The sequence below is a fragment of the Aricia agestis genome, chromosome Z (assembly GCF_905147365.1).
Source record: "Aricia agestis chromosome Z, ilAriAges1.1, whole genome shotgun sequence".
In the NCBI taxonomy this organism is placed as follows: domain Eukaryota; kingdom Metazoa; phylum Arthropoda; class Insecta; order Lepidoptera; family Lycaenidae; genus Aricia; species Aricia agestis.
Window position 1 is genome coordinate 21,608,294 of NC_056428.1, and position 53,593 is coordinate 21,661,886.

Below are 53,593 nucleotides of genomic sequence, written 5' to 3' on the forward strand. Positions count from 1 at the left end.
TGAAGTGTGTATAGTATGAAAAATTAAAACAGTTCTAAATTAAATTACCAATTTTACGTAATCGACACATAAAAGTTAGTTGTAAACCGCGTAACGAAAACACTGAATTAATCAAGCATTTTAATCCCTAAAAGGAAACTTTCATTTATCACTGAAAAAAAAAACCTCTTATAATTAAAAAATCTTATAAAAAATCTCTTTTTATATAAACAATAAAAGTTATTAATAACCTTCATTAAAATTATACATTCATAAAATATTTTAATGATTTTATTATTTTACAGAAGCTTAGATAATATGAATAGTTTGTACCTTAGCCAATTTTTGTGTCACATAAAAATCATATCAGGATTATAATATTATTAATAATATTAACTGTATCTAATGTAACACATTATGACGCTATATATAGATAACCGCTGATATCGTTTTTTAAATTTAAAAAAAAAACATTATTTTGTAACTGTACCCTATGGTATATTTTTTTAATAAAAAAGAACTCACCCCTGTATTTTTGATATGCATCGCAGTGTCAGCAATCAGGACCCAATCGTCCCGCCACGCACCCAGACAGTAAATGCCCAGAACCGGGAACCCAATCGTTTTTTATACAGCCATTCCCGAGCATTCCGCCCACAAAATCCGGTCCCAGCGGTATAATCTTATTAGCTTATCTCCACACGGTCAAACATCAAAGTTTTATTAAAATCGTGAAACTAATAATTGATATCAGTACCCCTTTGATCCATCGAACCCCATCCCGTTATCCACTTTGGATAATTTCACACTTTTTTGTTCTCGGGGTTATTTTGAGGGCTACCCCGTGATTTGGAGTTTTTGTTTCTTCTTGTTAGTGAGATGGGTGTGGGAATATTTGAAATAGTTTACGTCCATTATGTTACCAATTACTAAATTTTTGTTAAACGTCACATACTGGATCGAAGGTCGTTGAACTGAAATGAGATTTATGGACAAACTGTATTTCCTCATTGTTTAGGGTAAAATAGCTAATATAAAAATAGCAAATTGATAACATTAATAATAATTATTATTTTTCGATATATTTTCTTTGTTAGATTAGGTTTTAGTAACATTTAAATGACACAAAATATAGTAGAGTAAAAAAGGGTTTGGTGGATAATATTTTGTAAGTATTTAAATAAACTTTGTTCAAACCGGGACAGGTGTTGTATAATAACTTTGTGCAAATCAAAGCCTCTACAAGACGTATTGCTAGCTGTATTTATGTAAGGCGCGTTTTACAACGTTACACTGCGCGATTTCGATTTCTATGTTTTATAATATGGGGAAGGACATAGGATACTTTTTATCCCAAAAAAATGTACGGTTCCTTTTCTTCTTTGTTATTGACGAAAAACCAAAAATTTAGTCATATGTCGCCATCCCCTCCCTCCGGCCCACCTCCTAGACGTCAGGACTTTTAGTATGTTTTGTCCCTAATCACCCTGAATAAGTTCCAGCAGAAATCGCTTGGGTTCCCGCTCACGCACTCTATACCCTCTTTTGAGTCATTCGTTAACCGGACTACTTACTCACTTCTAGCCAAACTGTTTTATACTTACGTCAACTTCATTTAATGATTCTTCTCTAAGTAAAGCTACATAATATTAAAATGAGATCTCAGACGTCCTAATACACTCGACGCAATTACGATACCTTTCATCCGGCTCGGAGGACCAAAACATACGAATTAAACCAACAAAAACGTAATGAAAACATAGATATTTGAAAGGATGTTATTTGACAGTCGTGTCGAATCCGAACAACTGTATTGTGAAGGACCGGGCGAGTTACCGGTGCGTGAAATCCCAAATGGGGCGACGGTCAAGTCAACAAAAAGCTCTGCTTAATTACCATTGATTGATATTATACTGCGGGTCTTCATTATACGATTTCCGCTGCTGTTACGCACTGTGTCTGTCGCGCAGACGAGCGACCGGTCGAATGCGGCATGTTGGAACGAGGCTTGTCTGGGTTTATTATCCTTAATATATTTCAAACTGAAAAAATGACCCGGTGTGATTCGTATCACTTCCCACCTAATTCGACCCTTCCCTGGAGCTCATCGAATGTTTCAAGACTAAAATTTGCCAAATCGGTTCAGCTGTCCTGTCCAAAGGACATAGGATACTTTTTATCCCGGAAAAATGTACAGTTAGATAAGATAAGATACATTTTTATTGTTCAATTTTGTTACAATTTTTATCCCGGACAATATTAGACAATGCGAGGAACGAATGCATTTATACAAAGTACACTGATATGGGAAATATTGGCAGCCGTACTAGTATGAACTGTGTCACAGCTGCCTTTGTTTACATCTCAAGGTATTTCAATTTGTAGTAACCACACATAGAGTAGTGAGTACAGTATAACCGTGCGTGATTTTCGCGCGCGATAAACGAATTTTGACGCAACGGAGTTGCGGGCGCCAACTAGTATCTTAGAATAAGTTTCTAGGATGAAACGCTAAAAAAAACTTGTAAAAAAACGTGAAAATGTTATAAAAATCGTCCGTCTGCACATCCCCTAAGTTCGAACGACTTTATACAGCTCTATGATAAGACAAAAGCGACTTTTAATTGTAGCTTTTTAACATTTTGACGGCTATCGAAATGTATAATTTCACGAAAGCTCCGAGACGTAGAGCCTTAATTAAGCAGTCCAGCTAATTATCAGGTGTGTGAGCTTATTACAGCCGACGAAAACATATTTACATTACATAAACGAGTATACATACAGTGTAATCACAATATTACATATTATGATTAGCTTTAGCTTCAGAAAATAGACCTTTGTTGTTACTTTCTTATTGCGTTTCCTCTGAAATATTTTTTTGGCTATTGCGGGCGTTGAGCGTGGCGACCGAATCAAGAAATTCCGTAACGAAAAAAACCTCCCATCCCCCACTCCAATGACCGGTCGGTGCAGCATTGCCAGATTTTGGCACGGTGTTTGTGTGTGTGCGACTAGACGTACGTATGCATATAATTGCATAAGTTGATAAAAAATGCTTTGCAATAGCTTTATCGCGGCATCTCTCGAGTGCCACACGTATTTTTATTATTATTTTCAAAAAAGAAACGAGATATAAGATGCATTTTTCTGTTACTGGGTCAACGCGAATATTGTCCATACAAAAGACTTCAACGCACGCCGCTGCATTCTCATAACAAGTTTTAAATTTTATTCATATTTTAACAGGCGGAAATCATTTATTAATTATAATAAAAATGTGATTATGAAATTTTATTTTGTCGTAAGCTAAATAATATAGGACAATATTATATATTCCCAAATAAAATACGAGAGATTAACTTACAATTTACATAACAGTCGTTTACCGTAAATTCGTAAGTAAATAAAAAAATATAGGAACTGTATGTTTTTCCGCTATTATTTCATCTATAATTATATTATAAATGCGAAAGTGTGTAGGCCTGCAGTTAGTGTCTAAACACACCATGCCGAAGTTCCGCGGCGGAAGTTCGGCATGATTACCTACGTCAGCAATGTCAAACGCATACTCTCATGTGTCATCGGTAATTTAAAATACATTGCAGGCGGAATCATGCCGAAATTCCGCCGCGGAAAGTTCCTACCTGTCCACGCCCAAAGCGCCGAGCCGCCGCCGTCGATCCGATTTTGCTGGGTATGGAGATACTTTGAGTCCTGGACAAGGGGACATAGGATAGTTTTTAATCTGGAAAATGTACGGTTCCCGGGCGACACATAAATTTTCGCGCAGCGAAGTTGCGGGCGTCATTTTGTTATATATCAAAAAAAATCCTTTAACATTTTAAATCTCTCAAAACAAAATTTTCTGCGATATGTAAAAGCTGCTAAAGACTATGACGATACGGATTTTGAGCTACACCACTTACCATCAGGTGCTTCACTCGTTTACGATTAAACTTGTAATTAATGGTGACATAGGATCCCATCTACAGTGTCATCATTAATAATGTCCTCGTCGTAGTTCACTTCAAACTTTTAGGGTTCCTTCCCAATGGAAAAAACAGTAGGGTACTAGGACCTAATTATGCCCGTCCACCTCCCTATATATCATATTATATAGGGAGGTGGACGGGCTGCAGGGTAATTTACATTTTGCAGGGCGTAACAAAACTAAGCAATAATACTTTAAGGTTCCTCATACAAAGTTCACTGTAAAATTAGCATCATATTCTTGAAATAGGTTGCTTTAAAAAAGTCTGGACAGACCAATAATTTATAACTATTTAAAAAAAACTATATAATTGCATCAATTTATACCTCTAGTGTTCCTAGTACTTCTAGAAAGTATCGTATGTGGAAAACTTGAGGCTTTCCTCAATGTATTGTATTAAAAAAAAGATTTCTTTAAAATATTCAATATTCTAAAATACATAATAAATATACAATACTCGTGTTCTAAAATAAATAACATTATATGCCATTTTATTCGAATGATTAAAAAAAACGTTTATCTTTGCAACAAAACCAAAAATGGATATTGATAGAGGTGAAATCTTTAATATTTTTTAAATTGTAGTCGCAAAAAAAAAAAAAATTTTATATGCATTCATGTGCGCTTTTCTCTTTCGTACGGAATCCTTGATACTCAAGTCCGTCTCGCACTTGGTCGGGCTCTCTCCCGGTTTATGTGTTTTCTTATCTCCTGGTAAGTAAAGGAACGGGACGTAACGGTAGTTTTGGAGGTTCAATGATTGAGGACAGCTCACACTATCTATCCCTCTAACGCAGTAATTCCTAAAGTGGTCCAAGTGGACCATCAGGGGTCCACGCGAGACTCGACGGGGGTCTATGTTGAGCTTGACGAAAAATGAGGGTTCACAAACGTAAGTGGGAGTCCATGAAAATTCATTTGGTTTGCAGTGAAGAACTAAGATATTAAAATGTTGGCTTGATCCCTCTTTAAATAAGAAAGCATAGGCAGATAAATTATATTAATTAAAATAAATAGCAAGTTTCATAGATTAGTATTTCGTATTGTACGCTGCAGGCAAGCGCGATCGGAGCCTGAAATTTTGGGGGGGACAACTAGTCACTACACTATTTTTTTTTTATCTGCGCCCTCGGACGGTTCTGGGTTGACAGCTGTCTAAGGTCAGACGCAGTGGTGGTTAGGGCAGGTTAGGGGATAGCTAGAAATTTCCTTTTATTATGTGGCAAGATTTTGAGATTTTTTAATTTGACCTTAGATTTTGGGGGGGGTCATGTCCCCCTTTCGGACCGCGCCTGGCTGCAGGGGTCCACAGGATCCTTCAAAATTTTAAAAGTGGTCTACGAATGAGTTTTTGAACCTCTGCTCTAACGGCATATTAGATGCTTTACTTTAGGGTATTTCTGTTTAAAAAAAATAATGATAACGGATGGTTTAAGGAGTGATACCACAGTGATACTTTTATATATTTTGAAAGTGCGTGATTAACGCAAGTCATTGTCCCATCGAACAGTATATTAACTGTAAAAATAGCAACAAATGTAACTTCTTCAGCGAAATTTTATATAAATCGTTCTCATACTTGGCAACAAAGAAAAGAAACATGCTAATAGTTTGATAAGGCTATATCTACTGCAGAGTGCTTAGTCAAAATCAATTCGCCAGTTTCGTAACGAAGTTAGGTGTGCTGTGCCACTTAGCGACGAATGCATTTTAACTCTCTGTACATCTCAACACCAGGCCAATAAAACAATAAATGACTTCAACGTTTATTCATCATCATCATCGAAGTTGAAACGTCGCATGCCGTCGAAGCGGAACCCGTATGCCGCGGCGTTCTTTACGTCAACCAACGCAGGGTTACGATGCTTGTAGAAGCTGCCGTGGCCGTGCGCGGGTCGCGACGACCCGTTGGGTAACCCGTGAGTCTGTGACGAATTACATTAATTAGCACCCGGGTCCAATAAGCCAATAAGTCCAATAAGCTTAAAAAAAAGCGCATTATATCGACGATATAAAGGAAACGCGTTGGCTATGCCCCTGTGACTGATTCGAAGCAGTTGTAGTAGACTTCAAAATCAAATGGAAAGTTTATTTCCCAACTGCAGTAAAATAAGTTATGTGATACAAAGCAAATTAGGGCCCTTTTCTTGTCATGCGTGTCATCGCCCGCACGCGGATTAGATTCGCGTGATACGCATGAAATTATAATAGACAAGGCCCGCATCCTATCATTTCATAGGTGTTTTCCTGTCATGCAGACATGAGGACCAGGAGCATGTGACACCCACATGAAGACCAAATCCAGGAAAAGAAAGACGGCCTTGTCCTTAATATTCAAAATTCTACACTTTAACCATCATAATAGTCTCACCTGTCTCGGGTAGAACGCCTCAAACTGTCCGCTGGGCTGCAGCACCTTCGCAAGCTCTACGTCATCTGGATCGTAAGGGCGAGCGCACACTAGCGCGACGCAGCACAGCACTAACAGACGGATCTAAAACATAACGGTACGGTCTTCAAACGGTCCTAATAATAAGCCATAATAATATTACACGCATGAGTCGGTGCGTTGTGCCGTCGCAACGAAATTAAGTACATGTATGGATAGTTACGTTACGCCGACGACGTCGACACAATACAATGTGGTCACAACGCAACGTATACTTTATTATAATTTATATGCCATGGGGTATAATTATCATAAGATATGCATTATAATATTGGCTTGTTAGGTCACGATGAGTAACCATGAATGCCGTCATGATTGTAAAGCTGCATACAGAATCGATAAACACAGATAATGGGTAGTGAATTACCAGACTACCCGTTATTAATTGCTTTTTTTCATTTGTGGTGAAAGCACAACATAAACAAAGTCCGCGTCAAACATTGCAGTGAAAACGTCGCATTTACGCACCGCCACGCAGCAGAGCAATGTGACTTACCTCTACCAGAGCCTAGCTCTACGCTCTACGTAGGGTCAATTCAGACCGCGACGTAACGCGTAGATGCATTTCAATTTTTTTAAGGATTTGACAGATTTGCAAGACGTCTCAGCTCACGAAATCTGTCAATTCAGTACTTTAGAAATGATGCATATCTACGCGTCGCGTTGCGGTCGGAATTGACCCTTAGAATACGTACTAGTAAACACACCGGACAGGTTTCAGTGTAAGCGCCGACACCGAAACGAATGTGCGAGCTACGTTCAGATAATATATTGTTTTAATTTTTAACTCTACTTAAACCATTGTACCTATCAGCGAAATAAAGCTCATAGAAACGTATAGTTGTATCAGGTACGTATTTAACTCTGTAGCCAAAAAGCTGAAATTTCGGCCAATTGTAAAATAAATACTCATTACTCAACTACATTTATCAATAAAACACACTGCGAAACAAGTTTGCTACGTCGCTTCACTTCGCCAAGTTTAAAGCATAAATGCCTAGTTTCTGAGTTAAAGTTACAAGCGCTGATTGGCCAGCATCAAAAAAACAAGCAATCTAAAACGCTATTGAATAGATAAACTCCACTCGAAAACCTCTGAAACTGGTAAAAAGTGAATAAAAACTTACCATTGCGTAGCGTAGCCGGCTTACCTTGGTGGGGTACAACACTTTCTCGCGCCGCGCGCGGACTAGCACACATGGCAATGCTTACGCAATGTCTAGGTTACGTACTAATCAATCGCTAGGTTACGCTGTTATCTCTTTCCATTTCAATTGGCAAGCGAACACGTTCTCGGAAGGATTCGTTCAATATTCAACGAGACTATTTCTAAAGTGAACTAGCTCTTTTTGCACTTCATTTACACACTTTATTTACATGTATATACACATAAACTTTATTAATTAAATAAGTGAATCAAGAATCATAGACTGCACGATCCAACAATTTGCCTCAATAAAGTAGGTGACTAGATTACAAGCTTCTTCATAAAATAAGTTAAATATGAAAAATTTTAAGGAAATGGACTGTATGACCAAAAAGTTTGAACTGAAAACATTTTAGATACACTCGAATGGAAATAAGAGCTAAATAAAAAACAAATTCGTGATAATGCGTTTAATACAATTAATAACTAATTCCATAGGTACAATTTAACATATTATACTTAATTCCAAAATAAATAGTGTCTCCTTAACGATAGCTTACGAAGAATTATTAATAAACCTTAATGATAATAATTTAATTTGAATATATTACATGTAAGTAATTACAAAAACGCAGATTTCACAAAAAATAAACATACAATAATTTATGGTAAAAAATAAGCTCCCAATTTATTCTATTTAAACCTGTGTATACACAAAAATATTAACAAGTGAAAAACTCAACTAGTTGAGGTGCACTACTAAGATTATTATTATAGCAAACAGCGAGCAACTTTACTTATAGGTTGCTATAAAAAACAAACGTAATAACTATTACAGCACTAACTTCAAACCTGGCTTATAAAAATATAACATTATAGGCCCGGGCCTTATTCTAATTGAAAAAGAATAATGTTGCTGGTCATATTTTTTTTTTGTAAAATATTTACAACTTCTAGAGGAATGTGTAATATCAATCTAAATCCAGAAAAAGTTCTTAGAATTTTTAAATCTGCAAAATTTTACAAAAATCCTAAAGAAATTTAATTCAATCTGTTTCTTTTATCTTCTAGAAAAACTGATAAGTGTTTATAATTTAGATGACAATGGCATATGATTTCACTTTGATTAGAGATAAGTGCAGGGATTATATTAAGTAATCAGGAGAAAGTAAGTGTGTACAGCGACTGATTAGTGCAAGTCGTTTAATTTCTCCTAATCACTAGTCACCTGCACTCGCACTAATCAAAGTGAATACAGGCCCTTACAGCTTTGAAAGTTCTTCTCTAATAAGTTAAAATAGCATGCCAAATAATGCACATATAGTGTTAACAAAATGCTCAAAGGTTTTTTTTCGTTATTTTTTACTTTTGGTTATAAACCAAAATATATGGAAGATAATAATATATTTTGTTCTTGATGTTTGCTTTCAGTCTTTAACAATTAGGTCGTTTTTTCGTCATTTTTCAGGTAGCACTTAAATGCAAAAGTGTGCCTGTCTATCTGTCTGTTACCTCTTCACGCCAAAACCACTGAACCGATTTTTCTGAAATGTGATATGGAGATACTTTGAGTTCCGGAAAAGGACATAGTATACTTTCATCCCGGAAAAATGTTCCCGCGCGATAAACTAATTTTGGCGCAAAGAGAGTCTACATTAGTGCAGGGCGAGATAATAATTAATAATTTTTAATGCGCTTCAAAAGAGAAACAATTTTGAATGACTATCTCGTCCCAAAAATATATTTTTCTTTAATTTTTCTTTAATTATTACTATGATTCCGGAGCAATTGCAACCCAAAAAACAAAATTAATAATTTACTTTCAGCGTCATATACGTTATTTTCGTAATTACTTTTTTTTAAATTATTCCTCGGTGCTTGCTATTTTAGGGTCCTAAAAGTTTTTTAAAAGTAGAGCAAGGTACCTGAACTTTACGGTTTGCAATTATTATACAGCATGACTGGTGAGTCATGATCAATACTTAAGGAGAGTACACGGTACTCGATTCTCATAATAATTATGTAATAAAATTAGGTACTTAAATTTTGACCAAATTTCCCTTTAAATAAATGAATCACGGACACTTAGTAAATTACTATGCGGCCGGCGCGACGGCATGCTCCCCGCGCCGCGCGCTACCCCTCCCGCGCGCGGCTTCCATGCGTTGGGTAAATAATTATTTAACTTTAAGCTACATTTACCTACTCAGTGATCAATTGATATTATTTTTTTATAAGTATTTTTTTTTCAACTAATATAATAGCCAAATATCACGTCCTCGAGTATTGAACATGTCTCACCAGTCATGCTATAGTATAATTTAATTGCAAAACTACATGTGACTGTAGGTGTTTCTTAGTTCATTAGCTTTAGCTTCATTCTCCATTCGTGTGTTTAAATACAGTCGAATTTCAACTAGATGGTTTGTATTTTATAATTACTTCTCACTACAAAACTATACATATATTTTATAAAAGCCGATTTGTTTTTTTCATTCGTTCATCGAAAAACTAGTTCCATGTAAATCATCTATAGGTACGGTCTGTATACACAATATCAATAGCGATTAAGAATTAGATATTTCTCAATAATAGATATATTTTTGGGGGCGTCCACAAATAACATGAGGTGTTTAGAGGGGGAGTTTAAAAAATTAAAAAAAAACCTCAAGTAATTTGTGGACGCTCCCTTTTATATTTGTAATACAACAGTGAAAGATTCAGTGATATTCTCCATTCAGATCAAAATCTAAATGTAAACAAAGACTTATCCGGAAATACTAGGTGCTACGAATAATAAAAACTAAGGAATCGTAACTCCCATACTATTACCGTTTTAAATTTGGTTCCTTTTGATCTGTCATGTAACGTCAGCCTAGTACCGCTCAAGGTCACCTAAATATTGCAAATGTATTGAAATGTGTGCCTAAGGTACACTTTTTTAACAAGTATTGTGGAACATGTTTTTTGACGGAGTTACTTTTCCTTAGTTTTTATTATTCGTAGACTAGGTGCTACAAGGATTTTTGGGTGTTGTCAAGATCAGGCCTAACACCGCCATCTAGTAAAGTGGCAGCTGTTGACAGATTTTTTTAAGTTAACAATGTCAGAGTAACTCGAGAAGACTTTGATCTAAACAGACCGCCCCCCCCCCCCCCCCCCATGTAGGTAACTTTAATGAATATCAACTTCAATTTAGTGTAAACATCAAAATATTGGCATTACAACTTTTTTTTAACGTGTTTGAACTTTTCAAAATTGTGACTTCAAGCAATGAAGTTCATGTTCATCAAAGTTAGTTAGGAGTTAAGTCTTAGGGGGCTGTTCTTTTACACAAACGCTTGTCCAAGACAACTTAAGAGTCATTCTGATATGTGCAAAAAATGGTATCCAATAGGACATATTACGGCAATATTTTCACGCTAGATCACAGCTAGAGAGAGCGCCAGCATGTACACTTGTACAGTAAACAAATAGTTTTGTTCGACATTGGACGACCTTTCTGTCAGTATTGTTTTTTTTTTGTCGGATTTCGGTCGGATTGTTTACTATATGTGCTAGTAGCGGCCTCTGCTCAGACTTTGCGTAATATTCCCTATTCCCAAAAGATCCTCGTGGCACTGTGACATGTAAAATCAAACAATTAAACTATTCTCTTCATTAGCGTTTCCGTATCGTATCCAATTGATGTGATACTGGACTATTTAGGAAATTAGTAGACGAAGGGTTTATTAAGTATAAGGCATATACCTCCAGATTATAAGTACAAGTATTTTATAGTATCTATATAATTTATACATTTAAAAATACGCTTTCGATTTTAGTGCGCAAAGACAATCTTAATTTCTACTTATGATATTTTTATCTTTTTATGGGGTGCGTGCATAAATTGTCTATTCAGCAGAGATGATGAACCTTTTAAGAATGGATTGTAAGTAGGTATGCGACCAAAAGTAGTCCAGAAAAAAAAACTGATCAACTTTTGATTAACTCATAACTTTCTTTTCTTTACCATCTTCAGGTTCACCATCTTTGTGTTTTATCAACACTAATATAAGTTATAGGTAACAAATATACTAATATAGCTAATTGTACTAAACCACTATTACTTCAAACAAGTAACTCTGTGCCTCTCAAAACTATTGACTATTAAAATACTTAACTAAGATGTAGACATTGTTTTTTTTTTAATAAGTAGCCTAACTAGAAAAATACTAACCACTGGTATGGGGTGCAGTTAAATCACATTCTTAACGTCTTTTGAGAATAGACTTTAACTTAGCTTTTTTAAATTAGCTATTTTCATTCAAAACCTAGAGTGACAGTTGGTATTGACTATAATTTCAAATACAAAATTCTCTTGGGTATTTTTCTGATTTATTTTAAATGTTTTTAATATATTTTCAGTAATTACATTAAAACGCTGTCCAAATATTTTATTAAATGTTACTTTTTAAAAAGTTTCAAAATTTCCACATATTTAACTAATGAGTAATGGTAATAACATTAACCTACTTCAACAAAAGGGGTATGCGCTAGTGCAATATTGCTGTACGTAACAAATCAAACCCCCTAAAACAGTCAATGTCTATTACATAATAATATATTATACTTCTTATAAATGATAATTTTTATATGTACCGATATACAATTAAATCTATTTTGTAAGGCATTTTAAGCATTGTTAAAGTTGCTCCTACTCAGAGCATAGGCAACACAAGGTGTAACATAACAATGCTGCAATGTGATAATAATTTAGAGGGTGTATGAGTCCCCTGCACGGAAATAAATCAAGATAGAAAGGCGACGCGCGTGCGTTGCTAAGGAATCGATCGTGTCAATTTTTGCTTTGCATTTTAGTTAGAACAAATAACTTATACGTGAAAAATAAATACCTCCTTTTGACCGATTCACTTTCGTCCTTCTGTTTTTACAATTAGACACTGCACAATGAGGCATTTTTGCACAACCGCTCCGGTGTAATCAAGTCGAGACGTGCGCGCTGACTAAATGAATGTTAAACAAATCTTGCTCACTTGTGCAAGATTAAAACACGCGTACTCCACCCGCTTAGCCGTTCTATCTTGATTTATTTCTGTGGTCCCCTGTGTAGAGTTCGCTGTGAAAGTAGCAGCGATGAGTCATTTTTTTAATTTTGGCAATGCAAGAATTCAAAGTCATGACCCTTGGGCGCTTGTTCATACAAATCAGAAGAAAATTGATCTTTCAGCGCTGCTACTTTCACAGTTAACTTTTTATAAGGTATACATACACACTATTAGGTGTTATCACTTAATTTTGTTACACCCTGAACTACATTGTATTCTCATGTGAGAAAATGCCCTAAATAAAAAAAAGTAACTTTTATTATTTTATTGCTCATAAAATTGGTTCAGTTAAGTATTTTACGGTTGCACAGGATAAAAGTATTTTGTATTTTAAATTTTATTCAACTGGATGTTTTAAGAGAAGAGCAACTTGGTTACATATTACATATTATATAGATTTTGTGATATTTATGCACGATGATATAACTGAAATAAAATAACTACATTGTATTCGGTCAAAATACAATCAATCATGTTGTGTTTGAAGGACGATATACGAAGAGATTACTACTCGCTCCATATTGACGGACTCTTACCGCTCCTACATAAGGCTGCGTTTCCACTGAATCGGAGCGGAGCTTAGCGGTACCCGAATTGACCAATCGTGCTATTCCAGCGTAATGACAGCGAAGATTTCGAGCATGGTGATTGGTCAATTCGGCACCGCTAAGCTCCGCTCCGCTTCAGTGCAAAGGTGGAAGCTTAAGAAGGGTTAAGACAAATATAACTAATAAGCTATATTCATAAGCTAGATTACTAATCTCTAAATGAAGCACTGTGTAATCAGCGCCCCTAGCGACTATCTGCGGAACTCTAATGTGTCAGATTTTCAATAATTCATTATTTTAATTCAATAATGAAAAAGACCAGCACGAACAAGATGCTATGCTCTGGCAGCATTTTTCTTTTCCACGTATTGCATTCAATTAGGTACATATAGAGATCAGACAATATAACATTTCTCACATATTATCTGATATAATATTATATGAGTCACCTTAATACTACATATTATTTTGAACAGTTCGCACGTCTGGGTAAAGGCACGATTAATCTACGGGGTACGTTATTATATTGTTATTTCAGCAGTCAATGACAGCTTCAAAAATGTCGGATAACCTCGTTGATTAATATATGTCAGCGTATGTAACTATAATAGGTACACTAAATTGATAATAATAAATATACTATTACTATAAAATTAAGCATACTATATTGTTGTTGTATATAAAATAAATATATCGATATATTTTGTAACAGGTTGTATGGTTGAGCGAATAGCCTCGTGAGGCACTTAATCTTGTGAGGCACTTTTACTAATGAGGCAGAAATCTGCCTCGAGGCAAATCTGGCTTGAAATTGTCAGCAAATTTTATAAATTGCTATTTTTTGGAAAGTGTAATAGGCAGTCGGCAATGTTTTTTTACGATTATTAGTAAATTTTATTTTTTACAGATAAAAAAACTTGAGAAGTGTCAAGGGACTCCCGAACGTAACGAAGTTATTTCTTATGTTCAAAAAACCTGTACCTACATACATAATATACACTCAATTTAAAAAAAAAAAAAACGCCATCTACTAACGCCCAGGAATTGTAGTAACAACGCGTCGCTGTTTATTCTCAAAAAACGTCATCTAGTTGACGCACAGGAATACTATCAACGCCCTCTGCCAAGAATATGCAGGTACTAATAAAAAAGTGTCGTTACAACTTTGTCAGTCTAGCCCTACTCCTACTAGACTATGTTCAAAAAATTTGAGAAATGTAGCAATTTCGTCACTATTTTTAACATTTACTTAAGCTGTTTCCGTGTTGATACTTTATGCAAATATTTTTTATGGCTTATGTTTGAACTGCCATTACATTATAGGTATGTATATACATTATACTATTTTGATCACAATATAAAGTGATAAGGAGACATTGATTGCAAATAACATTGAGTTATGAGTGCAGAGTTTTAGTGAAGAAAACAACTTCTCTTGTAACAAAAATTCGTTGCCTAATGGCAACTAAAAAGTTAAATGTAATCATTTAACTTTTTACGGCCAGTAGTGTCAGAAAATCTAATTTGGCTTTTTGGTTTAGATATGAGAAACGGAAGGCTATACGCTCAATCAAACAATATGCGATTATTATTCCCTATACCTTACAAAATATACACCTTGATCTATAAAGTATATATAATATTTTGGAGACAACATAATAGTCTACATAATATTCACGAATCGTATGGCAGTCCTACAAAGTTTTATGGCGTGTAGCCATGGAACATGGAAACTAATACCGCCGTCTTGTAAATTGACAGCCGTTGCAAGCTGAATAGTGACACTTACCACGAAGATTACACGGTACACCCGTGTGCCACAAGTCTGTTTGTAAAATTGATTCATAGCAGACTTTGTCTCTTTATTATTTGTCCCTTAGGTAAATATATCTACGGGTTACAAATATATCTACGCATTACAAAGTTAGACATAATAATGCCTAACTTTGTAATGCGCTTGTTATATTTTGTAAGTGAAATCTTGTAAAGATCTATATTGTGTATAATGTCATTGCACCATAAAAATGACGCAATGGAAAGGGTTTCTTTCGAAGGTAGTTACTAGTTAGATAAAGTGACATTATAAAAGAAATCTGTCAGTTTAACCCTAAAATCTGTCAATGTGCATTGCATCGCATCGCATTTCTAGTTTCTACTGTGACTATGCTTAGCCACGTTTGCCTAGATTCAACATTTTTGTCTATTTTAGATGTTGCGTGTGGGTGACATTTTATAAAATTGTAAATAAAATCGATTCAATTTCATGACAATGGAAATCTGAAACTTCGTACACTAATATTCGTTCGATCGGGATATTTAAATTCATAAGCTTGATATTTATGATTTTTTTACCCCTGTCGCCATTACTCTTTTGTCTCTCGTTTCTTTTATTTATTAAAAATAAAACTAAAAAGATAACAGACATCAATAAAACTCAAACTAGCATTAGTACAGATGAATAATAATAAATTGTAATATAGTAATAAAAAACATAGACATAAAAATAATAATATAATCAAATGTAATGATGGCAACAAATATATATTATAACGAAACTGATTAAAACTATTCGGTATATAATATTATATTACTACATAAGTATAAACAAAAAATCGATAAATTTAATTTAACCCTAGAAGCCTAATCTACGTCTGCGAGGCGTACACGAAATCGAATATCGGTTGTATTTTGTAATGATTGAAGCTAGTGCGTTGTGCTCTTACGCCAACTCAGTGGAAGCCAGGAGCTAGCATATTATGATGTCCTTATCGTGAAAATAAGTGGCGCCATTTTTTACTTATCGAAGGATTGCATGCCTGCGAGACGTATGTTTAGGCTTTGTGTAAGTTTTAACTAAGAGTTTACTTTTGCTTGTTTTTCGTACTTTTTATGGTTTTTTCACAGTCTCAAAAATAAACGAAGACAATATTTTAGCAATCCTAAACGGGGAAGATAATCCTTCTTTGGAAGACGACTTTCAAAGGGAAGAAAAAACTAGTAATGTGACTGAATATGTTTTGTCTTTACGTCAGTATTGCACCTATTATTCCTATAAAAAAAAGAAAAATATCCAATTTGGTCTGTTATAAATGTTGAAAAAAATGTGTGTAGCGAGCGCAAGGTTTGTATGTGTGTGCTCTTAAGGTTTACCTAGTCTTTTGAAATCTAATCAGTTTATATTATGTTTGCTCTATGAATAACTAATTAGAATTAAAAAAAAACGAAAATTTCTTCATTAAAATAATATGTTTCTGTTAATTTTTAAGGAAGCTGATTTTTTGTTTAAATTTTTGCATATATTTTTATTGTTGTGATAAGTAACTGTCACTATAGTAATTATTCATAAAATGTCGTTTTATTGTTAGCTTATATTCTAAATTTAAATTTTCAGTCAAAAAAAGAACAAAATAATGCTATTTTTACATAAAAATTGTGAATTATATGTGTACGCCTCTGAGACGTATATTGTGGCTTTGTGTACTCGAAATAGATTAGGCTTCTAGGGTTAAAAAAAATTATAATCAACAGAAAATAATTATGAATTTATGAAACAGAAAACATCGTATATTTCCAACTAAATTTGAATAAAAATAATTGTTTGCCCCTTATTTCCTTTTTCGTATTGACTTTTTTGTCTTAACGTAGTGCGAGGCCACATTGCTTCGTTGGGCTATAGTACAATGCGTCGTTGGAACAACGCAATGTACGCCAAATAGCTGCGTTGCGACGACGTGCGACAGTACAATAATTACAAGACGGTGACCTATATCTTCAATGATATTCTATGTTACTAACGTAACTAGATTGGAAGTTTACGGTAGCAACGCGTTGCCACTTCGAAGATGCCTGCAGGCATATCTCACATACATAATGACATAACGAATATATGACTTGACATTGTCTTTTGAACAAAAAAGTGGTTACGCATTTCTGAGAATCTTTTGTAAGACATTGCTACTCTAGTATTTTAGAAACTCTTTGTATATCTTATTCATGGTTTAAGCAAAACATCACGTCCGAGGAAGCAACGCATCAATGTGACATTATATTATATTAAAGCAAAACGTTGTTTAAAATATGTGACTATCATGTCGCATACATCTTTTAGTCAAACCACATCTGACGCAACGCATCAATGTAGTATCATATAGCAAAACGTTGTTAAAACGTTCGTTTTGTAAAAAAACACCGCATCTGAATAACGCATCAATCTGGCATATTATAATAAAGCAAAAAGTTGTTAAAACGTTCGTTTTGTAAAAACACCGCATCTGACCAACGCATCAATCTGGCATATTATTATAAAGCAAAACGTTGTTTTAACGCCGCAACGGAGCAATGCGGCTTGCTTATTCGATAATTCGTCATTCGTTATATCCTAATAAGTAGTATTTGTAAGAGTATCCTACTCCATTTCATACCAAAAAGATCTTTTTCTTCAACTTCAATACTTTGTCCATTCCTTACAACATAATTTTACTTGCCAAAGTCAACGCTAAATATATAAAATACGTATAATGTATATGTACAATCACAAACTAATATACATAATATGATTATATTATATGATTACATTATAATGACTCAATATACCGACTCCATAAAACATAATAAATAAATAACTAAAAAAAACAAAATGGTAAAAACCTGCCCATTTCTCTTGAGCATCACTATTATTACATGTTGTTTTATTCAAAATACGTATTTATTCAAAATACGTTTGAATAAATTAAAACAGAATTCTGTTATAAATTCCGCAACAGTTCAAAATTTTGTTCTATATTAGGCCACATTTTTGAAGAGAATAAACTTAAAATATGCTATTAGAGACTAATACCATATTTCAATAACGTTCCAACGAATACAATTTGAATTGCTAAATCAATGAAGCATTACTTAACAAAATAATCATCATATTATCATAGTTAATAAATTATTATTAATAATATTAATAAGAAATACATCACTATATCGACATGAAATTCTACAATAATTATTGACACGTCATATTGTGACAAGCCAGTAAATGCAAAAAATACTTACTCCCACGGAGCTAATACAGAGAGGAGGTGTGGTAATCAAATTTCCTTAAGAAACAACGCGTGACAATTTGCGGGGTGAGGGGGTGTCAAGCTCCGCCCACTTTTCCATATTTCACCTATCGTGTAAAAGCAAAACTACTAGCTTAGGTCGATGTTGATGTTACTACGTAGTTCAGCTATCTTAGACTAGATGTCAAAATTCTTAAATATTATGGAACGTACTCAGAACTTTAAAAAATTTATATTAATTATAATAAGGTCAATCATTAAAATTAGGGTTACAATTTTGACCGAATTTTTAATGTGAATTAAGGAGACAAACGAGTAAACGGGTCACCTGGTGGAAAGCAACTTTCGTAGCCCATGGACACTCGCAACATCAAAAGAGCTGCAGGTGCGTTGCCGGGCTTTTAAGAGTACTCTTTTTCAAAAATTTCATGAAAAATTTTTAATCAATTGTAGGTAATTGATTAAAAATTTTTTCATTAAATTTTTGAAAAAGAGTACTTACCTATTACCTGGTACCAACTGGCCAAATGTCAGCGCGCGTCAACATTAGCAAACAAAACTGTACTTACGATCTTAACCGATTCAATGCGGCGCGTAAGTAATATACTTAGCGAGTAATATTATAAAAAAATAGCTTATACTAGGTAATAGGTAAGTACTCTTTTTCAAAAACTTTTTGTTCTACGTGAAAATTAAGATGATTTTGTTCAGAGTAGAACCTTCTAAAGTGTAATTTGAGGGAGATACAATCGTTTTTTAAATGACACGGCTCACGTGTCTTACGCCACACGTTAAAACATGTATGACACGGCTACCGTGTCATCCGCACTGAATCGGTTAATAAAATAATAAATCTGAATACAGCCCTGGATATTTGTTACGTTTCAAATAGTTATCATAGATAACGACAGATGGCGGTTTATAAGTAGTATAATAATAAAAGCTATATAACTACTGTTTTAGCTATTAAATGTGTTTAAGACTAAGTGTATAACAGTTACCAGTATTCAAGTATGATTATTCCAATAAACTTATGCAAAATTATACGCATTTACGTTTGTATTATCTTTCAAAGGTTTGGCCATCTAGTGTCAAGTAGTATAATTAACGCTGAAATGTGAAATGTTCTAGAACTTTTATATTTCAATTACATTTAAAATTATTTACAGATGCAATGTGATGTTATTTATATTATCAGAACGTCTGTCTGAGTAACTATGACATTGTAAAACACAATACTTCATCCTTTCGTTGTTAAAAACGTAGAAAATACCAATTTATTGGGAGTCTCGTTACGTATGCACCTGACAAACGCTGAAAGTGTACTGACTGAAGCCCCGCCCACAATGATGACGTCAGGACCTAGTTGAAAATCACAGTCCACAGTTGCTTAGGCCAGCTCCTCTTCGTATGAGCTCCGTGCTTACTCCTAATCTTTTCTTATCAGTCATAAAATAAACCGTACTGCTTTAAGTAGCAAACAAGCCCAATAATAGCCCAAACAAATAGAAAAGTAGCATAAACCAGAATTAAAATGGAAAATAATGTTTAATAATTCGTATTATTGCATTAATTATTTTTAGATATTGAACACAACTATAGTATGTTCATTCGTGTGTATAGACTATAGGTATATCCAACCTTATTGATCAATATCGATTCAGCATGAAGACTGACAGACACATCCCTGCATTTATAATATCAATTGCTATTGTTAAAGTTGTGTAAACATTAGCAAACTAATTGTTTTATTACAATTAATATCAATATTCAATATTCAATCAAAGCAATTGAATATTTAATTTTAAAAGTAATTTTTATCATTCTTTATGAAAGATTTAGTAAAGTCTCACGACAACTATTCGAATAGGATCCCGATACTCAAGGATCGAATATAATTTCGATCGCAGGCCGTATCAGTTGCGCTTGAGATAAACTGAATAACTTATTTTTACAAAGCTTTTTTCGTTTCAATTTTATAATAGCTCAAGCAATAATACCGCGTTTGTGAGTCGTCACACCTATTAAGGAGATTTGAAAACTTTGGGTTGTACATAACTAATCAATATTTTTCAATAATAAAAAAACAGTACAGGTTATAAAAAATTCATCATCCAAATACATAGCAAGCTTTAAATTCCAAGTTACTAGATGTAACTTTCTTTTTAATCCTGGTTTATACTGTAGGTCGCAACGCTATCAACTCGAAAATCGTACCGTGTCGCCCCGAGCCGTTTGTAATGAAAATATCGGTTTCGTTGTAATGAAAAACTGATTCGTTTACGAGTTTGTCCCGATGTCGCTTTTTATTAAGCTTCCATTGCCTAACGAACTCGAATTAAAATCGACATTGCGTTGACCAAACGTCAAATTCTCGATTCTACTAGTTATGGATTCGGTTAGTTATAATAATATAAATTGAGCCACCACACGATCCTGAGTTAAGGATTAATCAATTAGATTTTTCGATTGTATCGGGAGTAAGGCTCAACTCACAAGCGCCGCATCATCTTTTTCGGCTACAGAATATTCAACTCTGTTGTTCTTTTATTCAATTACAAATTTCTGCTATGCTGCTGCGTCGCTTCGAGTATGCTCCAGTATGTTGACCCTGGGGCTAATGGCAATCGCGTAATCGTCTCGGAATAAGTACCGAACGGCTCGAACCGATTCCGATCCCTTTCCGAGTTGATATGAGTAACCTATAAGGTACCGATCGACGCGGCAAGCGACCGCGACCGACAAATTCAAATAAAATGCCACTTTATGAAGTAGGCTTAAGGTTTCATTTTCTACTCTGGTCTAGCCGCTTGCGACCCGCTGTATTTGTAGTGTCGGAGAGCGAAATGAAACCACTAGACCAGCTATACTCAACCTGCGGCACGCCGGGACATTACCAGTGGCCCTCGTGATGTGAAACCATTTTGAAATTCACGCCCAAACAGTTTAAGGTCGTCATGAAAGTCTTGAAATTTTTTCCACTTTTAAATCTCTAATTTTGAAGAACGTTATACTAAAACGTGTCTGTCGCCCGGATAAAAAAGGTCGAGTACCTCTGGTCTAGGTACCATAAAGTGGCATTTTATTAGATCTTTGTCGCGGCCGCTTTGGGCAAGGATCGTATATTTAGCCTTATCACCTTACAAGGAATACCGCTTAAACACTGTACAGGTAGCTCTCTAGCTTCGTCTTCGGAGAAGGCTGCGTGAAGGGAGAGAACCAGAGAATTGAGAATCTACCGAAAACCGACTGGATGCTCTTCCACCGGGATTTCCGCACCCACCTCGCTTGCTCCTTCTTGAGTTGCTCGATACCCTGAAAGTTGATGAAAATGTTGACTATAATAACCTATTAAATGATTTAAAAAATCGGCCAAGTGTGATTCGGACACGCGCACGCGCACGTACATACCACTATAGAGCAGAAATAGGCCAAAATTGAGTTCTTTGTATGGGAGCCCCGCTTAATTTTTTTTTTAATTATAATTATAAAAAGAACACTTAAAATCCTCATTTTGTGGAAATGTCAAGTGCCTGTTGCCATTATTGATTACGAACAAAAAAGGCCAAGGTTTTTACCCTTCGCGCAAGGAACCTTACAAACTCACCGTCTCGTCGTTCCATATAGCGTGCAGCTGCGTGCCCAGCATGACAGCGGTGAATATAGCGAACAGCAGCGCTTCAGCGATGAGGAAGAGCAGCAGCACGACAGTGGCGGGCGGCGAGTACGTCGTACAGTCGCGCCACTCGTGCTTGATACAGGTGATGAACTGGTACACAGATAGCGTCAGCGAGTGGATCGATATGGCCGCTATGTAGAACTGGAAAACGAGATAATATACTAAGTTAAGAAATTGGAGGCTGTAAGGCTGGATTTATAATCATACGCGCGATCGAGCGGTTCAGCCGCTGCACAGCGAGATCTCAAACAAATATATGTAACGATTTATTTAAATAGCGGCGCGACATACCGTTTCTATGTGTGTACTCGCAGTGTAGCGGCCAAATGCATATAAATCGAGATTTATGCCGAACCCAGCCGACAGATCACGTGAATACCTCCACGACTATGAACTTCTACATCGCTGGCAGACGCCGAGCTCGACCGTCGACGTTCCATCAACACTCAACTCACCGTGAACAGCACGAAGTATTTCTGATTGTTTTCTCCCACGCAGTTGTTCACCCAGGGGCAGTGATGGTCCATCTTGCGAATACATCGCTGGCAGACGGAGCAGTGATGTGCTCTTTCCGGCTTGATGCTACAGCACTTTGTGCACTTGAATATCACCTGCCCCTCGCGGAAACTCATCTGCTTTATCATCTCCTTCGTCGCGTTACCTTTTGGCACCGCTCCCTGAAAACACATGAATAAATAAATGATTACGAGTCTTTGGGGGAGGCCTTTGCTCAGCAGTGGGACAGTTTAAAACAAAACAAGGCCTTTGCATCTATTATTATGATTTATACAGTACTAGATAACGCCCGCAACTTCGTTGCGCCAAAATTCGTTTATCGCGCAGGAACCGTGCATTTTTCTGGGATAAAAAGTATTCTGTGTCCTTTCCCGGGACTCAAAATATATTCATGCCAAAGGAGTATGGGCAAATTTGTATGGAGCGGCCAAGAACAATTCTAACATATATTCATACTTAGGAGTCCTACAATTACAATGTAGAAATCGCTTCGCCAAAATATACTTTAAAAGTGGATAAAATACATTTTTATTTTTCAAGATGATATCCATAATTTAATAAGTATCTTAGCTTATGTTTAGAGCAAAAGCGGGAAGGTAAGGTGAAAGGTTTTTATAAGGAGGGCCAGTGTTTATTAGTACTTACTTGTGTTCACTTCACTTAATTCCGCTGCTGGTAACCTAACCTAACCTAAACCTCTTTTTTTTTTGATGCGCAGGGGAAACCCATCATGGGTGCCCCGGGTTGGGGATGTGCCTCAGTTAGCTGAAGCACCCCGGGGGTACCCACACCCACTAAAACCACCTGCGGTTTGCCTTCAGCCGTATACGGAGGAATGTCCTGGATCTGTATAACACAGGACTCCCTCCACGACCGGCCGGTCTACCTTAAAAGGGACCGGACTTCCACCAAAGTAAGGGAATGCTCCGGCAAACTGAAGCGTTCCCCTCGGCGCCGGGACTAGCTAAGCCGGGCAGGTTCCCATCCTTGCCCGGAGCCCCGGATTAGACGGAAGTGTGGAGGTTCGCGTAACGACGCCTCCGCACTCCCGTCCTACGCCGGCGGAGCGGAACGGAGGATGGGTCATCCTCTCTGTTCCGCTCCGCGGCCTCTTTCTGCGAAAGGACGGTTTCGCAGAAAGAGACCGCCGCCTGCCAGGCCTCATCGCTCTCGAGCATACAGCGAACCATGCTCGAGAGCGAGAGGTCCCGCCCAAGCATCGCCATGAGATCATGGCGCTGCACGGCCCAAAGATCGCACACCTCGAGGGTGTGCTGGGCCGTGTCCTCCGCAGCGCCGCACTCATGGCAGGCTGGCGTAGGCTCCCTCCTGGCGACCTTACACAAGTACGCACCGAAACATCCGTGTCCGATGAGTACCTGTGTAAGGCGGAAGGTGAGGGGCTTTCTCTTGCGACGCATCCACGCCGCAAGAACTGGACGCAGAGCCTGAGCAGTACGTTGACCGTACTGGGCCTGCGCCAGGTCCTCACCCCACCTCCTCAACAGCCACTGCTCTCCTAGCCTTCGTACCCGCCGGAGCTCCTCCCATTGTAGGCTTTCACCCCGCGACCTCCTCTCTGAAGCGAGGAGGTGCAACTCGGCGAAGACCCTTGCAACTAGCTCCCACGGCGGGTCTTCTGCCAGGGCAGTAGCTGCCGCCCAGGAGACCGTACGGTACCCCCTGATGACCCTCACCGCTATGACCCGCTGCGCACTTCGCAGCTGGGCCTTATTACGAGCGGTGAGGGATTCCGCCCAAATTGGGGCACCGTACATGGCTATACTCCGACAGACTCCGGAGTATAACCGCCTGCAGGCTTCGCTGGGCCCTCCTATATTAGGCAGGAGCCGGCCAAGCGCTGACGCCGCCCTCACGACCTTCGGTCCCAGCTGTTGGAAGTGTGGGCCGAAGGTCCACCTCCCGGCCAGGATGAGCCCAAGACATTTAAGCGTCGGACTCATCCTGACCTCCGTCTCTCCGATAAGGAGTCGAGCTCCGGGTGGGGGTCCTCTCTTCCCGGGTCCGCGGAAGAGCAGGGCTTCGGTCTTGCCTAAGCGTACCCGAAGCCCCAACCGCTCTATGCGGCTGACAACGAGGGATGCTCCCACCTCCGCCAGCCGCGCAGCCTCCTGAAAGGTTCGTCCCCGAAACAGTGCATAAGTGTCGTCGCAATAGCAGACTAGCACCATTCCGGGGAGGAGACCGCTCCGCAGGACCCAGTCGTAGCCGACGTCCCATAAATCTGGGCCCACATTTGAGCCCTGAGGGACGCCGCACTCAACGCTCTGCCTCTTTAGGGACCCCAACCTAACCTAAACCTAACCTAACCTAACCTAACCTAACCGAGATACCAGACTACAGACTACATTACGTGTGCGCACTAGCACAAACTGGTTTTATTGTTTTGATTGATTTAGAAGTTTAGAATGATGATCAGCATTTAGGTAATAAATAATTATTAAGCAATATTGTTCTGTGCGATCACATTATTTCGCATTTAATTATTTTCTAAACTAAATGGAATACAATAACACGTCCAAAGCAAATGTTGTTTCTAAATATCATTACTTTCATTTGACACTAATTTTATCAGTGGCCGCCGATAGCCCAATGTGCCCATACTCCTTTCAGCAAACTCGGTTCAGCGGTTTGAGCGTGAGGTAACATACAGACGACACACTTTCGCATATTTATAATATTAAGAGTATGGATTTTCAGAGCGAAGTAACCACTCTTCAAAATATACTGTAGAGCCTGAAACAAGATTTTAAATGTACGTATGGTTGCCCAAGCACATACGGTAGGACAGTTTAGGATTATAATAATAATAATGATTACGTTTATAATTATTAATTTTAGGACACGTTATAATATTAGTGGATGTTGCCCGGAACTTCGTTGAGCAAAAATTCGTTTATCGTGCGTGCAATTTGCCGCGATTAAAACTATTATATAAGTATGCTCTTTCTCGGCCCTTAAAGTATCTCCATAGCAAAATTTCAACTAAATAGGTTTAGTGGCGCATACATACTCGAAGAAATAACAGAGAGACAGTCACCCTTTCGCATTAATACCTATGTATCTAATATTAGAACAGATGAACGTATGGCGTTGTCTCATGTAGGTATCTCTTAGATGTATTTAAAAAGAACCATTCCAATCTAATCCTTGGTGGTACGGATAAAAGTCACGTGTAGATCGCATGCCATTCTTCGTTTAAAACTTTAAAAACTAATACATTAAATTGATGCACTATATTTTTTTAATCTGCGAACATGCTGGTAAAATATCCAAACAATTAACGATACGTCAAAGTTGTTGGACCGTTAAACAAAGTTCAAGCGTTTGGAAGTTGGCGCTTTGAATATCAAACATGAACTTTCAGGTGGCTTCATTTTACCTCTACGACCTCTATACCGACGGGATAAGGATAATTTTCGTAGAAACACCGAGGCAGCAGTTGCGAGCGCTTGTGAGTATTTATTCCACCATGTTTGATGCAGTGTAAAATTGCTCCAAGTGTGAGCATCAGCGGTAGGTCATTTATACGGCTATTTTAGGCTCTTGGGCATCGATTTTTTGTAGGAGAGAAAAACGAACATTGAGTACCATATTGCATGGAATTTTATATTAGTTACGAGCATACGTCTTACGTACGGTCATAAATAATATAAAATTCCTATCATCCCTGAATAAAGAAATAAAGTCGGTCTGGCGCACCCTTATGCAGAACGCGTTTGAACTTTGAACATAATATAATCGAATCTGTACCAAAGCTGAAATATTACAATAGAGATACTCTATACGGCAGAGGTTCCCAAAGTGTGCGCCGCGACGTGAGTCGACCCTTCATCTTTATCAAAAACAAATATAGATTAAATTTTAATATAATATATTGTGTATAGCAGATATTATGATTACGTATTTGTTAATTATCATTTACCTGTTTAATCTAATTAAAATCATTAAAGGTGTTTATTTCAATTTATGTACTTATCTTTCTCTAATAGCTAGGTAGAGTAGGGCGCCGTGACAAAATATTGCGACGCGTAACTGCGCCGCAGGCTGAAAAGGATTGGGAACCTCTGCTATACGGGCTTAAGTATTGCCAAAACACGATCCTAGTTGCTAACAATCATGCATGACGAATCACATCAAAATACGAATATTCATACCAGCATCAAAATTCTGACAACTTTACAGTTATACAACAAACTCCCTCGTGAAAAGTTTTAACAAGCTATGTAAAACTTTGTAATTTTATTCCGATTGTAGCTGGGTACAGTTTTTAACAAGTTTATGAAAAATTGTTTGATGAAAATGTATGTATAATCATTAACCATCTCATGCGAGTTTCTTAGGGCCTGTCCACATCTCCACGTCACGACGTCGCGCGTCGTCAACGTGGAACGGAAGAATTTTCATTTTCGTACTCACTAAATTATTGTTATTTTGCTTGATGTGTCACTATGTTTGCCAAAATACACTTTAATAAATTTTGTACACTGCTAAAATTATTTTAATGTACGTAAATTCAAACAATAATGTGGCAACATTATACATATACTAGCTGTCCCGGCAAACGTTGTTTTGCCATATAAATATTTTTTTGAGAATCGGTCAAGCCGTTTCGGAGGAGTACGGGAACGAACATTGTGACACGAGAATTTTATATATTTATTTATTTATTTACAGTTAATTAAAACGGGTGACCCCAATTACATTAATAAACCTAAAACTTACACATTAATAATACACATTGATAGTAATTAAAAACTAATAATAATAATAACAACTTAACTAATAGACAACGGTAGAAGCTCTTTCATATATGTATAGGATATGCCATAAAAATTAAAAATGTTATATTTACTTCAAATAGCTGTACGAAACTTTTGACTTTAGGCATTTACAAGATTTCAAATTCGCCACGAACCAATAATATTGTGTTGGCGTGGATGGTAGAGACACAATTCTTGTAGCTCGAATTTCAGATAGATCGCAAGGTTGTCCTGAGTTCTACCTGAGTTAAATTATTGCATTCGCTAGTTTCGAAACTTTCGATAGCGAAGCTTCTAATAAAAAACACGACTTCAACATTGTACGTAACTAAAATTCCCTATCTCAAAAACTACTTTTCCGATTTTGATGTTTATATATTCCCTAAGTAAAACAATACCTAGTACAAAAAATAATTACTTAATTCGGACTTTTAGTTCCGAGAGAACATAAAACATACACAGATACTTTTTAAATTTGGCACATTTGTGCAGACGCAGATAATAGACTTACTTACATAATTATTACTAGCTATTTGACCGAGCTTTGCTCGGTATTCGATTTGCCCCCGAAACCCCCTATATCAGGGGTTCCCAAACTGTGCGCCGCGGAAAGAACAAAAACTTGGGCAGTCCTGGAAATATTACACACTTGCGGCTCTATATTATAATCTCCTTTTTTAAGTCGGTTTAAAACGTACGGTATGGCATTATGTACTCGTATCCAGTGGATTACCACATAACGCTGCAACTTGACCAAGCACTTCCCTCTTGCTTCCGAGCGCGTTTATGCCGCCGACTCGAGATTCGATTTTTAAGAATTGGGCGCTAAGTTTTTGTTAATTGTGCTCAAGGTCATTCGTAGGCGAATGGGTCTAATGATGCAGAACGTTCGTCATTGCAATTCAAGTGAGAAACTAGTTGGAAAAATTTGGGATTGTGACTGTTTGGCAGAGCTATCAGCTTTAGGGTTTGTCCCCAGAATTCATTTTAAAGGGGTAAAAAATTAATGGAATTTTTAGTGGTGTTATATACATAATATTATGTTGCGCAGTGTTGCGCTATTATAGCATGAGATACGTTTTTAGAGAAAATTTTCAATCATTTTTTGGGGTTTTTTAATCATTTATTGGGGTTTTTGATTTTCATTAAGCTTAGGACAAACCTACACGACCAAAGCGACTGCGAAGCGGTAGCGTCTACCGCGCGGCGGACGCTGCCCATGTAAGCTTATGGCGCCGTGCACACCTACGCGACCGCGACGCGCAATGCTCGCGTCGGCAAAGCGAAACATGCACGTCAAGTTGTCAGACGCGTGTTTTGAAGTGTACATAGTTATGTACACTTCAAAACACGCGTCTGACAACTTGACGTGCCTCCTTATTAAAACCTTTTTTATATTATTTTGTACAACTCTTTAGTTCATGATTTTTTGATTTGTTTACGTTTTGATAGATTGTGTCATGATATTAGGCACCTATAGTGATGGGTAATTTTCCGAAAAATTTCAAAGCTCGGAAATTTTTCCATTTATTTTTCTGAAAAATTGGAAAAATAATGGAAAAATATTTTTTTATTGAAATTATTAGCTTAAATGAAATAGTAATAAGTAAAAATGAAATGGAATATCAAATATGGTTCATATTAAGTTGAAATTCAAAGGCTTGAATGACTTTAGGAGTTGTATAAAAAAACAATATCTTTTTTTAGCCATATCTCCTTTCTTTTTTATTTTTTACGAAAATGGTAAGGACCAAAGCTATCACAAATTTGATATTCTACAACTTTAGTCTTTATAATTTTCATTGTAAAATCAGTATTTACGGAAATAACTGCAGAAAACAAGTCAAAGTATAATTTCGCCTGTATCTCAATAATTACAATCTTTAGCGCAAATAATTGAAGAAACAAAGTTGTAGATATGATAGATTATTAAACCTACGATCCTTATGATTTTTTCTACGCCTATGGTAAATGTACCGGCAGTCCGGGACCTAAGCGACTGGATAAAACTGGATATTTCTGATCATGAATTAGACCCTATAATAATAATAATAATAAATTATTATTATTATTAAAAAACTGGCCAAGTGCGAGTCGGACTCACTCACGAAGGGTTCCGTACCATTATTTATTTATTTATTTTTCGTATAAAGCAAAGATAGGCAAAAACTTGTGATTTTTGTATGGGAGCTAACAAAATCACCCTAAATATTTATTTTATTTTTATTATTAAATGCAGTGAAATATTTTATGAATGTTTCAAATGTTTTAGTGCAGCTTTTTGCATATTATACTTAGAGGAAATAAGGCCAATAAAATCGTGTTTGTTAAATGGAAGCCTCATCGAATATTAAATTTATTTTTACCGAGTTCCAAAAAGGAGGAAGTTATACGTTCGGCTGTATGTATCTTTTTTTTTGTTAGGAAAAATTTGGGAAAGGGAAATGAAATACATAATATATTATAAAAATTCCAACTATCTATCACTGTTCTTGAGATACAGCCTGGAGACAGACAGACGGACAGACAGATGAACAGACAGTGAAGTCTTAATAATAGGGTGGGTCCCTTTTTAGGGTTTCATACCCAAAGGGTAAAAACGGGACCCTATTACTAAGACTTTGATGTCTGTTTGTCCGTCTGTCTGTCTCCAGGATGTATCTCAAGAATAGTGATAGCTAGAGAGTTGAAATTTTGACAGATTATGTATTTTATAAAAACAAAATAAATCAAATATAATATTTAAGAGTCCCATACAACAAACTAGATTTTTTTGGCATTTTTTGCTCTATATCAATAATGGCTACACGTAGGCACTTGAAATATTCACAAAATAAAATAAAATTAAATATCTAATCCCATATAACTGTGGCGGTACCCACAATTCGCCTAACATTCCTGCATCGCGCTATCGAAGTTTCGTAGAACAGCAAGATATATACAACGTCTGAAATAACGTCAGTGGGCTTCGGCCTGACCGAGCATGCTATCTCGCTAACAACGTTAAATTGGTGACCACCGACAAGAACACGCATCCTTCTGGACATCAATCATCATCAACACTCCCCGCCCCTCCGCACCACGTCAGCAGACATCAAGCATAACTGGGTCGCCTCGACCATAAGCCGCGTTGGAGGTCCGCGCCGGTCGAACCCGCGTCTGGCTTGAACGGGGCAGCCATAGGCTACAACGACCGGTCAACAAGCAGAGCACGGGGTCCCTCTCCTGGTCATTGCACGCGTAGCTTCGGCCCACACCTGACAACACAAGCGCATCGAAGAAAACCAGAGGTCTTCGGGGGGGAGTGATGTGGCGGTACCCACAATTCGCCTAACATTCCTGCATCGCGCTATCGAAGTTTCGTAGACCGGCAAGATATATACAACAAAAAAAATCAAATAAATCTGAAAATACGGTCAGTGGGCTTCGGCCTGACCGAGCATGCTATCTCGCTCGGTCGAAAGATCTTCCTTTTCGGCCGCCACGAACAACGTTAAATAACAATACTACGGAACCCTAAAATGATTTCTTGTAAATTATGCAAGGACAAAATTCTGTAACTGTCCCGCTCTGACAAAAAAAAATTGGTCATGTTAGGGATACCACGTAAAAGAACGGCGCCTGGAGGTGTAACCCAGCGTTAGTGCGAAAAGGGACTTAAATATTGATTACTGAAAAAAATCATAAGAATCAAAGCTGGAGGAAATTGAATGATAATGATTTTGTAATTTTTTCTTTTGGTGATAATCGAGATACAGGTCATACAGACGAAATTATATTTTTACTTTGACTTGTTTTTGGCAATTACTTCCGTAAAAATGTGTAAGAATCAAACTTGTAGAGAACTGAATTTGCAACATTCTTATCATTGTAAGAAAAAATGAAAAATAATGAAGATGTGGTCAAAAATAGGCACCTTCAAACCAATATGGCGGCACCCGTCGGATTTAGTTGAGTTTTTGAATTTGAGCTATTTATTACCTCTTCTAAACACTATCGCAAAAAAAACTTATGTACTATAATTATTAATATCAGAAAAAATCTAACGCGACTTTAGTACTCGTAATACCGGTGATGAACGCTATACTCTTAGCGGCCTAGACTAGCAATTTTATTGTGCCATATCACGTATTGCGTAATATTATTGACCGTGTAGGGTTGATATTGATGGGTTGATATCAATCTAATAATTGTCAAATAAACTGTTTAATAAAATTGAAGCGTGATATTGCACAATACAATTGATCGTCTAAGTGCCGGCTTATGCAACAAATTATAGAAGTTTCCAAGAAAAATAATAAATAAAAGCCTTAAAATGTTATCCCGCAGTTATCTTGTTTTATTTTTTAATCTTTGAAAATATTTGAAAAATTGGAAAAATATATTGGAAATTTTTCTTTTTTCTTTTCTTTTCTTTTCTTTCGGAAATTTTTCCATTACCCATCTGTAGGCACCTACCACATGTGCATGCTTGAACACAGTTTTGCTAGCGCATGCTTCTCGCATTAAAAGATGTAAGACTGACTTATCTACCACATGCATGCGCAAGCCACATTCTTGCCGAGATCGTCGGCGTATAAACAATGTTTCTCAATGAAGAACTATTTCTTCTGCTTTAATTTTTCCAGTGTTTGCTAGTGACAAAATTGATAATGCATAAATAAAATATTTTTTTTCATATGCGTATTTTTTTTTTATTCCTGTTAGAATAATCTTTCGATTTGATCTTCCACAGAGCGAGCAGAGATTTTTATAATTCAATGAATTCAGTTGCAAACTGACATTTATAATATGTACGTAAATCTGTCATTTTATAGCAGCGTGCGCGCATTTTAACACCATATTTTCACTAACAAAGAGCGGCTTGAACACTGAACTTCCAACCACACGCGCAGACAAGTCTACACGAAGGCATGCCTGAATTTCAAGCAAGTTTAAAAAACAACAAGACAAACTTTGGGGCTTGCGCGTACTACAGTTTTACCAACTACACGCACAATGTTCAGTGTTCAAGCCGGCATGCGCAAGCAAATCTGTAGTCAAGCATGCACGTGTGGTAGGCGCCTAAATTAATTCAAATTGATTACTTGACCATTGTGGACGTGTTTTATTCCTCTGCACCTTCCAAATCAAAAACAAGCTTAGCATCTCGCAACCCTCATGTCCGTCCGTCCGACGCATCGGACTCTGATATTAAGTATGAGGATGTCATTACCACAACAGTTAGCATACACCAGATAAAGTCGCGCGTCTTCAGTGACTGTTCATTAACAAATGAAGTTTGACGGTTCGCGCCGTAGTCGCGCAGATGTGCAAGGCCAGTTTCGCGTTGCAGACGCTCCCGTATCGCGTACCGCGTCCCCTATCACTGACGCGTAGGTTTGTTCTAAGCTTTAAGGGTCAAATATTTTTAATACAAAAATGTGTGTATTTTTATTCCCACCACTGTATCTCCTGAAAAAAAGTTCTATTTTAAAAATGTGTGTGTGCATCTTCTTGTGTTTTGTATACCATTTACCAAATATGTCTCTGTCGTCTTTCTGTGAGCCCATAGGGCCTTATCAGTCTGGCAGTCTGCGGATGGCACGTCGCGTCGGTCATTAGATCATTTAGGCGGTTTGATCGCGGCATATTTGCGACGAACAAGCGGCGCATACGCGGCGAACACGCAGCGGACTCATGGCAGTCCGCGGCGGATCGCGACGGATTCGCGACGGATTCGCGCCGGATTCGCGCCGGGTTCACGGCGTATTCGCGACGGATTCGCGTCGTACGCTAGATGTACGGCCACGAATCCGGTCCACGCACGGCCCTTACAGTAAAAATCTTAAAGACTCACCGGATCTGTGAACATAGTCCGTAGATGCGACGCGAACGCTAGGAATGCGAGGCACTGGAATATGAGTATGTTGACCCAGCTGTATATAGGGTACGTGGACACTCCGGGGACTAGCATCACCATCATCACCACGAATTCCGCGTAGAAGATCAGCAACCATGTCAGCACCGCGCATATTATGCCGCATATGTCCTAGAAATTATTATCATTATTAACGTTAAATCATCATTATTAACATTCATTAATCGTAGGGTTCTTAGCTTTATGAGTGGAAGAGGCGTTTTTATGCGGCCTCTACACCTTAGCATGAACATTTAGTGCCTTATCATACCGCGGTTGGCAAGCGGCTTCGGGGGTGATGGACACGCAGCGAATATGTCGCAGACGCTTAAAATACTACAGTTCTGTCATCTGTTTTTTAATCTCGCTGCAAAGACGCCATATTTTTAACAGGTTTTTATTAGCTTGGGCTGTATGTATGTAACGGAATCTTCGAATCTTTGCATACCTACGTATGCCAATGACAATGCATTTTTTTAATAAATTAAATATGCATGTTTTTTTAAACTATTATTATTATAGTGTATTTGCAGCGAGACTCCGTATGCGTCCACGTTCGCGACCTGTTCGCTGCGCGTTCGCTCCGCCCTAATATAGGATTAATCGAAGAGTGAAGCTGAGGCTTAACCTACGCGTCAGTGACGGAGAGCCTTCAGAATCAGTAAAGTTTGACCATTGTCAGTTTACGGCCGTTCCCAATATTTGATCTATCTCTGGTTTTGCCCTACTAGAGATAGGAATAGCTCACATTAGACATTAGAGACATATATTTTATGTCAATTGTGAGCTATTCCTATCTCTAGTAGGGCAAAACCAGAGATAGATCAAATATTGGGAATGGCCGTTAGTGAATTGATAGCTGTGATTAAAGGTTTTCTTTTTTTTCAGTAATGATTATAGTGTAAATTTTATGGAAAAAGTGTTACTGTTTGATTTATGTTGATTATAATTTTATTAATTTAAGACATTATACATCTCACTTCTAATTTTCATGTTTGTAAAGACTGTTCTCATTGTAACATCCTTCAAATAAAATGATTCACAATGTACAAAATGCTTTTATTTTGTCCTACACTTAATTATCAAACGATTCTTGAACATGGCTGTAAGCCACTATACTTAATTTCTATGCAATAGACCCTAAAACGGTAGCGGCCTCTCAGACCGCTCGTCACCAGTTACGTTACGCAAAATACATGTCACCATCAAAGGTTAATTTAATTGTATGACAACTAGACGGAATAATAGACCAAAATTTTTAAATGGACAACCAATCTAACCTAAATAAACTCTGAATACTCAATAGTTTACTATCGTATTTCTACAAAAATAGTACGGGAGCCCTAGAAAAAATTTATTATTATTACTATTAAGCTTATTTTTTCGGAGTAGCTTCATTTTATTAAGACGAACTACATTTTTATCTGCGAAAATTCTTAAAAGTGGTAGCTAACAGAAATAGAAAAGATTTCATACTTTTCTCCTAAAATATGGATTGTTCTATTTGTAAGACAATGTTACTCTCAGGGAGGTCGCAGACACACTTTTTGTGTAATCGAGTCTGCGGCGCACAAAATGGCGCGCAATAAGATGTTCGCGGATTTTTCACAGACTGAACGCACATGACGCACATCATGATCATTCTGTCCGCTGAACTGTAGGGATGTAGACGCTATGGAAATCGTGCAGAGATCGCGAAGTATTATTTTGTATACCTTGAAGTACAGAAAAAGAAGAAAAAATAGAAAATTTTGGGTACACCTATAATTTCGGAAAGATTACTGAAGAGACAGTTCCATGTTAAATTCCGCAATGTAAATTAATTTAAAAAAATCCATATTTTGTTTTTTCTTTAGACGTCAACGATGTCCAAACAGGAGCTGATATAGGTACATTACAGCACACTTCTTCCCACAAATTTCTTTTTGAATGTCTATTATGATATTCTGCCTTAAGAGACTGTGCCGTCTGCGGCGGTTCTTCTTGCCGGGTTAGTTCCCGAACCGGTGGTAGGCAACTTAGTTACGACGTTCGAAAAGAATTTTGTAAAAAATTACTCTGAATAAATTATTTTGATTTTTGATTTTGAAGTATCATAAATTGCTGGTCTGTTTTGTATTTCATCGTTGCATCGATCTCTGGCGCCATGGTAATACATCTAGGGAATGCAATCCCGACTCGAGATTGAAAATTCCAGATCCCGCGGGATTAGAAATATCAATCCCGCTGGATCCCGGAATTTTCAGGATCCCGTCTAATTTAAAAAAAAAATTAAATTCGGATGACTGAAAAATCTAATAACTGCTTGTTTATGATAGTGAGGTTAACTAAAATAACATATTACTCAAAAGAAAATAAAAAACCAATATTCTTTAATCTTACCAACTAAATAATTATCAGGTTTTAAGGAAATTAAGCATAAGCATATTTCAAGGGAGTCAGGAAGTGATTTTGAAAATTGCTCCTTAAAAAACAAATGGTATTAATAGTGTCATCTACTAAGCGACATCTAATGTTCGTTGCAATGTACCCCGCAGCTGAGAATGCCCTCTCCGACTCAACACTGGTGGGCAACAGCGTGGCGAAGCAATTATATGATGCAAATTGCAAATATCGCCCCCTTGTTCCTCCTCACTCAAATAAATTTTATGGTAGACTCTTATTTGTCTTCTTTTCGTGAAAAAGGACTTGTAGACGCTCGCAGAGTTCCTCTTGAAGCGATTTATTAGCTCCGCCCAATCCCGTCAATCTCGAACGGGATCTCGTCATATGATGCGTCGGGATTGATCCCGAAAAATTACACGGGATCCCGCGGGATCGGGATTGCATTCCCTAAATACATCACTACAAATGCAGATTGCAGACTAAAATTGTGCGCCGTCTGCGTTAGCGCGTGTTGAGTACTCTTTTTACCACGCAGTAACACTGCGTGGTAAAAAGAGACGTGTGAAATTTAATCTCATAGAATTCATGTTCAATCATGCTTGTGTAAGTGTATACGTACACTTATTTTTCACACAGATGAAAACCAATTTTGGTTTCGTTTGACAGCTCGAGATTGTTGCTCTATTCCGCTAGGTATATTATCTTTATGGTATGGAAGTATGGATAATGCAAACAAAATGGAACTCAAAATAACGTCTTATTGGGTGAGTGACATGAAAATCCCTCCAGCAGGCTTAGAATGGTCACCATAGAAGCGGTTTCTTTCTACGGAAGAATAGACTAAAGGCCTGTTTCACCACTTTCTGATAAAGTGTCGAATAGGCTATTCACAACATTTTGAGAGATTCATACTTGATCAATCAAGTTAAGTGGTGAATAGCCTATTCGGCACTTATCAGGAAGTGGTGAAATAGGCCCTTAGTGACAGTTAAACAAAGGAAATCCGCCATTTTGTCACTAAAATCTGTCAGTGTGTCCATTCTTTCCCATTTCTACTATTGTTATGCAAAGCCTGCAGGTATAAACGGAAATCCAACTTAGGATGTCGGTGTGACCTAGTGACCTAACAGGGATATTTGCCTACCTAGAACATCTGGTAACTTCAGTCTAGCTGATTGCTTTAGTTCACTATCATCATCATTTGTAAGTTTTTAATGAAAATATATTATTTTACTAAGTAGTAAGATAATATTTTATCTTCGATATTGCGGATATCACCTAGGTATAGTTGACAACTCCGTTGTGCCGAATTTCATTTATCGCGAGGAACCCTACATCTTTCCACAAGAAAAACCATCTATGGTACTCGTCTCCCAAAAATCTGAATCGGTTTGGCCGACGAATTTTACGATTTTGGGCGCAACGGAGTTGCGGGCATAAACTAGTTTATAATATGTGTAAGGGCCTGTCCACATCTCCACGTCACCACAGAATATAATTATATATTTAGTAGTACCAATTAATAGTAAAAGTAGTAAATATATTAGTAGTACAAATTATATATTTACTAGTACCATGACGTCACGACGTCGTCAACGTGGATTTACACGTCAAGTCAACGTACCGTGCCACGTTACCGTACTGAGGGGTTAGTGCGAGTTTAATTCGATCATACGCATCGAGCACGATCCGATTTAAATTCGCGTTAACGTGCTCGATGCGTCGGATCGAATAACTCGCACTAACCCCTCTGTTCCACGACGTCGTAACGTGGAGATGTGGACAGGCCCTGAGGAGTTTTGATATAGGTCCTGTGTACGAGGGCTGCTATTTATGTATCCGGAATTAAAAAAAGAAACAAACATATATCATTTAATATGGTTTTATTGCTTTTCAAAATATTCGCCGCGATGATCGACACACTTTTGCATACGCTGGAACCAATTTTCATAGCACTTTTTCCATTCTGATTGAGGTATCTCCAAAACGTGCATTTTGAACGCATCAACAGCCTCTTCGCGGCTCGAAAAACGTTGACCACGTAATTTGTTCTTCGCGTATGGAAATAAAAAGAAATCGTTAGGTGCCAAATCAGGGCTGTACGGCGGATGACCAGTCAATTCGATCTTTTGACCCTCCAAAAACTGAGTTGTTTCAGCTGAGGTGTGACAGCTAGCATTGTCGTGATGTAATATGATTCTGCGTTGTCGGTTGTCCTTTCTTATTTCTTCAAAGACTTCTGGTAAACAAATGGTCGTATACCATTCAGAATTAACCGTTTTACGATTCTCTAATGGCACTGTAGCCACATGTCCATTAATTCCAAAAAAACAGGCGACCATTTGCTTCAAAGTACTTTTTGCACGAGTAACTTTTGTTGGTTTCGGCTCATCTTGGAACACCCACACCGTTGACTGTTGTTTAGTTTCGGGGTCATATGCATTGATCCAAGATTCATCACCTGTGTAGATATTATAAACGGCTTTTGACGTACCACGGTTGTATTTTTTTATCATTTTTTTGCACCAATCGACACGAGCCCGTTTTTGATCGATTGTCAAGTTGTGCGGAATCCAACGCGAACATATTTTTTTTACAGCCAAATGTTCGTGTAATATCTTATGTATGCTCGTCATACTTATGCCTAAGGACGCCTCTATCTCGCGATATGTAACATGACGATCACGCATTATTAGTTCCCGCACAGCATCTATATTTTGTGGGACAACAGCTGTTTTTGGGAGACCTTCTTTATTTTCATCCGTGAGCATAGACCGCCCACGATTAAACTCACTGTACCAGTGATAAACAGTGGTTTTTGATGGTGCTTCATCTCCAAAAGTTGCGGTGAGTTGAATAAAGCACTGTTGTTGATTTAGCCCACGCCGAAAATCGTAGTAAATCATTGCACGAAAATGTTCACGCGTTAAATCCATGGCAAATGAAGACACGCAATTTTCAAAATGACGCCACAATGGAAAAATAATTGACAGTCACATGAAACAAAATGTATTCTTCAACCCAAGAGTTCTATTTTCAAATGTTGTAATTACTTTTTAAATATTGTTCTTGTAAGTGGCCAGTTCCGGATACATAAATAGCAGCCCTCGTAACAGAATACATAATCTTAATATATATATTTCTTGTGTGCGTGTGTATGTGACTGAACTCCTCCTAAACGACTGGACCAATTTTGATGAAATTTTTTGTGTGTGTTCGTGGAGATTCGAGAATGGTTTAGATTTACAGTTTGGTCTACTGGAAAATGTTTTTTCAATTAATTTCTTATTTATAAGGAGTTGTTGATTTTGGAATGTTTTACATTAGATCCGGCGGACGGCGCTATCATCGCATTCAATATTATTCTATTTCAATTTTAGTTTGTCCTGACAGATGGTGCTACGATTAATTTGAAAAAAAATTTGTTATTCAATTCATGTGCTGATTAAAATATTAAATAAATAACACATAGGCTACAATTTTAACCGACTTTCAAAATGGGGGAGGTGTTATGTTCGTTTTCTTATATTCAACGATTACTCCGCCGTTTGTTAACCGATTTTCAAAATTTTTCTTTTGGTATATAGGCTATCATCCCAATTTGGTATTATATTCAGAAAAGTGGTGATCTGATGAAGGATCCATAAGTAATCGAGGGAACTCCTCAAAACTTATAGGGAAACATATGGTGACTTCGGTTTCGTGAGAAGTATTCTAAGCATATGCTACCAACAAGTAAGATTTTGCACCGAGATATACCTGGTATACCGTGGTTCGGAAGGTGCTGAGAGAATTCCTGATTCTTTATAGATACAAGTTTGGGAGTTTCGGCGTTGTTTTAAGAACAGAAAGCATATGCTACTATGCAAATTACATTCTTCATCATCATCATCATCATCATCACTACCATATTATACCATTTCATAGTCTTTTAGATCGAGACTCGAGTTTGTCAAGCGATAATTTAAAAAAATCTATATCTACCTAATATTATAAACCTGAAGAGTATGTTTGCTTGAACGCGTCAATCTCAGAAACTACAGGTCCGATTTAAAACTTATCTCAGTGTTAGATAGATCATTTATCGAGTAAGACTCATCATTTATCGAGAAGGTTATATTATATTATTACTCTAAGACTAATACGACAGAAGAAACTCAGGAAAATGTGGGAAAAACGGGGGAAATATTTTTTATGGGAAAATGTACCTACGGATTCTGTAAAATTTCTAATTTACGCGGGCGAAGCCGCGCGGGACATCTAGTATAATAATAACTATATGAACGCTGTTAGGCATTTGCATACGTATAGAGTTATGAAAGCAGTAATGTTTTTAGATCATTTAGAATAAGACTGCATTCATAACTCGACAATTTTTTTTTGTGGGTTACCCATTGAATGCTAACAGCGACCATTGAGACCGTACCTTTATGCACCAAGCTTTGCCCCCGCAGCAGCGGTTGTGCATGTCCTTGTCCGGTCGGGTGAGGACGAGACACTCCGGATCCACCTGGTACTGACTGTCCATGTCATCATCGTCGGAACTCTCGTAGAATTCGCGTATCATTTAGACCCACTGTACACCGTTCCTGAAAAACCACACAAGTTAGGCCGACTGTTACAAAAACATGATGACTAATCCGGTAGGTCTAATATCCGAAAGATATTCGAATATTAGACCGACCGTATTCCAATATAAGATCGAATATTACATCTCAAAGCGAAACTCACAGTATCATAAAATTCTCAACTTTATCTACTGAAGTTAATTTACTTGGGAACAACTAGTTGACTGGTTCGTTGTCTGAGGGACAATGTCAGGATATATTTACAATATCTCTTTCGCAATCCATATCACGTTCACGTAGCTTAGGTACAAGCACGTTGGAGTGCACCAACTGCTAAATATTGACGGAATAATATAAAAAAAAAATATAGGGGGGTACAAAAAAATGTGTACCCCTGGTTTTTACCTTGTCCCTTGACTTCGCTACAGATTATTTGTAAAAAATTACATACTAACATTTTGTAATCTTAATGTAGGAGCAAAAACAAGTTTTCTTTTATTAAAATACATTCACGTTTGTATAAAATTTTATTTAGTATGAGATTTATAAGGGTTTTTAAGTACCGAAAACTATTAAATTCACCTGTCCCCTTCCCAGAATTTGTAACAAAATCTTTGATAACTATTTTTTTTCTTAAAGTAAGTTGCTTAAAAAACATATTTTAGATTCCTAAATATTTAATGTATCAGTTGAATGTCTTGTTATTGAAAAATCTAACATAATTTATCTACAAATTAATTAAAATTATAAACATGAAAAAACGACCCGACCGGAATGTTCTGTTTAGTGACCGTTTTTTTTTAGTTTTATAAACATACTACAAAAATATTTTCGGCACTATATTTCATTGTACATCGAGAAACTCCAATTTGAATTTAGTAGTTAAAAATCTGCTACAAGACGCGGACGCAGGTTGGACGGTTCTTCAGGAACGGTTTATTTGTTCAGATAAGTGACCATATTTTGTAAGCATTATTATACTTTCTCCAACTGTTTTTACTGTTGACACGTTGCAAAATTAGCTTAGTATTTAGTATAAAAAATGAAATTGTGATAACTGTTATCGGTTATTTACAAACACTTTAAAAGTAAAAGAAAGTAATATTACGTGACTTCCGATTTGTGACTTTTCGTATGGTCACATATAATGGAACGGAAAAGTCACAACAGGCGGAAAGCATAAGGCTTAGTTCACATTTTAAATAAATATTTTTTTTATTCACAGATTTTATTAAGAAAATTGGAGATTTTTAAACTGGTACATTAAGGTACAAATATATTTTTTATTACTTATGTGTTAAGGTGATGCCGCGTTAAAGTAAAAAACCGTTTTGGATATGTTTTTGATTGCTAGTTTTCTATGAAAGGCCGGCCCGGCCTCTCACAGAAAACAAGCAATGGAACAGCAAAAAATGGAAAGGGCGTAAGCGACAAAATAGTTTGGTCGCGTAATTTAAAAACCATAAATACATTTCATATAAGCTATGGGCAAATATGCTTGAACCAATCCATGTACATTTTTGGAAGCTTAAATCACTCTCCTCTGTTGGAAAAATAGGAATCCTTTTTTTACACAGGTCTATTTGATTGATTATTCTGTGTTATAAAAGTTGACCATTCGTGTTATGCTATGGGTAAATCAAAGACAAAGACATGATAAATACTGACAATGAACTTTAATTTCTTAGCTTTAGTCATTGAAAAATCTATATCGCTACAGCCAAATTATCAAGGCGTCGCCTTTACTTAACAATAATAAATATACTATTTAAAATGTAAGTACCTAAAAGTTTTATTTTTTAAATAATTTTGATTTTATTTCCACTACTTTTCTATCAGTAAAGATTCATTTTGTGTCATTGATATTTTTAGATTTATAATAACTAGACATCGGATTATATGCATTTGCATACTTGCATATGCAAATGCATATAATGTCACTTTTTAAGCGATAGTGCATATTTTGGCAATTTTTCGTTGATAGTGCATATTTCGGTAGTTTAACTTCCATGGGCATTAAGATGGCAATCGGAAAATGTTGGTAGACAATTATTATTGGCGTATAATAAATAAATAAAAACTAAAAAGTCTTTATTTCAAGAAATTAAAAATCCTGGATTTTATGAAATTATAAAAATATGCGCTCTTATTAATCTCACTACCGGAAAAGTCTTAAAAAAAATAATAAATTTTAATATTAAGTGACTTTTGATTGTGCATATTTTGTGCATATTTCGACCACTTCTAGTGCATATTTGCATGCATATTTCGGCACTTTGTTCGTGCATATAATCCGATGTCTAATAATAACTTAGAAATTCGAAGACATGTGAACACATCTTTATGATTATGAGATGTTCGTCCCTCTAATTAATAAAGTTAAATCTATGAAATCAAAGAATTTTTTACTTTTATAAGTAGTGCAACAATAAAAATGTTTAAATAAAAGGTTTTTGTGTTATAAAAACTTCTTTAAATATGTTAAATATTACTTACTCATGTAAAAAAATGAAAAATAACCTAGTGGGTAGGTCACATAGTCACACTATGGATTAAAAATAATTGCTACTCTTGTTGATCCTTGAAATTATCTATATTTTTTTAATAAACAATTAAATATGCATTTCACTAGATTAAATAAACGAAGAAATCCATTTATTGCTGTATTTTTATGTATTAAATTATATTTTACATTTAGTCGCACAACGGAATCTGTTTCGTCGAAAATTCGATTTTGTTTCAATAATATCAGAATAATATAACGTTTTCGGCGTTCTTTTTAACTTATTCCATTAGTTCAATATTTTCCTTGTATATGACATTCAAATAAAGGTAAATAAATGACCTTAAAAATATAGACATATTTTTGCAAGGGTACACGTTTTTTTGAAAATGCCCATGGGCACGGGGCGACGCACGTGGCGGCGCGGGCGTCGCAAAGTGTTTGGTGTGGACGCGGCCATAAATGTTCAATGGCAATTGGCATTATGTGAGCCGATGCAATGTGCGAATACCTTAATGCGTTTTGATTACGCAAACATCGAAATACTAAAAGTTTTCCTAAATCCATCTAGTCTAAGCTTTCATAGAAATCAATTATTATAGTCAGTAGGTATTGCTTGGTCTTTAGTAGGTAATTTTTATAATTCTCGAAAAACGAATGGATCAATGGATCTTGCTCGATTCCGCACTTATTCTGTTTTAACTATGAGTAGATATGTTTTAACAAACATTGTATCTTGTAATTTTAGTACCTCATATAAAATTAAATTAAGAAATTAAAAAAAACCCCCGCCAAACAACTTTAAAAATTTTTGTCCCCCGACACACCTTGACAACAATTATGGACTAAAATATCACTTTACACTTAGGAATTATTTAAACTTAAAGTCAGTAAAATATGTTATTTCATTACTTTTTAAAGTTGTTTGGCGGGGGTTTTTTTTAATTTCTTAATTTAATTTTATTTCATGCTTTTTAAACTTGTGTTGGTTATAGTGCAGAGTTATTCCTATCAACAGGATCATAATATTATATCCCAATGAACCATCTAGGAATGTTATTTTTGGATGAGGCCGTCAATATGAGTCCAAAAATGAAACCTCCACTTTGGGTTCATATTGAGCTCGGCTTTTATGTAATCCAGGTGATGCTGCAGCAGCAGCATGCAAAAATTTATTGATTATTTACGTCTTACTAGTTGTCGCAATTAAAATGAGCCCAAACACGAAACCATTGCTCTAAGTTGGTGAGGAGTTGGGTATCCTATTGATTACCAGGTGATGCTGCAGCACCAGGTCAACATTCCAATGTCACGAACTAGAATGCAATAAAGCCCACCAAACTACTGCAAGTTGCTAATCGGCCCTTCACGAACCAGATGAACCGCGATTTTTCAGCACGGAGCAGGCTGATGATGATGAACTATAGCTAAGAACATTCTCAATTAAGTCAGCTTTCAAACAAAAAAAACTAGATCAAAATCGGTCCACCCGTTTGGATGCTACGATGCCACAGACAGACAGACAGACAGACAGACAGACAGACAGACAGACAGACAGACAGACAGACAGACAGACAGACAGACAGACAGACAGACAGACAGACAGACAGACAGACAGACAGACAGACAGACAGACAGACAGACAGACAGACAGACAGACAGACAGACAGACAGACAGACAGACAGACAGACAGACAGACAGACAGACAGACAGACAGACAGACAGACAGACAGACAGACAGACAGACAGACAGACAGACAGACAGACAGACAGACAGACAGACAGACAGACAGACAGACAGACAGACAGACAGACAGACAGACAGACAGACAGACAGACAGACAGACAGACAGACAGACAGACAGACAGACAGACAGACAGACAGACAGACAGACAGACAGACAGACAGACAGACAGACAGACAGACAGACAGACAGACAGACAGACAGACAGACAGACAGACAGACAGACAGACAGACAGACAGACAGACAGACAGACAGACAGACAGACAGACAGACAGACAGACAGACAGACAGACAGACAGACAGACAGACAGACAGACAGACAGACAGACAGACAGACAGACAGACAGACAGACAGACAGACAGACAGACAGACAGACAGACAGACAGACAGACAGACAGACAGACAGACAGACAGACAGACAGACAGACAGACAGACAGACAGACAGACAGACAGACAGACAGACAGACAGACAGACAGACAGACAGACAGACAGACAGACAGACAGACAGACAGACAGACAGACAGACAGACAGACAGACAGACAGACAGACAGACAGACAGACAGACAGACAGACAGACAGACAGACAGACAGACAGACAGACAGACAGACAGACAGACAGACAGACAGACAGACAGACAGACAGACAGACAGACAGACAGACAGACAGACAGACAGACAGACAGACAGACAGACAGACAGACAGACAGACAGACAGACAGACAGACAGACAGACAGACAGACAGACAGACAGACAGACAGACAGACAGACAGACAGACAGACAGACAGACAGACAGACAGACAGACAGACAGACAGACAGACAGACAGACAGACAGACAGACAGACAGACAGACAGACAGACAGACAGACAGACAGACAGACAGACAGACAGACAGACAGACAGACAGACAGACAGACAGACAGACAGACAGACAGACAGACAGACAGACAGACAGACAGACAGACAGACAGACAGACAGACAGACAGACAGACAGACAGACAGACAGACAGACAGACAGACAGACAGACAGACAGACAGACAGACAGACAGACAGACAGACAGACAGACAGACAGACAGACAGACAGACAGACAGACAGACAGACAGACAGACAGACAGACAGACAGACAGACAGACAGACAGACAGACAGACAGACAGACAGACAGACAGACAGACAGACAGACAGACAGACAGACAGACAGACAGACAGACAGACAGACAGACAGACAGACAGACAGACAGACAGACAGACAGACAGACAGACAGACAGACAGACAGACAGACAGACAGACAGACAGACAGACAGACAGACAGACAGACAGACAGACAGACAGACAGACAGACAGACAGACAGACAGACAGACAGACAGACAGACAGACAGACAGACAGACAGACAGACAGACAGACAGACAGACAGACAGACAGACAGACAGACAGACAGACAGACAGACAGACAGACAGACAGACAGACAGACAGACAGACAGACAGACAGACAGACAGACAGACAGACAGACAGACAGACAGACAGACAGACAGACAGACAGACAGACAGACAGACAGACAGACAGACAGACAGACAGACAGACAGACAGACAGACACAGACAGACAGACAGACAGACAGACAGACACAGACAGACAGACAGACAGACAGACAGACAGACAGACAGACAGACAGACAGACAGACAGACAGACAGACAGACAGACAGACAGACAGACAGACAGACAGACAGACAGACAGACAGACAGACAGACAGACAGACAGACAGACAGACAGACAGACAGACAGACAGACAGACAGACAGACAGACAGACAGACAGACAGACAGACAGACAGACAGACAGACAGACAGACAGACAGACAGACAGACAGACAGACAGACAGACAGACCGACAGACAGGTCAAACTTATAACACCCCTCTTTTTTGTCGGGGGTTAATAATAAAAAAATGAATATTTTTATTCAAAATGGGTATCATGATACACTTTTTGAAAGTCGAACGAAGAAACTACGTTGCCTACCACCAGTTCGGGAACTACCCCAACTCTAACTCTAATAAATAATCTAATAATAAATAGTAGTTAATTGTATAATCAATATCCAACCCCCTATTTGCCTTACAAAGTTATTAATTGCTAGTTCTATGTCACACAGTCCATTACAAGTGAAAATAATAACAGATATTAGTTACTACCTAGTACAGATATTAGATATACGTGGGGGAGCCATGCTTCGGCACGAATGGGCCGGCTCGACCGGAGAAATATCACGTTCTCACTGAAAACCGGCGTGAAACAGCGCTTGCGCTGTGTTTCGCCGAGTGAGTGAGTTTACCGGAGGCCCAATCCCCTACCCTATTCCCTTCCCTACCCTCCCCTATACCCTTCCCTTCCCTTCTCTACCCTCCTCTATTCCCTTCCCTTCCTTTCCTTACCCTCCCCTATTACCCTGTTACCTCTTAAAAGGCCGGCAACGCACTTGCAGCTCTTTTGATGCTGCGAGTGTCCATGGGCGACGGAAGTTGCTTTCCATCAGGTGACCCGTTTGCTCGTTTGCCCCCTTATTTCATAAAAAAAACCACACAGCGGTACATTTTTTACCACACTGAATTAAGTAAATGAAAGAATAATAATATTTGCATAGCGACATACGGCACAAATCACAATATACGGGGAAAAATCAATCTATATATTATATATATACGAGGGCTGCTATTTATGTATCCGGAACTGGCCACTTACAAGAACAATATTTAAAAAGTAATTACAACATTTGAAAATAGAACTCTTTGGTTGAAGAATACATTTTGTTTCATGTGACTGCCAATTATTTTTCCATTGTGGCGTCATTTTGAAAATTGCGTGTCTTCATTTGCCATGGATTTAACGCGTGAACATTTTCGTGCAATGATTTACTACGATTTTCGGCGTGGGCTAAATCAACAACAGTGCTTTATTCAACTCACCGCAACTTTTGGAGATGAAGCACCATCAAAAACCACTGTTTATCACTGGTACAGTGAGTTTAATCGTGGGCGGTCTATGCTCACGGATGAAAATAAAGAAGGTCGCCCAAAAACAGCTGTTGTCCCACAAAATATAGATGCTGTGCGGGAACTAATAATGCGTGATCGTCATGTTACATATCGCGAGATAGAGGCGTCCTTAGGCATAAGTATGACGAGCATACATAAGATATTACACGAACATTTGGCTGTAAAAAAAATATGTTCGCGTTGGATTCCGCACAACTTGACAATCGATCAAAAACGGGCTCGTGTCGATTGGTGCAAAAAAATGATAAAAAAATACAACCGTGGTACGTCAAAAGCCGTTTATAATATCTACACAGGTGATGAATCTTGGATCTATGCATATGACCCCGAAACTAAACAACAGTCAACGGTGTGGGTGTTCCAAGATGAGCCGAAACCAACAAAAGTTACTCGTGCAAAAAGTACTTTGAAGCAAATGGTCGCCTGTTTTTTTGGAATTAATGGACATGTGGCTACAGTGCCATTAGAGAATCGTAAAACGGTTAATTCTGAATGGTATACGACCATTTGTTTACCAGAAGTCTTTGAAGAAATAAGAAAGGACAACCGACAACGCAGAATCATATTACATCACGACAATGCTAGCTGTCACACCTCAGCTGAAACAACTCAGTTTTTGGAGGGTCAAAAGATCGAATTGACTGGTCATCCGCCGTACAGCCCTGATTTGGCACCTAACGATTTCTTTTTATTTCCATACGCGAAGAACAAATTACGTGGTCAACGTTTTTCGAGCCGCGAAGAGGCTGTTGATGCGTTCAAAATGCACGTTTTGGAGATACCTCAATCAGAATGGAAAAAGTGCTATGAAAATTGGTTCCAGCGTATGCAAAAGTGTGTCGATCATCGCAGCGAATATTTTGAAAAGCAATAAAACCATATTAAATGATATACTTATGTTTGTTTCTTTTTTTAATTCCGGATACATAAATAGCAGCCCTCGTATAAAACTCAAAGGTGACTGACTGACATGGTGATCTATCAACGCACAGCCCAAACCAATGGACCGATTGGGCTGAAATTTGGCATGCAGGTAGATATTATGACGTAGGCATCCGCCAAGAAAGAATTTTGATCAATTCCACCTCCAAGGGGTTAAAATAGGGCATGAAAGTTTGTATATAATAATACTTCTTAACGCGAGCGAAGCCGCGGGCAAAAGCTCGTCATCTCATAAAGTGTGATTCACACTAATGTTAATGTGATAGTTTCTGGAACGAAGTTCCTTTTCCCGCGTTCGGCGTAAATCTGAATGCTAGACAGAACGACATTTGACCTTGATTTGACCTCGACACTTTTTTATTAGTACCTGCATGTTAGGGGCAGATGGCGCTGCTAGCAAGTATTCCTGTGCGTCAGCTAAATGGCGTTTTTTTTAAATAAACAGCGACGCCATAGCGACGCGTTGTAAGTATTCCTGGGCGTCAATAGATGACGTTTTTTTAATAATTTTTTTTGTGTATAATATGTATACAGGTTTTTTGAACATAAATGAATAGCCTCGTTCCATTCGGGTGTGCCTTGACACCTATGCTTGACACCTCTCCATTTTTTTTTTTTACTTTTACGGCAAATAAAATAATATTCTAATCCTGTTACATATTTATATATGATATATTTAAACTAAAATAATTATTAAATTAGCAGAAGAAAAACTTAACTTCGTGCCTACGTCTAGTGTATTTATGAGCTAATGACTCTGATGACATCTATCATATCACTCTAATGACACTGTCATGAATAATCGGCCAAGTGCGAGTCGGACTCGCGCACGAAGAGTCTGTACCGGTATAGAGTGAAGGTAGACAAAATTTGTGTTTTTGTATGGGAGCCCCCCTTAAAGTTACTTTAAAATAAAGTTTTATTATTAATTATTATTAAAGTACAAATATAATTAAGGATTTGGTGCATATTTCAAGTGCTTAGCTGTTACCATTATTGATCACATTTCTTGTATGGGAGCCCCCTTAAATATTAACTTTATTTTTAGTATTTGTTGTTCTAGCAGCAACAGATATACACAATCTGTGAAAATTTCAGAATTCTAGCTATAGCGGTTCTTGAGTTACAGCCTGGAGACAGACGGACAGACGGACGGACAGACAGACAGACAACGAAGTCTTAATAATAGGGTCCCATTTTTACCCTTTGGGTATGGAACCCTAAAAATTGGCAAGACTTATTACCACTGTATCTACATATAAAGATTGAAAAATAAAGAGGTATAATATGAGATGCCAACTTGTTTGTTTTCATTAAAAAAAGTTTAGTAAATTCGCTCTATGATATTTTATTATTTGAATATTGTTAACATGATCATGCATTTATCTGTGTTTTGAAATTATAGTAGACACATTGTAGGTAATATTATACAACAGAAGATTTCGCATTGCTAGAAAGCATTATTGTAATGGTTTTTTAAACATAAAATTGTAACAAGAATTGAGGTTTTTGTGGATTCCATAAACAATATTATTTAAACAACGCCTCCGTGGTCTAGTGGTATAGAGCGCGGCTCTTGACTCGGGAGGTCGTGGGTTCGATTCCCGCGTTGGAAACATGTTATTTCCAAGTTCGGTTAGGACAATGCAGGCTGATCACCTGATTGTCTGACAAGTAAGATGATCCATGCGTTGGATGGGCATGTAAAAGGTCGGTCCTGCGCCTGATCTTTCGCAGGTCGTGTCGGTCTACCGTCCCACTGGGTTATGAGAGTAAAGGAATAGAGAGTGCTCTTGGGCACTACAAAATTACTCCTGCGTAACTGGCCTGGTTTCAATGAAACCGGCCACCGTCACCGAAACCGGTGTGGGAGCTATTATTATTTAAACAGTCTGTTTAGATTTTAGGAAAAAATGCACCTGTACTGTACCATGCTACAAATGTTTATAATTACTATTATTATTTTTTGATTTATGATGAGGTTGCATACTACACAATATACATGTATTTCCAAATATTGTATATGTACTCAGTGAAATACGGCAGTAGCGGTCAGTGACTCCCTGTCAAAAACTTGTCATTTTCTATAGAAATTGACAACATCTAAGGCATCCATTACACGCTCATGCAAGCGATAGTCAATTCCGTCAATCATGAATTATGTTTGACTGATGGTGATTGATGGACTGACAAATAGTATTAGACGGTCACTCAATACTTTTCAGTTTTATGTCAGTCAAAGCCAACATTTTCAAAGGTAATACGTTTCTAATTCTTTTCCTATTTTGTCAGATGTGACAATACTCACTCAAAATTCGTGACTGATGGTTGCATGAAGCAAAAATCCAGATTTTTGTCAATCAACTTCATGCAAACGTCTGCCACGCTCTTACACGGTAGGTTATCCATCAGTTACAGCCATGACTGTGGTAAAACTGAAAGCAAAACCTACCGTGTAATGGATGCCTTACACTTCACTGTCAATCGCGGTTTATATAGAAATCGCAGACATCGCAGACACAATAGCTTTTCAATTGTTATGCTGCAGCCGACTGCCGCTTGGGGATTGATGGGTTAATCGCAATGGGGTTGCATTGCGATTAACCCATCAATCCCCAAGCGGCAGTCAGCTGCAGCATAACAATTGAAAAGCTATTAATATACATAATCACAATAATCTGCAAACAGTTTGAGTATACAATTGCCAAGCAAATAAAATACTATAAAAGGGGAAATACTTTGATTGAAAAGTTAACTTAGAAGACTGAAATAAAGCATGCAAAACCAAATTTCACAATTAAGTTAAGGCAGTCAAGTAAATAATATTTTTTAAACCTTTATTGCTCAGCAGAAGAAAAGTGTACTTTAAAAACTGTTTCTTAAACTCAAATTATGTTTTACATGCTACAGGCATAAAAAAAATAGATTCACTTACCTTGATGGTTTAAAATTGTGAGGATGTGTTATTCAGTATAATTCCTTCACAAATTTCATTTCTTACAGCCGGATTAAATCTTAAAAATGAAATCTTGCTATGCAATCATTAGACAGATTCTAGAGTACACAAAATAAATTTCTAGGTACATATTTCGACAGGAGAGTATGGTTTAAGAAAAAGTTGTCAAAAATATTAATATTTGTTACTGTTATTCTGTATTTATGTACATCGAAGAAAATGTTTATATTCTCTTTGAAAATGTTTAAAATCAATAAAACGAAAGCAATTCTGAAATCGCTCTTTTCACTCGACGAAATCAGACAGTTGTTTTTTTTTTTTTTTCATAGGTTGTGACTTGTGAGTACAAAATGCATTTTAACATCCTAATTCCTAATACTGCATTTACACATTCGCGTTCGCCATTCGCCTCGTCATTCGACGTTGATTCGACGAAACATTCGTATACGAATGCTGTCGCGAACTTTGTCGCGAACTACCGTTCACACATTCGCACACGAACATGGAGGACGTGTTTATATTATGATAGCAATGTTGAATAAAAAATATGAAATTTATTATAGCGATATTTTGGGTTCCAAATGAGCTCTTCCTTTTTGTAAAATTCTAGGAATTCTAAAATTCGCCTTTCAATCCACTCCATTTTTATTACATCTTATATCTTTAAACGAGCAATTCTTGTATAGAGTCTGGCCAACGGAAGCTGAACCAAGCTTTTATTTTGACTGGCAACACTATTCTGCCAGTCGATGGTTTGCGGTTGCACGATTTCGTGATCTTGATACTTGGTCATAATTATTATTTTATACTCTTGTGATCTTTTAATTTTTCATACTAGACATGTTATTTATTTTAATAAATGGTATTTTTATTGAAAATCTTCACGAAGATTCGGATGAGAAACAGGAAAGTTTCCACCATACCATTGTGACCCATCGAATATTCTACTCTCTCGTTAATACCGATTAGACAAAAACACAATTATTTTACGTGCACTTTTTCCACTATATTCATTTATTATTATTACAAATTAGCTAAAAATTAGCTAAAAACACGACCGGTTTCGAAACAATTCTACTAGGCTTAGTTTTAGGCTTAGTTAGCAATATATTTTCTAAGTCAGTATAGGCTATACGAAGTGTTAAAAAATATGGGATATAAAGCACAATATTCAAAATACCTTAAACCATAAACATTTTAATAAAACGTAATACTTTGGCTGTAATTAATTTACAAACTTACCTCCGAAAAAACTGTATTTCATCGAAATATAAGTATTAACTAGGATAATTGTACATTTTATTTGAATAAATTGTTAGTAAATCTATATTAAAAGTTCTTTAACCGAACAATTTTGTTTCCTAATATTTATTTCCAAAGATATTTAAAAAAAAAAACATGAAAAATAGAGAAGATCCGCCCGAGAACCTACAGTTTTATGCTAAGCTAAAATGAATCTTATTGCGATGCGTATACGCTTGGTCTTTGGTTGTGTGCAAGGTTATCGTTTTTGATTCATCGGTCCATAAACTACTAAGATAATCAAATTTGAAATTTCGGTTGCGTAACTTAAATATATATATATATATATATATATATATATATATATATATATATATATATATATATATATATATATATATATATATATATATATATATATATATATATATATATATATATATATATATATATATATATATATATATATATATACTTGTATAAGTCGCGTTATGTCCCGATTAAAAAGTTTTCATTAAAAATAAATAAATATATAAATTAATAAATATAATAAAAAAATAAGTATATAAATAAATAAAAATATATAATTTGCAGTACAGTGTACTTCAGTTAAATAATAATAATATGTATGTTTCAGCTTTGTACACGTCCTGTAGAGTCGGACGCTAGCTGTCAATTGAGTGCAGACGAATGTGTAAACAGTAAGTTCGTATTCGCGATTCGTGTCCTTTGATTCGCGTCCGAAAAACCGCTCCCAGCGCGAATGCCACGAATCGCGAGGCGAAGTGCGAGCGCACTGTTTACACATTCGTGTTCGTTACTCGCCTCGTGATTCGCCTCGCGATTCGTGCGAATGTGTAAATGCGGTATAAGTTCGTATTCGCTATTCGTGTCCTTTGATTCGCGTCCGAAAAACCGCTCCCAGCGCGAATGCCACGAATCGCGAGGCGAATAGCGAGCGCACTGTTTACACATTCGTGTTCGTCATTCGCCTCGTGATTCGCCTCGCTATAAATGCGGTATAATACAAAAATAT

At 37.1% G+C, this 53,593-nt stretch overlaps 2 protein-coding genes across 3 annotated transcripts; both read right to left on the bottom strand.

The window, feature by feature from the left end:
• Nucleotides 1-5,724: 5,724 nt before the first annotated feature.
• Nucleotides 5,725-7,679, bottom strand: LOC121738617. The gene is made up of 3 exons (XM_042130791.1): nt 7,547-7,679; nt 6,342-6,464; nt 5,725-5,895 (listed from the first exon to the last, which is right to left on the bottom strand). Exons 1-3 carry the CDS (start codon nt 7,547-7,549, stop codon nt 5,737-5,739), a joined length of 285 nt encoding a protein of 94 aa, XP_041986725.1. The 5' UTR covers nt 7,550-7,679; the 3' UTR covers nt 5,725-5,736.
• A 4,773-nt stretch (nt 7,680-12,452) lies between these two features.
• Nucleotides 12,453-51,482, bottom strand: LOC121738613 (palmitoyltransferase ZDHHC3). Of its 2 annotated transcripts, XM_042130786.1 has the most exons (8): nt 51,295-51,482; nt 39,963-40,125; nt 33,092-33,283; nt 22,408-22,629; nt 21,881-22,093; nt 21,418-21,588; nt 15,590-15,599; nt 12,453-12,464 (listed from the first exon to the last, which is right to left on the bottom strand). In XM_042130786.1, the coding sequence occupies exons 2-6, from the start codon at nt 40,101-40,103 to the stop codon at nt 21,430-21,432; spliced, it is 927 nt and encodes a 308-aa protein (XP_041986720.1). In that variant the 5' UTR covers nt 40,104-40,125; nt 51,295-51,482; the 3' UTR covers nt 12,453-12,464; nt 15,590-15,599; nt 21,418-21,429. The 2 variants fall into 2 exon arrangements, with proteins under 2 accessions (XP_041986720.1, XP_041986719.1); XM_042130785.1 differs by lacking the exons at nt 12,453-12,464; nt 15,590-15,599 and having other exon boundaries at nt 21,317-21,588.
• Nucleotides 51,483-53,593: the final 2,111 nt, after the last annotated feature.

Excerpts from the sequence above, each read along its gene's own strand:
- LOC121738617 (XM_042130791.1), bottom strand. Across the intron at positions 5,896-6,341 it reads AGGCGTTCTACCCGAGACAG|ACTCACGGGTTACCCAACGG; the intron begins GTGAGACTATTA and ends AATTCGTCACAG.
- LOC121738613 (XM_042130786.1), bottom strand. The coding sequence starts at position 40,103 with ATGATACGCGAATTCTACGAGAGTTCCGACGATGATGACATGGACAGT. Across the intron at positions 22,630-33,091 it reads GGACTATGTTCACAGATCCG|GGAGCGGTGCCAAAAGGTAA; the intron begins GTGAGTCTTTAA and ends ATGTGTTTTCAG. Across the intron at positions 21,589-21,880 it reads CTATATGGAACGACGAGACG|GGTATCGAGCAACTCAAGAA; the intron begins GTGAGTTTGTAA and ends ATCAACTTTCAG.